Here is a 72089-nt window from a genome sequence, read left to right on the forward strand (position 1 = left end):
ATTGTGAGGGTCTACGGTCCTACCCTGCTGGTGGGACTGGTTCTGGTCTGTGTGGGGTTGGAGCAGAGACGAGGCTCCTGGTGCTGAGGAGGAGGAGGAAGAGGAGGATGAAGAGGAGGAGGAGGGTCGGTCCTGGACACACAAGTCCTCTCCTGCAGAGCGAGGAGCTCAGCCTGCCTCCTCTGCCGATTCTCCTGTCTGTTCCTCTGTAGAGGAGCCGGGTAACGCTCCGAGGCTGGAACGAACCGACGGCTGGGCCTGGAAAAGTACAGGTACAGGTACAGGTACAGGGGGGTCAGACTAAATACTGCTGGAGGAACAGGGTACATGTACAGGTAGTCAGAGTAAATACTGCTGGAGCAACAGGGTACAGGTACAGGAGGTCAGATTAAATACTGACAAGTTTTGTGACTTTGTGCGCTATATAGACCAATATAGACAATATAAAGGTTGTGGGAGCGATTTGAGATTTCATACTTTTTTCATATTTTTAAACTTGAAAGGATTGAATAAGGAACTAAAGTATATCTGCTTCTTTACTTTATAAATCATGAAACACGAGCCCAGATCAAATCATTTATACTTAATTTGATTATTTTTGAATGTTGTATTCAGACATATAAATGTGAGACTTGTGTGTGTTTCTACCTCTGTGTGTTCCACTCCGGCTCCTCATGTCCCTCCTGCTCCTGTCGGTCCTGGCAAACGCTTCATATGGGTCGTCATCTCCTCCTCCTCCTCCTGCTCCTCCTCCTCCTCCTCCTCCTCCTCCTCCTCCTCCTCCTCCTCCTCCTGCTGGCAGACAGATGTTCTCCTTGCCTGTTCTCACCGCTCGGTTCCTGATGTTTGGAGGAGCAGCAGAGAGAAGAGGAGGTGGCTGGTACTGTGCAGAGACGTCAGGAGTCTGACCTCTGAGCGGTAGAACGGGAGCCACACACACGCACGCACACACACGCACACACACACACACACACACACACACACACACACACACACACACACACACACACACACACACACACACACACAGCAGAGGTCATTTGCGCTGCATTGCCGTGGGCGGCCGGTGTTCGTTGTCATGGCGCTTCAGTAGAGGATTCAGATCCGTCTCCAGCTCCCTCTGCTTCTGTAATAAACCCTGAAAACAAACACACATACACACACACACACACACACACACACACACACACACACACACACACACACACACACACTTGTACTTATTTTCCTAAAACTCTCATAAACTGGAGGTGTGGAGTTTGAAAGTTGTGTCTGTTCACATCCACCATACTTCCAATTTCCACAACAATTCTGGGAAATGTAGGATCGATTTTCTTTAGAGCCAATACAGCGGTAATAACAGCTATTATTGACACTTGTTTGACAATCATGTAAAACAGAGAAAAGCTGCAACCAGAAACGGTTTATTTTTTATTTATCCTCTGCTTAATGTGTGTGTGTGTGTGTGTGTGTGTGTGTGTGTGTGTGTGTGTGTGTGTGTGTGTGTGTGTGTGTGTGTGTGTGTTACCTGCCGTAGCTGGGCCAGGCCTCTGAGGATCTCCTGCTGCCGGTGTGTCTTTGTGTTGAGGAGTCGGTGTGAGGGAGGAGACGCTTCTGAGGAGGAGGAGAAGAAAAAGTAGAGTTTACTGTCAGACCTCATGCTGTTTCTTTTTGTTGTAATCCTTTTATTGTTACTGTTACTCTGACTTGTGGCTGCGACTCACTAATATTTTAATCATCAATTATTTTCTCAACTAATCGCTAAATCTATTAAATGTTTTTTTTAAGAAAACAGCAGGAGCGAGCCAGCACTGCTGTCTTTAGTTTGCTTTGTCATGAACATTACAGTCCAGAAGCTGCAGATGTTTTATTCACTGTCTCGTATGACGGAGAAAAGATGCAGATCTTCACATTTGAGGAGCTGATATGAGAGAATATTTTGTTATTTTGCTCAAAAACAAACAATTACTGGATTATCAAACTAGATTGCATGAGTCAAATCTACGAGTAAAGAATTCCAGCAGCATAAATAGTTTGTGTTCACTCTGTAATTGAGCCGCATTTCCTGTTTTCTGTTGATCGATTAATCAACTCATCGATGCAACTATATTAATGTACACGTGTGTGAATGTAGACGTGTTTATCTGTAGTGGTAGAAAACGTGCAGCACAATGGGGAAAAATACTTTGTTACAAGTAAAAATCGAGAGTACATGTGATTGTGTGTGTGTGTGTGTGTGTGTGTGTGTGTGTGTGTGTGTGTGTGTGTGTGTGTGTCTGACCTGTGTGTGTGTGTGGTGGGGGACTGTCAGCAGGCTCTAGTGGATCCATGTTGAAGACTTCATCAGTCCGGACATAAGGAATGAACTCCAGAGGAAGAGGAGGAGGAGGAGGAGGAGGAGGAGGGGCGGAGGAGGAGGAAGGTGCCTGCTGACTCTGAGCTCTCTGTCTGCCAGTGGGGTCCGGAGGAGAGCGCCCCCTGGAGGAGACAACGCCAGACATCAACACAGAGGAGTTATCTAAACGAAGATTCCCTTCACCATCAGTGGAGCTGACAGGCTTTTTTTAATTTTTTTTATTTAAACGTTAAAAAGTGTTTTTAGTTCTTCATAATTTTAAACATTTGAGGTCCGCGGCACACACTTATTTTCAGTGGCTTGTTTTTAAACTGTTGTGAAGGCCGACCTCACGTCACTAAAGCGCGGCTCAAGAAGGACGCTTGATTTTATTGTGAAAAAGTTGTAGTTTATTATGCATTAAACCAGTGGTTCTCGTATTGTATATGTTGTTGTTGCTATATGGACCCATGAATCTGAAATACAAGGAATATATATATATATATATATATATATATATATATATATATATGTATATATGTATATATATATATATATATATATATATATATATATATATATATATATAATGGAAATTATGGAGCTTTTATTGCATAGTTTGGATTTGTTGAAGCGTGATATCTTATTGTGAAGGCCAGATCTACGGTCCCGGGTGTGTTGACAGCATTGATGGTCACTTTAGTGACTCTGCTGAAAGTTAATATCCACAGACAGTGTTTACTACGGGGATAGAAGCTAGTCAAGAGCAGCGCACGGCTAATTTACCGGCGTTAACGTCCTTTTACCGGCTCTAGTAAAAGGCTAAGCTAACTCTAATAATTAAGTCGATATTAGCTTGAAAGGTAAGAAGTTAACGTTTAGTTTAACACCATTTAAATTCGCTGAAAACGGACGCTAACAGGTGCTAACGCCGGAGTTAGCCGGGCTTCTCCGGACGGCTTGGTCACGTGACATGAGAATGACGTGCAGGTTGCGCAATAGTTGCGCAATAGTTGTTTTTCAAAATTGGCAAAGATAAATATAGTTCCACGTTCTATATGATCGGGCTGCACGGTGGCTTAGTGGCTGAACACTAGGCCTGGCATACATTCGGTCTATGGGTTCGACTCCGGCTCCAAGCTGGACTAACTGGACGAGTCCCCTTGAGAGCACCTGAGTCCCGGCGCTCACCACCACGAGGCGCTGCTGGTGAGCAGCGGGACGAGCTCGGTTAGGGAGTTAGACCCGCCCCCCCGAATGTATGTGTGAGTTAGCATTGATCTCCTCGTGCAGTGTGGGTTAAAAGTTTCCTCCCACAAGCCAAATACAATGCAACAGGTATTAGAATAGGAAAAATTCAAAAATGTCACATATATGCAGTACTGCATAGAATACAGCATATATACCCCGTTAAAAAGCTTTTAATTTTTTTTTATAAAGTCTTTTCGCCCAAGCCGGATATCTGGTTACTCGTTTTTTTTTTTAAATGTTATTACAATTTCAACTGTGAATAAAAAACGGCAAAATACATTGAAATACATTGTATTGAATATTTATGAAATAACAATTTTTAAAGGATTTTTTAATGGATGCTCATTTTAAATATATATATATATATTTTAAATATGTATTAAATAAACTTTTTTCTTTTTAAATATACTTTATTAGAGAATGTGCACAATATGACGACAGGGATCACCAAACAAGTATTTTCATGTTTGTGTGTGTGTGTGTGTGTGTGTGTGTGTGTGTGTGTGTGTGTGTGTGTGTGTGTGTTGATTGGATGTATTACTTTTTCAAACCAAAGTGAAAAAAATTGAAAATAAGGAAAAATTATTAATCATAACACACTCACACACACACACACACACACACACACACACACACACACACACACACACACACACACACACACACACATACATTTCTTCACAACGTTTGTAGTACATGGACTACTATAATAACTATTTTTAAAGTTTTTTCTTTTTCTTTTTATAAATAAAGTCTTTTCGCCCAAGCCGGATATCCGGTTACTCTTTTTAATTGTTTTTTTTACAATTTCAACTGAATAAAAAAACGGCAAAATACATTGAAATACATTTTATTGAATATTTATTAAATAACAATTTTTAATGGATGCTCATTTTAAATATATAGATATATGTGTATTTTTTAAAATATTTATTAAATAACTTTTTTTCTTTTTAAATATACTTAATTAGAGAATGTGCACAATATGACGACAGGGATCAGCAAACAAGTATTTTCATGTTTGTGTGTGTGTGTGTTGATCTGTTTGCAATAGTAATGCATAAAGTGAAATACCATCATAACACGCAAACCCACTCACAGACATTACATTTGTTCACAAAGTTTGTAGTACATGGACTACTATAATAACTATTTTTAAATTTTTTTTTTAATGAATGCTTATTTTAAATATATTGAAAAAAATCTCCTACCCCCTGGAGTGCCTTCACGTACCCCTGTTTGAGAACCACTGCATTAAACGATGTATATCAATTGTCAATTTGTCTTTTTTATTGATTGTTAAACAAGGATAGTAATTCTCAGGTTGAAACTCTTTCTGTCAATTTTGGGTGTTTTATTACATTAGGGTTAGGGTTAGGGCTAACCCTAACCCTAACCCTTTTTAAAGTGGATCCGGGGTTGAACAGGAAGAGCTGCTCACCTTTCAGTGTTGATGGCTGCTAAGATGTTGTGTCCTCTGGAAACGTTCTCCACCTGAAACAATAACCGTCATCAACAAAAAGTCCAACAGAGAGAACCACTCAATGTTGGTCAGGAAGTTAGTTTGCCGTTGGGAAGTTACAAAATCTTGTGGATCAAAATGACGGAAGAGTTTGATAAAGTTTTAGATTAAATCAAATTAAGACCAAAGCAGCTGTCAGAATTCATTGTGAGGGTCTACGGTCCTACCCTGCTGGTGGGACTGGTTCTGGTCTGTGTGGGGTTGGAGCAGAGACGAGGCTCCTGGTGCTGAGGAGGAGGAGGAAGAGGAGGATGAAGAGGAGGAGGAGGGTCGGTCCTGGACACACAAGTCCTCTCCTGCAGAGCGAGGAGCTCAGCCTGCCTCCTCTGCCGATTCTCCTGTCTGTTCCTCTGTAGAGGAGCCGGGTAACGCTCCGAGGCTGGAACGAACCGACGGCTGGGCCTGGAAAAGTACAGGTACAGGTACAGGTACAGGTACAGGTACAGGGGGGTCAGACTAAATACTGCTGGAGGAACAGGGTACATGTACAGGTAGTCAGAGTAAATACTGCTGGAGCAACAGGGTACAGGTACAGGAGGTCAGATTAAATACTGACAAGTTTTGTGACTTTGTGCGCTATATAGACCAATATAGACAATATAAAGGTTGTGGGAGCGATTTGAGATTTCATACTTTTTTCATATTTTTAAACTTGAAAGGATTGAATAAGGAACTAAAGTATATCTGCTTCTTTACTTTATATATCATGAAACACGAGCCCAGATCAAATCATTTATACTTAATTTGATTATTTTTGAATGTTGTATTCAGACATATAAATGTGAGACTTGTGTGTGTTTCTACCTCTGTGTGTTCCACTCCGGCCTCCTCATGTCCCTCCTGCTCCTGTCGGTCCTGGCAAACGCTTCATATGGGTCGTCGTCTCCTCCTCCTCCTCCTCCTCCTCCTCCTCCTCCTCCTCCTCCTCCTCCTCCTCCTCCTCCTCGCAGACAGATGTTCTCCTTGCCTGTTCTCACCGCTCGGTTCCTGATGTTTGGAGGAGCAGCAGAGAGAAGAGGAGGTGGCTGGTACTGTGCAGAGACGTCAGGAGTCTGACCTCTGAGCGGTAGAACGGGAGCTACACACACACACACACACACACACACACACACACACACACACACACACACACACACACACACACACGCAGAGGTCATTTGCGCTGCATTGCCGTGGGCGGCCGGTGTTCGTTGTCATGGCGCTTCAGTAGAGGATTCAGATCCGTCTCCAGCTCCCTCTGCTTCTGTAATAAACCCTGAAAACACACACACACACACACACACACACACACACACACACACACACACACACACACACACACACACACACACACACTTGTACTTATTTTCCTAAAACTCTCATAAACTGGAGGTGTGGAGTTTGAAAGTTGTGTCTGTTCACATCCACCATACTTCCAATTTCCACAACAATTCTGGGAAATGTAGGATCGATTTTCTTTAGAGCCAATACAGCGGTAATAACAGCTATTATTGACACTTGTTTGACAATCATATAAAACAGAGAAAAGCTGCAACCAGAAACGGTTTATTTTTTATTTATCCTCTGCTTAATGAGTGTGTGTGTGTGTGTGTGTGTGTGTGTGTGTGTGTGTGTGTGTGTGTGAGTGTGTGTGTGTGTGTGTGTGTGTTACCTGCCGTAGCTGGGCCAGGCCTCTGAGGATCTCCTGCTGCCGGTGTGTCTTTGTGTTGAGGAGTCGGTGTGAGGGAGGAGACGCTTCTGAGGAGGAGGAGAAGAAAAAGTAGAGTTTACTGTCAGACCTCATGCTGTTTCTTTTTGTTGTAATCCTTTTATTGTTACTGTTACTCTGACTTGTGGCTGCGACTCACTAATATTTTAATCATCAATTATTTTCTCAACTAATCGCTAAATCTATTAAATGTTTTTTTTAAGAAAACAGCAGGAGCGAGCCAGCACTGCTGTCTTTAGTTTGCTTTGTCATGAACATTACAGTCCAGAAGCTGCAGATGTTTATTCACTGTCTCGTATGACGGAGAAAAGATGCAGATCTTCACATTTGAGGAGCTGATATGAGAGAATATTTTGTTATTTTGCTCAAAAACAAACAATTACTGGATTATCAAACTAGATTGCATGAGTCAAATCTACGAGTAAAGAATTCCAGCAGCATAAATAGTTTGTGTTCACTCTGTAATTGAGCCGCATTTCCTGTTTCCTGTTGATCGATTAATCAACTCATCGATGCAACTATATTAATGTACACGTGTGTGAATGTAGACGTGTTTATCTGTAGTGGTAGAAAACGTGCAGCACAATGGGGAAAAATACTTTGTTACAAGTAAAAATCGAGAGTACATGTGATTGTGTGTGTGTGTGTGTGTGTGTGTGTGTGTGTGTGTGTCTGTCTGTCTGTCTGTCTGTCTGTCTGTCTGTCTGACCTGTGTGTGTGTAGTGGTAGAAAACGTGCAGCACAATGGGGAAAAATACTTTGTTACAAGTAAAAATCGAGAGTGCATGTGATTGTGTGTGTGTGTGTGTGTGTGTGTGTGTGTGTGTGTGTGTGTGTGTCTGTCTGACCTGTGTGTGTGTGTGGTGGGGGACTGTCAGCAGGCTCTAGTGGATCCATGTTGAAGACTTCATCAGTCCGGACATAAGGAATGAACTCCAGAGGAAGAGGAGGAGCAGGAGGAGGAGGAGGGGCGGAGGAGGAGGAAGGTGCCTGCTGACTCTGAGCTCTCTGTCTGCCAGTGGGGTCCGGAGGAGAGCGCCCCCTGGAGGAGACAACGCCAGACATCAACACAGAGGAGTTATCTAAACGAAGATTCCCTTCACCATCAGTGGAGCTGACAGGCTTTTTTTAATTTTTTTTATTTAAACGTTAAAAAGTGTTTTTAGTTCTTCATAATTTTAAACATTTGAGGTCCGCGGCACACACTTATTTTCAGTGGCTTGTTTTTAAACTGTTGTGAAGGCCGACCTCACGTCACTAAAGCGCGGCTCAAGAAGGACGCTTGATTTTATTGTGAAAAAGTTGTAGTTTATTATGCATTAAACCAGTGGTTCTCGTATTGTATATGTTGTTGTTGCTATATGGACCCATGAGTCTGAAATACAAGGAATATATGTATGTATGTATATATATATACATATATATATATATATATATATATATGTATATATATATATATATACATATATATATATATATATATATATATATATATATATATATATATATATATATATATATATATATATATATATATATATATATATATATATATATATAATGGAAATTATGGAGCTTTTATTGCATAGTTTGGATTTGTTGAAGCGTGATATCTTATTGTGAAGGACAGATCTACGGTCCCGGGTGTGTTGACAGCATTGATGGTCACTTTAGTGACTCTGCTGAAAGTTAATATCCACAGACAGTGTTTACTACGGGGATAGAAGCTAGTCAAGAGCAGCGCACGGCTAATTTACCGGCGTTAACGTCCTTTTACCGGCTCTAGTAAAAGGCTAAGCTAACTCTAATAATTAAGTCGATATTAGCTTGAAAGGTAAGAAGTTAACGTTTAGTTTAACACCATTTAAATTCGCTGAAAACGGACGCTAACAGGTGCTAACGCCGGAGTTAGCCGGGCTTCTCCGGACGGCTTGGTCACGTGACATGAGAATGACGTGCTGGTTGCGCAATAGTTGTTTTTCAAAATTGGCAAAGATAAATATAGTTCCACGTTCTATATGATCGGGCTGCACGGTGGCTTAGTGGCTGAACACTAGGCCTGGCATACATTCGGTCTATGGGTTCGACTCCGGCTCCAAGCTGGACTAACTGGACGAGTCCCCTTGAGAGCACCTGAGTCCCGGTGCTCACCACCACGAGGCGCTGCTGGTGAGCAGCGGGACGAGCTCGGTTAGGGAGTTAGACCCGCCCCCCCCGAATGTATGTGTGAGTTAGCATTGATCTCCTCGTGCAGTGTGGGTTAAAAGTTTCCTCCCACAAGCCAAATACAATGCAACAGGTATTAGAATAGGAAAAATTCAAAAATGTCACATATATGCAGTACTGCATAGAATACAGCATATATACCCCGTTAAAAAGCTTTTAATTTTTTTTTATAAAGTCTTTTCGCCCAAGCCGGATATCCGGTTACTCGTTTTTTTTTTTTAAATGTTATTACAATTTCAACTGTGAATAAAAAACGGCAAAATACATTGAAATACATTGTATTGAATATTTATGAAATAACAATTTTTAAAGGATTTTTTAATGGATGCTCATTTTAAATATGTATTAAATAAACTTTTTTCTTTTTAAATATACTTTATTAGAGAATGTGCACAATATGACGACAGGGATCAGCAAACAAGTATTTTCATGTTTGTGTGTGTGTGTGTGTGTGTGTGTGTGTGTGTGTGTGTGTGTGTGTGGTGTGTGTGTGTGTGTGTGTGTGTGTGTTGATTGGATGTATTACTTTTTCAAACCAAAGTGAAAAAAATTGAAAATAAGGAAAAATTATTAATCATAACACACTCACCCACACACACACACACAGCCTTTACATTTCTTCACAACGTTTGTAGTACATGGACTACTATAATAACTATTTTTAAAGTTTTTTCTTTTTCTTTTTATAAATAAAGTCTTTTCGCCCAAGCCGGATATCCGGTAACTCTTTTTAATTGTTTTTTTTACAATTTCAACTGAATAAAAAAACGGCAAAATACATTGAAATACATTTTATTGAATATTTATTAAATAACAATTTTTAATGGATGCTCATTTTAAATATATAGATATATGTATATTTTTTAAAATATTTATTAAATAACTTTTTTTCTTTTTAAATATACTTAATTAGAGAATGTGCACAATATGACGACAGGGATCAGCAAACAAGTATTTTCATGTTTGTGTGTGTGTGTGTTGATCTGTTTGCAATAGTAATGCATAAAGTGAAATACCATCATAACACGCAAACCCACTCACAGACATTACATTTGTTCACAAAGTTTGTAGTACATGGACTACTATAATAACTATTTTTTAAATTTTTTTTTTAATGAATGCTCATTTTAAATATATTGAAAAAAATCTCCTACCCCCTGGAGTGCCTTCACGTACCCCTGTTTGAGAACCACTGCATTAAACGATGTATATCAATTGTCAATTTGTCTTTTTTATTGATTGTTAAACAAGGATAGTAATTCTCAGGTTGAAACTCTTTCTGTCAATTTTGGGTGTTTTATTACATTAGGGTGGGTTAGGGCTAACCCTAACCCTAACCCTTTTTAAAGTGGATCCGGGGTTGAACAGGAAGAGCTGCTCACCTTTCAGTGTTGATGGCTGCTAAGATGTTGTGTCCTCTGGAAACGTTCTCCACCTGAAACAATAACCGTCATCAACAAAAATTCCAACAGAGAGAACCACTCAATGTTGGTCAGGAAGTTAGTTTGCCGTTGGGAAGTTACAAAATCTTGTGGATCAAAATGACGGAAGAGTTTGATAAAGTTTTAGATTAAATCAAATTAAGACCAAAGCAGCTGTCAGAATTCATTGTGAGGGTCTACGGTCCTACCCTGCTGGTGGGACTGGTTCTGGTCTGTGTGGGGTTGGAGCAGAGACGAGGCTCCTGGTGCTGAGGAGGAGGAGGAAGAGGAGGATGAAGAGGAGGAGGAGGGTCGGTCCTGGACACACAAGTCCTCTCCTGCAGAGCGAGGAGCTCAGCCTGCCTCCTCTGCCGATTCTCCTGTCTGTTCCTCTGTAGAGGAGCCGGGTAACGCTCCGAGGCTGGAACGAACCGACGGCTGGGCCTGGAAAAGTACAGGTACAGGTACAGGTACAGGGGGGGTCAGACTAAATAATGCTGGAGCAACAGGGTACAGGTACAGGAGGTCAGATTAAATACTGACAAGTTTTGTGACTTTGTGCGCTATATAGACCAATATAGACAATATAAAGGTTGTGGGAGCGATTTGAGATTTCATACTTTTTTCATATTTTTAAACTTGAAAGGATTGAATAAGGAACTAAAGTATATCTGCTTCTTTACTTTATATATCATGAAACACGAGCCCAGATCAAATCATTTATACTTAATTTGATTATTTTTGAATGTTGTATTCAGACATATAAATGTGAGACTTGTGTGTGTTTCTACCTCTGTGTGTTCCACTCCGGCCTCCTCATGTCCCTCCTGCTCCTGTCGGTCCTGGCAAACGCTTCATATGGGTCGTCATCTCTTCCTCCTCCTCCTCCTCCTCCTCCTCCTCCTCCTCCTGCTGGCAGACAGATGTTCTCCTTGCCTGTTCTCACCGCTCGGTTCCTGATGTTTGGAGGAGCAGCAGAGAGAAGAGGAGGTGGCTGGTACTGTGCAGAGACGTCAGGAGTCTGACCTCTGAGCGGTAGAACGGGAGCTACACACACACACACACACACACACACACACACACACACACACACACACACAATGGGACATCTTTACAAGAACAACCTGGAGACACTCGAGCGGATGGCTTAGTGTGGATAGTACCGTTTCCCATGGTAGTACTAGTATTGGCAGTACCAGTATTACCAGTAGTAGTAATAATTAAGTTACCTAGTACAGTGGTGTCTTTGTTCCAGGAGGATGAACTGTTGACGTCCTCCTCCAAACACTCGCTCTTCCTGGTAACTGCACACAAACAGAAAGATAATTTTAAGCTTTCTTTCACACCTTGTTGTTTAGTCAGCAATAAGAGGTCCAGTGGTGGAAAGTACATTTATTTGAGTAATGTACTTGAGTTTATGTTCATACTCCACCACATTAATTTGGCAGCAATAGTAACTAATTACCTTATGTCATTATTTTTTGCACACAATTTGATTTATTTATAAAATACAACACTTTGCTAAGGTTTAAACCACAGACTGCACTGTGTATAAGAAGTGGACGCCATCTTTTTTCTTTCTTTTTCGTAGCCAATGAATGGATTTGATCATATTTGGAATGCGGAGGAGTGACGTTGATACGTCTCTGGTGGCAGCACAGACCTGTCAATCACAGTAGCCCCGCCCTAAAGCATCCCCTGCTTTATGGTCTATTTGACTCTAAATGGTCCATCATTTACTAAATGAACGATGCCATATAATAATATATCAGTCACACACGACTTAATAAGTACTTTTAATTTAAATACTGTCAAGACATTCTGATAATACTGTACTACACTGAAGAATTGTGTAAATTTACTTGTGGAATATTTTTACATTGTTGTATTTTCACTTTTAATTCCACCACTGCATAGTTTGATTGACAGCTTTCCCACCCTGAGAACATGTTTTTCGGGTCAGATTTTTGTCGCACACGTACTGCAGAAGCTCCGCTCACCGCTGGTCTCCTGCGTCTCCTGCCATCTCCCGCCGTGGTCGTCGTGGTCGTCGTGGTCGTCGTGGTCGTCGTGGTCGTCGTGGACCGTCTTCGGCGGCTCCGCCTGGTTGCTCGACTGCAAACACACACAGAGGTCAAACACGGAGCAGCAAAATGATCAGTAATCATTTCGCTGTGGGTAAAAGACTTGTGTACTGTTTGTGTCCTGACCTTCTGCCTCTCCCTCAGCCTGTCCAGCTTGTACTGTCTCTCCAGCATCTCTCTCTCCAGCGCCACCTTCCTCTCTTCCTCCTCCAACTCCTCTCTCCTCCTCTCCTCCTCTCTCTTCCTCTGCAGCCGGCGCTCCTCCACCTGGGCCTCGACCGCTTGCTGGGGGCGATACGGTGAAATATTCAGGAAGTGATAAAACCTCACTGTAAAACCTCTCCTCCTCCTCCTCCTCCTCCTCCTCCTCCTCCTCCTCCTCCTCCTTCATACCTGATGCTCCAGCTGCTTGAGCCTCCTCCTGTCTCTCTCTTCTATCTGGGCGGGGTCCAGCAGGGCGGTCATGGTCCTCAGATGGCTGGAAGAAAACACAGGAGAACAAAGACCACTAAACATTTACTCGTATACATTCGGAGCGAGCCCAGTTCCAGACCTCCGACTCACTTACCGCATCTTCGATTTGAAATACATTGTATTGAATATTTATGAAATAACAATTTTTAAAGGATTTTTTAATGGATGCTCATTTTAAATATATATATATATATATTTTAAATATGTATTAAATAAACTTTTTTCTTTTTAAATATACTTTATTAGAGAATGTGCACAATATGACGACAGGGATCAGCAAACAAGTATTTTCATGTTTGTGTGTGTGTGTGTGTGTGTGTGTTGATTGGATGTATTACTTTTTTAAACCAAAGTGAAAAAAATTGAAAATAAGGAAAAATTATTAATCATAACACACTCACCCACACACACACACACAGCCTTTACATTTCTTCACAACGTTTGTAGTACATGGACTACTATAATAACTATTTTTAAAGTTTTTTCTTTTTCTTTTTATAAATAAAGTCTTTTCGCCCAAGCCGGATATCCGGTTACTCTTTTTAATTGTTTTTTTTACAATTTCAACTGAATAAAAAAACGGCAAAATACATTGAAATACATTTTATTGAATATTTATTAAATAACAATTTTTAATGGATGCTCATTTTAAATATATAGATATATGTATATTTTTTAAAATATTTATTAAATAACTTTTTTTTTTTTTAAATATACTTAATTAGAGAATGTGCACAATATGACGACAGGGATCAGCAAACAAGTATTTTCATGTTTGTGTGTGTGTGTGTTGATCTGTTTGCAATAGTAATGCATAAAGTGAAATACCATCATAACACGCAAACCCACTCACAGACATTACATTTGTTCACAAAGTTTGTAGTACATGGACTACTATAATAACTATTTTTAATTTTTTTTTTTAATGAATGCTTATTTTAAATATATTGAAAAAAAATCTCCTACCCCCTGGAGTGCCTTCACGTACCCCTGTTTGAGAACCACTGCATTAAACGATGTATATCAATTGTCAATTTGTCTTTTTTATTGATTGTTAAACAAGGATAGTAATTCTCAGGTTGAAACTCTTTCTGTCAATTTTGGGTGTTTTATTACATTAGGGTGGGTTAGGGCTAACCCTAACCCTAACCCTTTTTAAAGTGGATCCGGGGTTGAACAGGAAGAGCTGCTCACCTTTCAGTGTTGATGGCTGCTAAGATGTTGTGTCCTCTGGAAACGTTCTCCACCTGAAACAATAACCGTCATCAACAAAAAGTCCAACAGAGAGAACCACTCAATGTTGGTCAGGAAGTTAGTTTGCCGTTGGGAAGTTACAAAATCTTGTGGATCAAAATGACGGAAGAGTTTGATAAAGTTTTAGATTAAATCAAATTAAGACCAAAGCAGCTGTCAGAATTCATTGTGAGGGTCTACGGTCCTACCCTGCTGGTGGGACTGGTTCTGGTCTGTGTGGGGTTGGAGCAGAGACGAGGCTCCTGGTGCTGAGGAGGAGGAGGAAGAGGAGGATGAAGAGGAGGAGGAGGGTCGGTCCTGGACACACAAGTCCTCTCCTGCAGAGCGAGGAGCTCAGCCTGCCTCCTCTGCCGATTCTCCTGTCTGTTCCTCTGTAGAGGAGCCGGGTAACGCTCCGAGGCTGGAACGAACCGACGGCTGGGCCTGGAAAAGTACAGGTACAGGTACAGGTACAGGTACAGGTACAGGGGGGTCAGACTAAATACTGCTGGAGGAACAGGGTACATGTACAGGTAGTCAGAGTAAATAATGCTGGAGCAACAGGGTACAGGTACAGGAGGTCAGATTAAATACTGACAAGTTTTGTGACTTTGTGCGCTCTTAATTCTCAAAGACAATATAAAGGTTGTGGGAGCGATTTGAGATTTCATACTTTTTTCATATTTTTAAACTTGAAAGGATTGAATAAGGAACTAAAGTATATCTGCTTCTTTACTTTATAAATCATGAAACACGAGCCCAGATCAAATCATTTATACTTAATTTGATTATTTTTGAATGTTGTATTCAGACATATAAATGTGAGACTTGTGTGTGTTTCTACCTCTGTGTGTTCCACTCCGGCCTCCTCATGTCCCTCCTGCTCCTGTCGGTCCTGGCAAACGCTTCATATGGGTCGTCATCTCCTCCTCCTCCTCCTCCTCCTCCTCCTGGCAGACAGATGTTCTCCTTGCCTGTTCTCACCGCTCGGTTCCTGATGTTTGGAGGAGCAGCAGAGAGAAGAGGAGGTGGCTGGTACTGTGCAGAGACGTCAGGAGTCTGACCTCTGAGCGGTAGAACGGGAGCCACACACACACACACACACACACACACACACACACACACACACACACACACACACAGCCTTTACATTTCTTCACAACGTTTGTAGTACATGGACTACTATAATAACTATTTTTAAAGTTTTTTCTTTTTCTTTTTATAAATAAAGTCTTTTCGCCCAAGCCGGATATCCGGTTACTCTTTTTAATTGTTTTTTTTACAATTTCAACTGAATAAAAAAACGGCAAAATACATTGAAATACATTTTATTGAATATTTATTAAATAACAATTTTTAATGGATGCTCATTTTAAATATATAGATATATGTATATTTTTTAAAATATTTATTAAATAACTTTTTTTCTTTTTAAATATACTTAATTAGAGAATGTGCACAATATGACGACAGGGATCAGCAAACAAGTATTTTCATGTTTGTGTGTGTGTGTGTTGATCTGTTTGCAATAGTAATGCATAAAGTGAAATACCATCATAACACGCAAACCCACTCACAGACATTACATTTGTTCACAAAGTTTGTAGTACATGGACTACTATAATAACTATTTTTAATTTTTTTTTTTAATGAATGCTTATTTTAAATATATTGAAAAAAAATCTCCTACCCCCTGGAGTGCCTTCACGTACCCCTGTTTGAGAACCACTGCATTAAACGATGTATATCAATTGTCAATTTGTCTTTTTTATTGATTGTTAAACAAGGATAGTAATTCTCAGGTTGAAACTCTTTCTGTCAATTTTGGGTGTTTTATTACATTAGGGTGGGTTAGGGCTAACCCTAACCCTAACCCTTTTTAAAGTGGATCCGGGGTTGAACAGGAAGAGCTGCTCACCTTTCAGTGTTGATGGCTGCTAAGATGTTGTGTCCTCTGGAAACGTTCTCCACCTGAAACAATAACCGTCATCAACAAAAAGTCCAACAGAGAGAACCACTCAATGTTGGTCAGGAAGTTAGTTTGCCGTTGGGAAGTTACAAAATCTTGTGGATCAAAATGACGGAAGAGTTTGATAAAGTTTTAGATTAAATCAAATTAAGACCAAAGCAGCTGTCAGAATTCATTGTGAGGGTCTACGGTCCTACCCTGCTGGTGGGACTGGTTCTGGTCTGTGTGGGGTTGGAGCAGAGACGAGGCTCCTGGTGCTGAGGAGGAGGAGGAAGAGGAGGATGAAGAGGAGGAGGAGGGTCGGTCCTGGACACACAAGTCCTCTCCTGCAGAGCGAGGAGCTCAGCCTGCCTCCTCTGCCGATTCTCCTGTCTGTTCCTCTGTAGAGGAGCCGGGTAACGCTCCGAGGCTGGAACGAACCGACGGCTGGGCCTGGAAAAGTACAGGTACAGGTACAGGTACAGGTACAGGGGGGGTCAGACTAAATAATGCTGGAGCAACAGGGTACAGGTACAGGAGGTCAGATTAAATACTGACAAGTTTTGTGACTTTGTGCACTCTTAATTCTCAAAGACAATATAAAGGTTGTGGGAGCGATTTGAGATTTCATACTTTTTTCATATTTTTAAACTTGAAAGGATTGAATAAGGAACTAAAGTATATCTGCTTCTTTACTTTATAAATCATGAAACACGAGCCCAGATCAAATCATTTATACTTAATTTGATTATTTTTGAATGTTGTATTCAGACATATAAATGTGAGACTTGTGTGTGTTTCTACCTCTGTGTGTTCCACTCCGGCCTCCTCATGTCCCTCCTGCTCCTGTCGGTCCTGGCAAACGCTTCATATGGGTCGTCATCTCCTCCTCCTCCTCCTCCTCCTCCTCCTCCTCCTCCTCCTGCTGGCAGACAGATGTTCTCCTTGCCTGTTCTCACCGCTCGGTTCCTGATGTTTGGAGGAGCAGCAGAGAGAAGAGGAGGTGGCTGGTACTGTGCAGAGACGTCAGGAGTCTGACCTCTGAGCGGTAGAACGGGAGCCACACACACGCACGCACACACACGCACACACACACACACACACACACACACACACACACACACACACACACACACACACACACACACACACAGCAGAGGTCATTTGCGCTGCATTGCCGTGGGCGGCCGGTGTTCGTTGTCATGGCGCTTCAGTAGAGGATTCAGATCCGTCTCCAGCTCCCTCTGCTTCTGTAATAAACCCTGAAAACAAACACACATACACACACACACACACACACACACACACACACACACACACACACTTGTACTTATTTTCCTAAAACTCTCATAAACTGGAGGTGTGGAGTTTGAAAGTTGTGTCTGTTCACATCCACCATACTTCCAATTTCCACAACAATTCTGGGAAATGTAGGATCGATTTTCTTTAGAGCCAATACAGCGGTAATAACAGCTATTATTGACACTTGTTTGACAATCATATAAAACAGAGAAAAGCTGCAACCAGAAACGGTTTATTTTTTATTTATCCTCTGCTTAATGTGTGTGTGTGTGTGTGTGTGTGTGTGTGTGTGTGTGTGTGTGTGTGTTACCTGCCGTAGCTGGGCCAGGCCTCTGAGGATCTCCTGCTGCCGGTGTGTCTTTGTGTTGAGGAGTCGGTGTGAGGGAGGAGACGCTTCTGAGGAGGAGGAGAAGAAAAAGTAGAGTTTACTGTCAGACCTCATGCTGTTTCTTTTTGTTGTAATCCTTTTATTGTTACTGTTACTCTGACTTGTGGCTGCGACTCACTAATATTTTAATCATCAATTATTTTCTCAACTAATCGCTAAATCTATTAAATGTTTTTTTTAAGAAAACAGCAGGAGCGAGCCAGCAGTGTTGTCTTTAGTTTGCTTTGTCATGAACATTACAGTCCAGAAGCTGCAGATGTTTATTCACTGTCTCGTATGACGGAGAAAAGATGCAGATCTTCACATTTGAGGAGCTGATATGAGAGAATATTTTGTTATTTTGCTCAAAAACAAACAATTACTGGATTATCAAATTAGATTGCATGAGTCAAATCTACGAGTAAATAATTCCAGCAGCATAAATAGTTTGTGTTCACTCTGTAATTGAGCCGCATTTCCTGTTTCCTGTTGATCGATTAATCAACTCATCGATGCAACTATATTAATGTACACGTGTGTGAATGTAGACGTGTTTATCTGTAGTGGTAGAAAACGTGCAGCACAATGGGGAAAAATACTTTGTTACAAGTAAAAATCGAGAGTGCATGTGATTGTGTGTGTGTGTGTGTGTGTGTGTGTGTGTGTGTGTGTGTGTGTGTGTCTGTCTGACCTGTGTGTGTGTGTCTGACCTGTGTGTGTGTGTGGTGGGGGACTGTCAGCAGGCTCTAGTGGATCCATGTTGAAGACTTCATCAGTCCGGACATAAGGAATGAACTCCAGAGGAAGAGGAGGAGGAGGAGGAGGAGGAGGAGGAGGAGGGGCGAAGGAGGAGGAAGGTGCCTGCTGACTCTGAGCTCTCTGTCTGCCAGTGGGGTCCGGAGGAGAGCGCCCCCTGGAGGAGACAACGCCAGACATCAACACAGAGGAGTTATCTAAACGAAGATTCCCTTCACCATCAGTGGAGCTGACAGGCTTTTTTTCATTTTTTTTTATTTAAACGTTAAAAAGTGTTTTTAGTTCTTCATAATTTCAAACATTTGAGGTCCGCGGCACACACTTATTTTCAGTGGCTTGTTTTTAAACTGTTGTGAAGGCCGACCTCACGTCACTAAAGCGCGGCTCAAGAAGGACGCTTGATTTTATTGTGAAAAAGTTGTAGTTTATTATGCATTGCTGTGGTTCTCGTATTGTATATGTTGTTGTTGCTATATGGACCCATGAGTCTGAAATACAAGGAATATATATATATATATATATATATATATACGTATATATATATACACACGTGTGTATATATATATATATATATATATATATATATATATATATATAAATAATGGAAATTACGGAGCTTTTATTGCATAGTTTGGATTTGTTGAAGCGTGATATCTTATTGTGAAGGACAGATCTACGGTCCCGGGTGTGTTGACAGCATTGATGGTCACTTTAGTGACTCTGCTGAAAGTTAATATCCACAGACAGTGTTTACTACGGGGATAGAAGCTAGTCAAGAGCAGCGCACGGCTAATTTACCGGCGTTAACGTCCTTTTACCGGCTCTAGTAAAAGGCTAAGCTAACTCTAATAATTAAGTCGATATTAGCTTGAAAGGTAAGAAGTTAACGTTTAGTTTAACACCATTTAAATTCGCTGAAAACGGACGCTAACAGGTGCTAACGCCGGAGTTAGCCGGGCTTCTCCGGACGGCTTGGTCACGTGACATGAGAATGACGTGCAGGTTGCGCAATAGTTGCGCAATAGTTGTTTTTCAAAATTGGCAAAGATAAATATAGTTCCACGTTCTATATGATCGGGCTGCACGGTGGCTTAGTGGCTGAACACTAGGCCTGGCATACATTCGGTCTATGGGTTCGACTCCGGCTCCAAGCTGGACTAACTGGACGAGTCCCCTTGAGAGCACCTGAGTCCCGGTGCTCACCACCACGAGGCGCTGCTGGTGAGCAGCGGGACGAGCTCGGTTAGGGAGTTAGACCCGCCCCCCCGAATGTATGTGTGAGTTAGCATTGATCTCCTCGTGCAGTGTGGGTTAAAAGTTTCCTCCCACAAGCCAAATACAATGCAACAGGTATTAGAATAGGAAAAATTCAAAAATGTCACATATATGCAGTACTGCATAGAATACAGCATATATACCCCGTTAAAAAGCTTTTAATTTTTTTTTATAAAGTCTTTTCGCCCAAGCCGGATATCCGGTTACTTAAATTTTTTTTATTACTTTTAAATGTTATTACAATTTCAACTGTGAATAAAAAACGGCAAAATACATTGAAATACATTGTATTGAATATTTATGAAATAACAATTTTTAAAGGATTTTTTAATGGATGCTCATTTTAAATATGTATTAAATAAACTTTTTTCTTTTTAAATATACTTTATTAGAGAATGTGCACAATATGACGACAGGGATCAGCAAACAAGTATTTTCATGTTTTTGTGTGTGTGTGTGTGTGTGTGTGTGTGTGTGTGTGTGTGTGTGTGTGTGTTGTTTGGATGTATTACTTTTTCAAACCAAAGTGAAAAAAATTAAAAATAAGGAAAAATTATTAATCATAACACACTCACCCACACACACACACACACACAAACACACACACAGCCTTTACATTTCTTCACAACGTTTGTAGTACATGGACTACTATAATAACTATTTTTAAAGTTTTTTCTTTTTCTTTTTATAAATAAAGTCTTTTCGCCCAAGCCGGATATCCGGTTACTCTTTTTAATTGTTTTTTTTACAATTTCAACTGAATAAAAAAAACGGCAAAATACATTTTAATGAATATTTATTAAATAACAATTTTTAATGGATGCTCATTTTAAATATATAGATATATGTATATTTTTTAAAATATTTTTTAAATAACTTTTTTTCTTTTTAAATATACTTAATTAGAGAATGTGCACAATATGACGACAGGGATCAGCAAACAAGTATTTTCATGTTTGTGTGTGTGTGTTGATCTGTTTGCAATAGTAATGCATAAAGTGAAATACCATCATAACACGCAAACCCACTCACAGACATTACATTTGTTCACAAAGTTTGTAGTACATGGACTACTATAATAACTATTTTTAAATTTTTTTTTTAATGAATGCTTATTTTAAATATATTGAAAAAAAATCTCCTACCCACTGGAGTGCCTTCACGTACCCCTGTTTGAGAACCACTGCATTAAACGATGTATATGAATTGTCAATTTGTCTTTTTTATTGATTGTTAAACAAGGATAGTAATTCTCAGGTTGAAACTCTTTCTGTCAATTTTGGGTGTTTTATTACATTAGGGTGGGTTAGGGCTAACCCTAACCCTAACCCTTTTTAAAGTGGATCCGGGGTTGAACAGGAAGAGCTGCTCACCTTTCAGTGTTGATGGCTGCTAAGATGTTGTGTCCTCTGGAAACGTTCTCCACCTGAAACAATAACCGTCATCAACAAAAAGTCCAACAGAGAGAACCATTCAATGTTGGTCAGGAAGTTAGTTTGCCGTTGGGAAGTTACAAAATCTTGTGGCTCAAAATGACGGAAGAGTTTGATAAAGTTTTAGATTAAATCAAATTAAGACCAAAGCAGCTGTCAGAATTCATTGTGAGGGTCTACGGTCCTACCCTGCTGGTGGGACTGGTTCTGGTCTGTGTGGGGTTGGAGCAGAGACGAGGCTCCTGGTGCTGAGGAGGAGGAGGAAGAGGAGGATGAAGAGGAGGAGGAGGGTCGGTCCTGGACACACAAGTCCTCTCCTGCAGAGCGAGGAGCTCAGCCTGCCTCCTCTGCCGATTCTCCTGTCTGTTCCTCTGTAGAGGAGCCGGGTAACGCTCCGAGGCTGGAACGAACCGACGGCTGGGCCTGGAAAAGTACAGGTACAGGTACAGGTACAGGGGGGTCAGACTAAATACTGCTGGAGGAACAGGGTACATGTACAGGTAGTCAGAGTAAATACTGCTGGAGCAACAGGGTACAGGTACAGGAGGTCAGATTAAATACTGACAAGTTTTGTGACTTTGTGCGCTATATAGACCAATATAGACAATATAAAGGTTGTGGGAGCGATTTGAGATTTCATACTTTTTTCATATTTTTAAACTTGAAAGGATTGAATAAGGAACTAAAGTATATCTGCTTCTTTACTTTATAAATCATGAAACACGAGCCCAGATCAAATCATTTATACTTAATTTGATTATTTTTGAATGTTGTATTCAGACATATAAATGTGAGACTTGTGTGTGTTTCTACCTCTGTGTGTTCCACTCCGGCCTCCTCATGTCCCTCCTGCTCCTGTCGGTCCTGGCAAACGCTTCATATGGGTCGTCATCTCCTCCTCCTCCTCCTGCTCCTCCTCCTCCTCCTCCTCCTCCTCCTCCTCCTCCTCCTCCTCCTCCTGCTGGCAGACAGATGTTCTCCTTGCCTGTTCTCACCGCTCGGTTCCTGATGTTTGGAGGAGCAGCAGAGAGAAGAGGAGGTGGCTGGTACTGTGCAGAGACGTCAGGAGTCTGACCTCTGAGCGGTAGAACGGGAGCCACACACACGCACGCACACACACGCACACACACACACACACACACACACACACACACACACACACACACACACACACACACAGCAGAGGTCATTTGCGCTGCATTGCCGTGGGCGGCCGGTGTTCGTTGTCATGGCGCTTCAGTAGAGGATTCAGATCCGTCTCCAGCTCCCTCTGCTTCTGTAATAAACCCTGAAAACAAACACACATACACACACACACACACACACACACACACACACACACACACACACACACACACACACACACACTTGTACTTATTTTCCTAAAACTCTCATAAACTGGAGGTGTGGAGTTTGAAAGTTGTGTCTGTTCACATCCACCATACTTCCAATTTCCACAACAATTCTGGGAAATGTAGGATCGATTTTCTTTAGAGCCAATACAGCGGTAATAACAGCTATTATTGACACTTGTTTGACAATCATGTAAAACAGAGAAAAGCTGCAACCAGAAACGGTTTATTTTTTATTTATCCTCTGCTTAATGTGTGTGTGTGTGTGTGTGTGTGTGTGTGTGTGTGTGTGTGTGTGTGTGTGTGTGTGTGTGTGTGTGTGTGTGTTACCTGCCGTAGCTGGGCCAGGCCTCTGAGGATCTCCTGCTGCCGGTGTGTCTTTGTGTTGAGGAGTCGGTGTGAGGGAGGAGACGCTTCTGAGGAGGAGGAGAAGAAAAAGTAGAGTTTACTGTCAGACCTCATGCTGTTTCTTTTTGTTGTAATCCTTTTATTGTTACTGTTACTCTGACTTGTGGCTGCGACTCACTAATATTTTAATCATCAATTATTTTCTCAACTAATCGCTAAATCTATTAAATGTTTTTTTTAAGAAAACAGCAGGAGCGAGCCAGCACTGCTGTCTTTAGTTTGCTTTGTCATGAACATTACAGTCCAGAAGCTGCAGATGTTTTATTCACTGTCTCGTATGACGGAGAAAAGATGCAGATCTTCACATTTGAGGAGCTGATATGAGAGAATATTTTGTTATTTTGCTCAAAAACAAACAATTACTGGATTATCAAACTAGATTGCATGAGTCAAATCTACGAGTAAAGAATTCCAGCAGCATAAATAGTTTGTGTTCACTCTGTAATTGAGCCGCATTTCCTGTTTTCTGTTGATCGATTAATCAACTCATCGATGCAACTATATTAATGTACACGTGTGTGAATGTAGACGTGTTTATCTGTAGTGGTAGAAAACGTGCAGCACAATGGGGAAAAATACTTTGTTACAAGTAAAAATCGAGAGTACATGTGATTGTGTGTGTGTGTGTGTGTGTGTGTGTGTGTGTGTGTGTGTGTGTGTGTGTGTCTGTCTGACCTGTGTGTGTGTGTGGTGGGGGACTGTCAGCAGGCTCTAGTGGATCCATGTTGAAGACTTCATCAGTCCGGACATAAGGAATGAACTCCAGAGGAAGAGGAGGAGGAGGAGGAGGAGGAGGAGGGGCGGAGGAGGAGGAAGGTGCCTGCTGACTCTGAGCTCTCTGTCTGCCAGTGGGGTCCGGAGGAGAGCGCCCCCTGGAGGAGACAACGCCAGACATCAACACAGAGGAGTTATCTAAACGAAGATTCCCTTCACCATCAGTGGAGCTGACAGGCTTTTTTTAATTTTTTTTATTTAAACGTTAAAAAGTGTTTTTAGTTCTTCATAATTTTAAACATTTGAGGTCCGCGGCACACACTTATTTTCAGTGGCTTGTTTTTAAACTGTTGTGAAGGCCGACCTCACGTCACTAAAGCGCGGCTCAAGAAGGACGCTTGATTTTATTGTGAAAAAGTTGTAGTTTATTATGCATTAAACCAGTGGTTCTCGTATTGTATATGTTGTTGTTGCTATATGGACCCATGAATCTGAAATACAAGGAATATATATATATATATATATATATATATATATATATATATATATATATATATATATATATATGTATATATGTATATATATATATATATATATATATATATATATATATATATATATATATAATGGAAATTATGGAGCTTTTATTGCATAGTTTGGATTTGTTGAAGCGTGATATCTTATTGTGAAGGCCAGATCTACGGTCCCGGGTGTGTTGACAGCATTGATGGTCACTTTAGTGACTCTGCTGAAAGTTAATATCCACAGACAGTGTTTACTACGGGGATAGAAGCTAGTCAAGAGCAGCGCACGGCTAATTTACCGGCGTTAACGTCCTTTTACCGGCTCTAGTAAAAGGCTAAGCTAACTCTAATAATTAAGTCGATATTAGCTTGAAAGGTAAGAAGTTAACGTTTAGTTTAACACCATTTAAATTCGCTGAAAACGGACGCTAACAGGTGCTAACGCCGGAGTTAGCCGGGCTTCTCCGGACGGCTTGGTCACGTGACATGAGAATGACGTGCAGGTTGCGCAATAGTTGCGCAATAGTTGTTTTTCAAAATTGGCAAAGATAAATATAGTTCCACGTTCTATATGATCGGGCTGCACGGTGGCTTAGTGGCTGAACACTAGGCCTGGCATACATTCGGTCTATGGGTTCGACTCCGGCTCCAAGCTGGACTAACTGGACGAGTCCCCTTGAGAGCACCTGAGTCCCGGCGCTCACCACCACGAGGCGCTGCTGGTGAGCAGCGGGACGAGCTCGGTTAGGGAGTTAGACCCGCCCCCCCGAATGTATGTGTGAGTTAGCATTGATCTCCTCGTGCAGTGTGGGTTAAAAGTTTCCTCCCACAAGCCAAATACAATGCAACAGGTATTAGAATAGGAAAAATTCAAAAATGTCACATATATGCAGTACTGCATAGAATACAGCATATATACCCCGTTAAAAAGCTTTTAATTTTTTTTTATAAAGTCTTTTCGCCCAAGCCGGATATCTGGTTACTCGTTTTTTTTTTTAAATGTTATTACAATTTCAACTGTGAATAAAAAACGGCAAAATACATTGAAATACATTGTATTGAATATTTATGAAATAACAATTTTTAAAGGATTTTTTAATGGATGCTCATTTTAAATATATATATATATATTTTAAATATGTATTAAATAAACTTTTTTCTTTTTAAATATACTTTATTAGAGAATGTGCACAATATGACGACAGGGATCACCAAACAAGTATTTTCATGTTTGTGTGTGTGTGTGTGTGTGTGTGTGTGTGTGTGTGTGTGTGTGTGTGTGTGTGTGTGTTGATTGGATGTATTACTTTTTCAAACCAAAGTGAAAAAAATTGAAAATAAGGAAAAATTATTAATCATAACACACACACACACACACACACACACACACACACACACACACACACACACACACACACACACACACACACACACACACATACATTTCTTCACAACGTTTGTAGTACATGGACTACTATAATAACTATTTTTAAAGTTTTTTCTTTTTCTTTTTATAAATAAAGTCTTTTCGCCCAAGCCGGATATCCGGTTACTCTTTTTAATTGTTTTTTTTACAATTTCAACTGAATAAAAAAACGGCAAAATACATTGAAATACATTTTATTGAATATTTATTAAATAACAATTTTTAATGGATGCTCATTTTAAATATATAGATATATGTGTATTTTTTAAAATATTTATTAAATAACTTTTTTTCTTTTTAAATATACTTAATTAGAGAATGTGCACAATATGACGACAGGGATCAGCAAACAAGTATTTTCATGTTTGTGTGTGTGTGTGTTGATCTGTTTGCAATAGTAATGCATAAAGTGAAATACCATCATAACACGCAAACCCACTCACAGACATTACATTTGTTCACAAAGTTTGTAGTACATGGACTACTATAATAACTATTTTTAAATTTTTTTTTTAATGAATGCTTATTTTAAATATATTGAAAAAAATCTCCTACCCCCTGGAGTGCCTTCACGTACCCCTGTTTGAGAACCACTGCATTAAACGATGTATATCAATTGTCAATTTGTCTTTTTTATTGATTGTTAAACAAGGATAGTAATTCTCAGGTTGAAACTCTTTCTGTCAATTTTGGGTGTTTTATTACATTAGGGTTAGGGTTAGGGCTAACCCTAACCCTAACCCTTTTTAAAGTGGATCCGGGGTTGAACAGGAAGAGCTGCTCACCTTTCAGTGTTGATGGCTGCTAAGATGTTGTGTCCTCTGGAAACGTTCTCCACCTGAAACAATAACCGTCATCAACAAAAAGTCCAACAGAGAGAACCACTCAATGTTGGTCAGGAAGTTAGTTTGCCGTTGGGAAGTTACAAAATCTTGTGGATCAAAATGACGGAAGAGTTTGATAAAGTTTTAGATTAAATCAAATTAAGACCAAAGCAGCTGTCAGAATTCATTGTGAGGGTCTACGGTCCTACCCTGCTGGTGGGACTGGTTCTGGTCTGTGTGGGGTTGGAGCAGAGACGAGGCTCCTGGTGCTGAGGAGGAGGAGGAAGAGGAGGATGAAGAGGAGGAGGAGGGTCGGTCCTGGACACACAAGTCCTCTCCTGCAGAGCGAGGAGCTCAGCCTGCCTCCTCTGCCGATTCTCCTGTCTGTTCCTCTGTAGAGGAGCCGGGTAACGCTCCGAGGCTGGAACGAACCGACGGCTGGGCCTGGAAAAGTACAGGTACAGGTACAGGTACAGGTACAGGTACAGGGGGGTCAGACTAAATACTGCTGGAGGAACAGGGTACATGTACAGGTAGTCAGAGTAAATACTGCTGGAGCAACAGGGTACAGGTACAGGAGGTCAGATTAAATACTGACAAGTTTTGTGACTTTGTGCGCTATATAGACCAATATAGACAATATAAAGGTTGTGGGAGCGATTTGAGATTTCATACTTTTTTCATATTTTTAAACTTGAAAGGATTGAATAAGGAACTAAAGTATATCTGCTTCTTTACTTTATATATCATGAAACACGAGCCCAGATCAAATCATTTATACTTAATTTGATTATTTTTGAATGTTGTATTCAGACATATAAATGTGAGACTTGTGTGTGTTTCTACCTCTGTGTGTTCCACTCCGGCCTCCTCATGTCCCTCCTGCTCCTGTCGGTCCTGGCAAACGCTTCATATGGGTCGTCGTCTCCTCCTCCTCCTCCTCCTCCTCCTCCTCCTCCTCCTCCTCCTCCTCCTCCTCCTCCTCCTCCTCCTCCTCCTCCTCCTCCTGGCAGACAGATGTTCTCCTTGCCTGTTCTCACCGCTCGGTTCCTGATGTTTGGAGGAGCAGCAGAGAGAAGAGGAGGTGGCTGGTACTGTGCAGAGACGTCAGGAGTCTGACCTCTGAGCGGTAGAACGGGAGCTACACACACACACACACACACACACACACACACACACACACACACACACACACACACACACACACACACACGCAGAGGTCATTTGCGCTGCATTGCCGTGGGCGGCCGGTGTTCGTTGTCATGGCGCTTCAGTAGAGGATTCAGATCCGTCTCCAGCTCCCTCTGCTTCTGTAATAAACCCTGAAAACACACACACACACACACACACACACACACACACACACACACACACACACACACACACACACACACACACACACTTGTACTTATTTTCCTAAAACTCTCATAAACTGGAGGTGTGGAGTTTGAAAGTTGTGTCTGTTCACATCCACCATACTTCCAATTTCCACAACAATTCTGGGAAATGTAGGATCGATTTTCTTTAGAGCCAATACAGCGGTAATAACAGCTATTATTGACACTTGTTTGACAATCATATAAAACAGAGAAAAGCTGCAACCAGAAACGGTTTATTTTTTATTTATCCTCTGCTTAATGAGTGTGTGTGTGTGTGTGTGTGTGTGTGTGTGTGTGTGTGTGTGTGTGTGTGTGTGTGTGTGTGTGTGTGTGTGTGTGTGTTACCTGCCGTAGCTGGGCCAGGCCTCTGAGGATCTCCTGCTGCCGGTGTGTCTTTGTGTTGAGGAGTCGGTGTGAGGGAGGAGACGCTTCTGAGGAGGAGGAGAAGAAAAAGTAGAGTTTACTGTCAGACCTCATGCTGTTTCTTTTTGTTGTAATCCTTTTATTGTTACTGTTACTCTGACTTGTGGCTGCGACTCACTAATATTTTAATCATCAATTATTTTCTCAACTAATCGCTAAATCTATTAAATGTTTTTTTTAAGAAAACAGCAGGAGCGAGCCAGCACTGCTGTCTTTAGTTTGCTTTGTCATGAACATTACAGTCCAGAAGCTGCAGATGTTTATTCACTGTCTCGTATGACGGAGAAAAGATGCAGATCTTCACATTTGAGGAGCTGATATGAGAGAATATTTTGTTATTTTGCTCAAAAACAAACAATTACTGGATTATCAAACTAGATTGCATGAGTCAAATCTACGAGTAAAGAATTCCAGCAGCATAAATAGTTTGTGTTCACTCTGTAATTGAGCCGCATTTCCTGTTTCCTGTTGATCGATTAATCAACTCATCGATGCAACTATATTAATGTACACGTGTGTGAATGTAGACGTGTTTATCTGTAGTGGTAGAAAACGTGCAGCACAATGGGGAAAAATACTTTGTTACAAGTAAAAATCGAGAGTACATGTGATTGTGTGTGTGTGTGTGTGTGTGTGTGTGTGTGTGTGTGTGTGTCTGTCTGTCTGTCTGTCTGTCTGTCTGTCTGTCTGACCTGTGTGTGTGTAGTGGTAGAAAACGTGCAGCACAATGGGGAAAAATACTTTGTTACAAGTAAAAATCGAGAGTGCATGTGATTGTGTGTGTGTGTGTGTGTGTGTGTGTGTGTGTGTGTGTGTGTGTCTGTCTGACCTGTGTGTGTGTGTGGTGGGGGACTGTCAGCAGGCTCTAGTGGATCCATGTTGAAGACTTCATCAGTCCGGACATAAGGAATGAACTCCAGAGGAAGAGGAGGAGCAGGAGGAGGAGGAGGGGCGGAGGAGGAGGAAGGTGCCTGCTGACTCTGAGCTCTCTGTCTGCCAGTGGGGTCCGGAGGAGAGCGCCCCCTGGAGGAGACAACGCCAGACATCAACACAGAGGAGTTATCTAAACGAAGATTCCCTTCACCATCAGTGGAGCTGACAGGCTTTTTTTAATTTTTTTTATTTAAACGTTAAAAAGTGTTTTTAGTTCTTCATAATTTTAAACATTTGAGGTCCGCGGCACACACTTATTTTCAGTGGCTTGTTTTTAAACTGTTGTGAAGGCCGACCTCACGTCACTAAAGCGCGGCTCAAGAAGGACGCTTGATTTTATTGTGAAAAAGTTGTAGTTTATTATGCATTAAACCAGTGGTTCTCGTATTGTATATGTTGTTGTTGCTATATGGACCCATGAGTCTGAAATACAAGGAATATATGTATGTATGTATATATATATACATATATATATATATATATATATATATATATATATATATATATATATATATATATATATATATATAATGGAAATTATGGAGCTTTTATTGCATAGTTTGGATTTGTTGAAGCGTGATATCTTATTGTGAAGGACAGATCTACGGTCCCGGGTGTGTTGACAGCATTGATGGTCACTTTAGTGACTCTGCTGAAAGTTAATATCCACAGACAGTGTTTACTACGGGGATAGAAGCTAGTCAAGAGCAGCGCACGGCTAATTTACCGGCGTTAACGTCCTTTTACCGGCTCTAGTAAAAGGCTAAGCTAACTCTAATAATTAAGTCGATATTAGCTTGAAAGGTAAGAAGTTAACGTTTAGTTTAACACCATTTAAATTCGCTGAAAACGGACGCTAACAGGTGCTAACGCCGGAGTTAGCCGGGCTTCTCCGGACGGCTTGGTCACGTGACATGAGAATGACGTGCTGGTTGCGCAATAGTTGTTTTTCAAAATTGGCAAAGATAAATATAGTTCCACGTTCTATATGATCGGGCTGCACGGTGGCTTAGTGGCTGAACACTAGGCCTGGCATACATTCGGTCTATGGGTTCGACTCCGGCTCCAAGCTGGACTAACTGGACGAGTCCCCTTGAGAGCACCTGAGTCCCGGCGCTCACCACCACGAGGCGCTGCTGGTGAGCAGCGGGACGAGCTCGGTTAGGGAGTTAGACCCGCCCCCCCGAATGTATGTGTGAGTTAGCATTGATCTCCTCGTGCAGTGTGGGTTAAAAGTTTCCTCCCACAAGCCAAATACAATGCAACAGGTATTAGAATAGGAAAAATTCAAAAATGTCACATATATGCAGTACTGCATAGAATACAGCATATATACCCCGTTAAAAAGCTTTTAATTTTTTTTTATAAAGTCTTTTCGCCCAAGCCGGATATCCGGTTACTCGTTTTTTTTTTTTAAATGTTATTACAATTTCAACTGTGAATAAAAAACGGCAAAATACATTGAAATACATTGTATTGAATATTTATGAAATAACAATTTTTAAAGGATTTTTTAATGGATGCTCATTTTAAATATGTATTAAATAAACTTTTTTCTTTTTAAATATACTTTATTAGAGAATGTGCACAATATGACGACAGGGATCAGCAAACAAGTATTTTCATGTTTGTGTGTGTGTGTGTGTGTGTGTGTGTGTGTGTGTGTGTGTGTGTGTGGTGTGTGTGTGTGTGTGTGTGTGTGTGTTGATTGGATGTATTACTTTTTCAAACCAAAGTGAAAAAAATTGAAAATAAGGAAAAATTATTAATCATAACACACTCACCCACACACACACACACAGCCTTTACATTTCTTCACAACGTTTGTAGTACATGGACTACTATAATAACTATTTTTAAAGTTTTTTCTTTTTCTTTTTATAAATAAAGTCTTTTCGCCCAAGCCGGATATCCGGTAACTCTTTTTAATTGTTTTTTTTACAATTTCAACTGAATAAAAAAACGGCAAAATACATTGAAATACATTTTATTGAATATTTATTAAATAACAATTTTTAATGGATGCTCATTTTAAATATATAGATATATGTATATTTTTTAAAATATTTATTAAATAACTTTTTTTCTTTTTAAATATACTTAATTAGAGAATGTGCACAATATGACGACAGGGATCAGCAAACAAGTATTTTCATGTTTGTGTGTGTGTGTGTGTGTGTGTGTTGATCTGTTTGCAATAGTAATGCATAAAGTGAAATACCATCATAACACGCAAACCCACTCACAGACATTACATTTGTTCACAAAGTTTGTAGTACATGGACTACTATAATAACTATTTTTTAAATTTTTTTTTTAATGAATGCTCATTTTAAATATATTGAAAAAAATCTCCTACCCCCTGGAGTGCCTTCACGTACCCCTGTTTGAGAACCACTGCATTAAACGATGTATATCAATTGTCAATTTGTCTTTTTTATTGATTGTTAAACAAGGATAGTAATTCTCAGGTTGAAACTCTTTCTGTCAATTTTGGGTGTTTTATTACATTAGGGTGGGTTAGGGCTAACCCTAACCCTAACCCTTTTTAAAGTGGATCCGGGGTTGAACAGGAAGAGCTGCTCACCTTTCAGTGTTGATGGCTGCTAAGATGTTGTGTCCTCTGGAAACGTTCTCCACCTGAAACAATAACCGTCATCAACAAAAATTCCAACAGAGAGAACCACTCAATGTTGGTCAGGAAGTTAGTTTGCCGTTGGGAAGTTACAAAATCTTGTGGATCAAAATGACGGAAGAGTTTGATAAAGTTTTAGATTAAATCAAATTAAGACCAAAGCAGCTGTCAGAATTCATTGTGAGGGTCTACGGTCCTACCCTGCTGGTGGGACTGGTTCTGGTCTGTGTGGGGTTGGAGCAGAGACGAGGCTCCTGGTGCTGAGGAGGAGGAGGAAGAGGAGGATGAAGAGGAGGAGGAGGGTCGGTCCTGGACACACAAGTCCTCTCCTGCAGAGCGAGGAGCTCAGCCTGCCTCCTCTGCCGATTCTCCTGTCTGTTCCTCTGTAGAGGAGCCGGGTAACGCTCCGAGGCTGGAACGAACCGACGGCTGGGCCTGGAAAAGTACAGGTACAGGTACAGGTACAGGTACAGGGGGGGTCAGACTAAATAATGCTGGAGCAACAGGGTACAGGTACAGGAGGTCAGATTAAATACTGACAAGTTTTGTGACTTTGTGCGCTATATAGACCAATATAGACAATATAAAGGTTGTGGGAGCGATTTGAGATTTCATACTTTTTTCATATTTTTAAACTTGAAAGGATTGAATAAGGAACTAAAGTATATCTGCTTCTTTACTTTATATATCATGAAACACGAGCCCAGATCAAATCATTTATACTTAATTTGATTATTTTTGAATGTTGTATTCAGACATATAAATGTGAGACTTGTGTGTGTTTCTACCTCTGTGTGTTCCACTCCGGCCTCCTCATGTCCCTCCTGCTCCTGTCGGTCCTGGCAAACGCTTCATATGGGTCGTCATCTCTTCCTCCTCCTCCTCCTCCTCCTCCTCCTCCTCCTCCTGCTGGCAGACAGATGTTCTCCTTGCCTGTTCTCACCGCTCGGTTCCTGATGTTTGGAGGAGCAGCAGAGAGAAGAGGAGGTGGCTGGTACTGTGCAGAGACGTCAGGAGTCTGACCTCTGAGCGGTAGAACGGGAGCTACACACACACACACACACACACACACACACACACACACACACACACACACAATGGGACATCTTTACAAGAACAACCTGGAGACACTCGAGCGGATGGCTTAGTGTGGATAGTACCGTTTCCCATGGTAGTACTAGTATTGGCAGTACCAGTATTACCAGTAGTAGTAATAATTAAGTTACCTAGTACAGTGGTGTCTTTGTTCCAGGAGGATGAACTGTTGACGTCCTCCTCCAAACACTCGCTCTTCCTGGTAACTGCACACAAACAGAAAGATAATTTTAAGCTTTCTTTCACACCTTGTTGTTTAGTCAGCAATAAGAGGTCCAGTGGTGGAAAGTACATTTATTTGAGTAATGTACTTGAGTTTATGTTCATACTCCACCACATTAATTTGGCAGCAATAGTAACTAATTACCTTATGTCATTATTTTTTGCACACAATTTGATTTATTTATAAAATACAACACTTTGCTAAGGTTTAAACCACAGACTGCACTGTGTATAAGAAGTGGACGCCATCTTTTTTCTTTCTTTTTCGTAGCCAATGAATGGATTTGATCATATTTGGAATGCGGAGGAGTGACGTTGATACGTCTCTGGTGGCAGCACAGACCTGTCAATCACAGTAGCCCCGCCCTAAAGCATCCCCTGCTTTATGGTCTATTTGACTCTAAATGGTCCATCATTTACTAAATGAACGATGCCATATAATAATATATCAGTCACACACGACTTAATAAGTACTTTTAATTTAAATACTGTCAAGACATTCTGATAATACTGTACTACACTGAAGAATTGTGTAAATTTACTTGTGGAATATTTTTACATTGTTGTATTTTCACTTTTAATTCCACCACTGCATAGTTTGATTGACAGCTTTCCCACCCTGAGAACATGTTTTTCGGGTCAGATTTTTGTCGCACACGTACTGCAGAAGCTCCGCTCACCGCTGGTCTCCTGCGTCTCCTGCCATCTCCCGCCGTGGTCGTCGTGGTCGTCGTGGTCGTCGTGGTCGTCGTGGTCGTCGTGGACCGTCTTCGGCGGCTCCGCCTGGTTGCTCGACTGCAAACACACACAGAGGTCAAACACGGAGCAGCAAAATGATCAGTAATCATTTCGCTGTGGGTAAAAGACTTGTGTACTGTTTGTGTCCTGACCTTCTGCCTCTCCCTCAGCCTGTCCAGCTTGTACTGTCTCTCCAGCATCTCTCTCTCCAGCGCCACCTTCCTCTCTTCCTCCTCCAACTCCTCTCTCCTCCTCTCCTCCTCTCTCTTCCTCTGCAGCCGGCGCTCCTCCACCTGGGCCTCGACCGCTTGCTGGGGGCGATACGGTGAAATATTCAGGAAGTGATAAAACCTCACTGTAAAACCTCTCCTCCTCCTCCTCCTCCTCCTCCTCCTCCTCCTCCTCCTCCTCCTTCATACCTGATGCTCCAGCTGCTTGAGCCTCCTCCTGTCTCTCTCTTCTATCTGGGCGGGGTCCAGCAGGGCGGTCATGGTCCTCAGATGGCTGGAAGAAAACACAGGAGAACAAAGACCACTAAACATTTACTCGTATACATTCGGAGCGAGCCCAGTTCCAGACCTCCGACTCACTTACCGCATCTTCGATTTGAAATACATTGTATTGAATATTTATGAAATAACAATTTTTAAAGGATTTTTTAATGGATGCTCATTTTAAATATATATATATATATATTTTAAATATGTATTAAATAAACTTTTTTCTTTTTAAATATACTTTATTAGAGAATGTGCACAATATGACGACAGGGATCAGCAAACAAGTATTTTCATGTTTGTGTGTGTGTGTGTGTGTGTGTGTTGATTGGATGTATTACTTTTTTAAACCAAAGTGAAAAAAATTGAAAATAAGGAAAAATTATTAATCATAACACACTCACCCACACACACACACACAGCCTTTACATTTCTTCACAACGTTTGTAGTACATGGACTACTATAATAACTATTTTTAAAGTTTTTTCTTTTTCTTTTTATAAATAAAGTCTTTTCGCCCAAGCCGGATATCCGGTTACTCTTTTTAATTGTTTTTTTTACAATTTCAACTGAATAAAAAAACGGCAAAATACATTGAAATACATTTTATTGAATATTTATTAAATAACAATTTTTAATGGATGCTCATTTTAAATATATAGATATATGTATATTTTTTAAAATATTTATTAAATAACTTTTTTTTTTTTTAAATATACTTAATTAGAGAATGTGCACAATATGACGACAGGGATCAGCAAACAAGTATTTTCATGTTTGTGTGTGTGTGTGTTGATCTGTTTGCAATAGTAATGCATAAAGTGAAATACCATCATAACACGCAAACCCACTCACAGACATTACATTTGTTCACAAAGTTTGTAGTACATGGACTACTATAATAACTATTTTTAATTTTTTTTTTTAATGAATGCTTATTTTAAATATATTGAAAAAAAATCTCCTACCCCCTGGAGTGCCTTCACGTACCCCTGTTTGAGAACCACTGCATTAAACGATGTATATCAATTGTCAATTTGTCTTTTTTATTGATTGTTAAACAAGGATAGTAATTCTCAGGTTGAAACTCTTTCTGTCAATTTTGGGTGTTTTATTACATTAGGGTGGGTTAGGGCTAACCCTAACCCTAACCCTTTTTAAAGTGGATCCGGGGTTGAACAGGAAGAGCTGCTCACCTTTCAGTGTTGATGGCTGCTAAGATGTTGTGTCCTCTGGAAACGTTCTCCACCTGAAACAATAACCGTCATCAACAAAAAGTCCAACAGAGAGAACCACTCAATGTTGGTCAGGAAGTTAGTTTGCCGTTGGGAAGTTACAAAATCTTGTGGATCAAAATGACGGAAGAGTTTGATAAAGTTTTAGATTAAATCAAATTAAGACCAAAGCAGCTGTCAGAATTCATTGTGAGGGTCTACGGTCCTACCCTGCTGGTGGGACTGGTTCTGGTCTGTGTGGGGTTGGAGCAGAGACGAGGCTCCTGGTGCTGAGGAGGAGGAGGAAGAGGAGGATGAAGAGGAGGAGGAGGGTCGGTCCTGGACACACAAGTCCTCTCCTGCAGAGCGAGGAGCTCAGCCTGCCTCCTCTGCCGATTCTCCTGTCTGTTCCTCTGTAGAGGAGCCGGGTAACGCTCCGAGGCTGGAACGAACCGACGGCTGGGCCTGGAAAAGTACAGGTACAGGTACAGGTACAGGTACAGGTACAGGGGGGTCAGACTAAATACTGCTGGAGGAACAGGGTACATGTACAGGTAGTCAGAGTAAATAATGCTGGAGCAACAGGGTACAGGTACAGGAGGTCAGATTAAATACTGACAAGTTTTGTGACTTTGTGCGCTCTTAATTCTCAAAGACAATATAAAGGTTGTGGGAGCGATTTGAGATTTCATACTTTTTTCATATTTTTAAACTTGAAAGGATTGAATAAGGAACTAAAGTATATCTGCTTCTTTACTTTATAAATCATGAAACACGAGCCCAGATCAAATCATTTATACTTAATTTGATTATTTTTGAATGTTGTATTCAGACATATAAATGTGAGACTTGTGTGTGTTTCTACCTCTGTGTGTTCCACTCCGGCCTCCTCATGTCCCTCCTGCTCCTGTCGGTCCTGGCAAACGCTTCATATGGGTCGTCATCTCCTCCTCCTCCTCCTCCTCCTCCTCCTGGCAGACAGATGTTCTCCTTGCCTGTTCTCACCGCTCGGTTCCTGATGTTTGGAGGAGCAGCAGAGAGAAGAGGAGGTGGCTGGTACTGTGCAGAGACGTCAGGAGTCTGACCTCTGAGCGGTAGAACGGGAGCCACACACACACACACACACACACACACACACACACACACACACACACACACACACACACACACACAGCAGAGGTCATTTGCGCTGCATTGCCGTGGGCGGCCGGTGTTCGTTGTCATGGCGCTTCAGTAGAGGATTCAGATCCGTCTCCAGCTCCCTCTGCTTCTGTAATAAACCCTGAAAACAAACACACATACACACACACACACACACACACACACACACACTTGTACTTATTTTCCTAAAACTCTCATAAACTGGAGGTGTGGAGTTTGAAAGTTGTGTCTGTTCACATCCACCATACTTCCAATTTCCACAACAATTCTGGGAAATGTAGGATCGATTTTCTTTAGAGCCAATACAGCGGTAATAACAGCTATTATTGACACTTGTTTGACAATCATATAAAACAGAGAAAAGCTGCAACCAGAAACGGTTTATTTTTTATTTATCCTCTGCTTAATGAGTGTGTGTGTGTGTGTGTGTGTGTGTGTGTGTGTGTGTGTGTGTGTGTGTGTGTGTGTGTGTGTGTGTGTGTGTGTGTATGTGTGTGTGTGTGTGTGTTACCTGCCGTAGCTGGGCCAGGCCTCTGAGGATCTCCTGCTGCCGGTGTGTCTTTGTGTTGAGGAGTCGGTGTGAGGGAGGAGACGCTTCTGAGGAGGAGGAGAAGAAAAAGTAGAGTTTACTGTCAGACCTCATGCTGTTTCTTTTTGTTGTAATCCTTTTATTGTTACTGTTACTCTGACTTGTGGCTGCGACTCACTAATATTTTAATCATCAATTATTTTCTCAACTAATCGCTAAATCTATTAAATGTTTTTTTTAAGAAAACAGCAGGAGCGAGCCAGCACTGCTGTCTTTAGTTTGCTTTGTCATGAACATTACAGTCCAGAAGCTGCAGATGTTTATTCACTGTCTCGTATGACGGAGAAAAGATGCAGATCTTCACATTTGAGGAGCTGATATGAGAGAATATTTTGTTATTTTGCTCAAAAACAAACAATTACTGGATTATCAAATTAGATTGCATGAGTCAAATCTACGAGTAAATAATTCCAGCAGCATAAATAGTTTGTGTTCACTCTGTAATTGAGCCGCATTTCCTGTTTCCTGTTGATCGATTAATCAACTCATCGATGCAACTATATTAATGTACACGTGTGTGAATGTAGACGTGTTTATCTGTAGTGGTAGAAAACGTGCAGCACAATGGGGAAAAATACTTTGTTACGAGTAAAAATCGAGAGTGCATGTGATTGTGTGTGTGTGTGTGTGTGTGTGTGTGTGTGTGTGTGTGTGTGTGTGTGTTTGACCTGTGTGTGTGTGTCTGACCTGTGTGTGTGTGTGTGTGTGTGTGTGTGTGTGTGTGTGTGTGTGTGTGTGTGTGTGTGTGTGTGTGTGTGTCTGTCTGACCTGTGTGTGTGTGTGGTGGGGGACTGTCAGCAGGCTCTAGTGGATCCATGTTGAAGACTTCATCAGTCCGGACATAAGGAATGAACTCCAGAGGAAGAGGAGGAGCAGGAGGAGGAGGAGGAGGGGCGGAGGAGGAGGAAGGTGCCTGCTGACTCTGAGCTCTCTGTCTGCCAGTGGGGTCCGGAGGAGAGCGCCCCCTGGAGGAGACAACGCCAGACATCAACACAGAGGAGTTATCTAAACGAAGATTCCCTTCACCATCAGTGGAGCTGACAGGCTTTTTAAAAAAAAATTATTTAAACGTTAAAAAGTGTTTTTAGTTCTTCATAATTTCAAACATTTGAGGTCCGCGGCACACACTTATTTTCAGTGGCTTGTTTTTAAACTGTTGTGAAGGCCGACCTCACGTCACTAAAGCGCGGCTCAAGACCGTTCAATGAATGCAGAAGGACGCTTGATTTTATTGTGAAAAAGTTGTAGTTTATTATGCATTGCAGTGGTTCTCGTATTGTATATGTTGTTGTTGCTATATGGACCCATGAGTCTGAAATACAAGGAATATATATACACGTGTATATATATATATATATATATATATATATATATATATATATATATATATATATATATATATATATATATATATATATATACACGTATATATGTATATATATATATATATATATATATCTATAGATATATAGATATATATATATATATATATATATATATATATATATATATATATATATCTATAGATATATAGATATATATATATATATATATATACACACGTATATATGTATATATATATATATATATATATATATATATATATATATATATATATATATATATATATATATATAAATAATGGAAATTACGGAGCTTTTATTGCATAGTTTGGATTTGTTGAAGCGTGATATCTTATTGTGAAGGACAGATCTACGGTCCCGGGTGTGTTGACAGCATTGATGGTCACTTTAGTGACTCTGCTGAAAGTTAATATCCACAGACAGTGTTTACTACGGGGATAGAAGCTAGTCAAGAGCAGCGCACGGCTAATTTACCGGCGTTAACGTCCTTTTACCGGCTCTAGTAAAAGGCTAAGCTAACTCTAATAATTAAGTCGATATTAGCTTGAAAGGTAAGAAGTTAACGTTTAGTTTAACACCATTTAAATTCGCTGAAAACGGACGCTAACAGGTGCTAACGCCGGAGTTAGCCGGGCTTCTCCGGACGGCTTGGTCACGTGACATGAGAATGACGTGCAGGTTGCGCAATAGTTGCGCAATAGTTGTTTTTCAAAATTGGCAAAGATAAATATAGTTCCACGTTCTATATGATCGGGCTGCACGGTGGCTTAGTGGCTGAACACTAGGCCTGGCATACATTCGGTCTATGGGTTCGACTCCGGCTCCAAGCTGGACTAACTGGACGAGTCCCCTTGAGAGCACCTGAGTCCCGGTGCTCACCACCACGAGGCGCTGCTGGTGAGCAGCGGGACGAGCTCGGTTAGGGAGTTAGACCCGCCCCCCCGAATGTATGTGTGAGTTAGCATTGATCTCCTCGTGCAGTGTGGGTTAAAAGTTTCCTCCCACAAGCCAAATACAATGCAACAGGTATTAGAATAGGAAAAATTCAAAAATGTCACATATATGCAGTACTGCATAGAATACAGCATATATACCCCGTTAAAAAGCTTTTAATTTTTTTTTATAAAGTCTTTTCGCCCAAGCCGGATATCCGGTTACTCGTTTTTTTTTTTAAATGTTATTACAATTTCAACTGTGAATAAAAAACGGCAAAATACATTGAAATACATTGTATTGAATATTTATGAAATAACAATTTTTAAAGGATTTTTTAATGGATGCTCATTTTAAATATGTATTAAATAAACTTTTTTCTTTTTAAATATACTTTATTAGAGAATGTGCACAATATGACGACAGGGATCAGCAAACAAGTATTTTCATGTGTGTGTGTGTGTGTGTGTGTGTGTTGATTGGATGTATTACTTTTTCAAACCAAAGTGAAAAAAATTGAAAATAAGGAAAAATTATTAATCATAACACACTCACCCACACACACACACACACACACACACACACAGCCTTTACATTTCTTCACAACGTTTGTAGTACATGGACTACTATAATAACTATTTTTAAAGTTTTTTCTTTTTCTTTTTATAAATAAAGTCTTTTCGCCCAAGCCGGATATCCGGTTACTCTTTTTAATTGTTTTTTTTACAATTTCAACTGAATAAAAAAACGGCAAAATACATTGAAATACATTTTATTGAATATTTATTAAATAACAATTTTTAATGGATGCTCATTTTAAATATATAGATATATGTATATTTTTTAAAATATTTATTAAATAACTTTTTTTCTTTTTAAATATACTTAATTAGAGAATGTGCACAATATGACGACAGGGATCAGCAAACAAGTATTTTCATGTTTGTGTGTGTGTGTGTGTGTGTGTGTGTGTTGATCTGTTTGCAATAGTAATGCATAAAGTGAAATACCATCATAACACGCAAACCCACTCACAGACATTACATTTGTTCACAAAGTTTGTAGTACATGGACTACTATAATAACTATTTAAAAAATTTTTTTTTAATGAATGCTCATTTTAAATATATTGAAAAAAAATCTCCTACCCCCTGGAGTGCCTTCACGTACCCCTGTTTGAGAACCACTGCATTAAACGATGTATATCAATTGTCAATTTGTCTTTTTTATTGATTGTTAAACAAGGATAGTAATTCTCAGGTTGAAACTCTTTCTGTCAATTTTGGGTGTTTTATTACATTAGGGTGGGTTAGGGCTAACTCTAACCCTAACCCTTTTTAAAGTGGATCCGGGGTTGAACAGGAAGAGCTGCTCACCTTTCAGTGTTGATGGCTGCTAAGATGTTGTGTCCTCTGGAAACGTTCTCCACCTGAAACAATAACCGTCATCAACAAAAAGTCCAACAGAGAGAACCACTCAATGTTGGTCAGGAAGTTAGTTTGCCGTTGGGAAGTTACAAAATATTGTGGATCAAAATGACGGAAGAGTTTGATAAAGTTTTAGATTAAATCAAATTAAGACCAAAGCAGCTGTCAGAATTCATTGTGAGGGTCTACGGTCCTACCCTGCTGGTGGGACTGGTTCTGGTCTGTGTGGGGTTGGAGCAGAGACGAGGCTCCTGGTGCTGAGGAGGAGGAGGAAGAGGAGGATGAAGAGGAGGAGGAGGGTCGGTCCTGGACACACAAGTCCTCTCCTGCAGAGCGAGGAGCTCAGCCTGCCTCCTCTGCCGATTCTCCTGTCTGTTCCTCTGTAGAGGAGCCGGGTAACGCTCCGAGGCTGGAACGAACCGACGGCTGGGCCTGGAAAAGTACAGGTACAGGTACAGGTACAGGTACAGGGGGGTCAGACTAAATAATGCTGGAGCAACAGGGTACAGGTACAGGAGGTCAGATTAAATACTGACAAGTTTTGTGACTTTGTGCGCTATATAGACCAATATAGACAATATAAAGGTTGTGGGAGCGATTTGAGATTTCATACTTTTTTCATATTTTTAAACTTGAAAGGATTGAATAAGGAACTAAAGTATATCTGCTTCTTTACTTTATATATCATGAAACACGAGCCCAGATCAAATCATTTATACTTAATTTGATTATTTTTGAATGTTGTATTCAGACATATAAATGTGAGACTTGTGTGTGTTTCTACCTCTGTGTGTTCCACTCCGGCCTCCTCATGTCCCTCCTGCTCCTGTCGGTCCTGGCAAACGCTTCATATGGGTCGTCATCTCCTCCTCCTGCTCCTACTCCTCCTCCTCCTCCTCCTGCTGGCAGACAGATGTTCTCCTTGCCTGTTCTCACCGCTCGGTTCCTGATGTTTGGAGGAGCAGCAGAGAGAAGAGGAGGTGGCTGGTACTGTGCAGAGACGTCAGGAGTCTGACCTCTGAGCGGTAGAACGGGAGCTACACACACACACACACACACACACACACACACACACACACACACACACACACACACACACACACACACAATGGGACATCTTTACAAGAACAGCCTGGAGACACTCGAGCGGACGGCTTAGTGTGGATAGTACCGTTTCCCATGGTAGTACTAGTATTGGCAGTACCAGTATTACCAGTAGTAGTAATAATTAAGTTACCTGGTACAGTGGTGTCTTTGTTCCAGGAGGATGAACTGTTGACGTCCTCCTCCAAACACTCGCTCTTCCTGGTAACTGCACACAAACAGAAAGATAATTTTAAGCTTTCTTTCACACCTTGTTGTTTAGTCAGCAATAAGAGGTCCAGTGGTGGAAAGTACATTTATTTGAGTAATGTACTTGAGTTTATGTTCATACTCCACCACATTAATTTGGCAGCAATAGTAACTAATTACCTTATGTCATTATTTTTTGCACACAATTTGATTTATTTATAAAATACAACACTTTGCTAAGGTTTAAACCACAGACTGCACTGTGTATAACAAGTGGACGCCATCTTTTTTCTTTCTTTTTCGTAGCCAATGAATGGATTTGACCATATTTGGAATGCGGAGGAGTGACGTTGATACGTCTCTGGTGGCAGCACAGACCTGTCAATCACAGTAGCCCCGCCCTAAAGCATCCCCTGCTTTATGGTCTATTTGACTCTAAATGGTCCATCATTTACTAAATGAACGATGCCATATAATAATATATCAGTCACACACGACTTAATAAGTACTTTTAATTTAAATACTGTCAAGACATTCTGATAATACTGTACTACACTGAAGAATTGTGTAAATTTACTTGTGGAATATTTTTACATTGTTGTATTTTCACTTTTACTTCCACCACTGCATAGTTTGATTGACAGCTTTCCCACCCTGAGAACATGTTTTTCGGGTCAGATTTTTGTCGCACACGTACTGCAGAAGCTCCGCTCACCGCTGGTCTCCTGCGTCTCCTGCCATCTCCCGCCGTGGTCGTCGTGGTCGCCGTGGTCGTCGTGGACCGTCTTCGGCGGCTCCGCCTGGTTGCTCGACTGCAAACACACACAGAGGTCAAACACGGAGCAGCAAAATGATCAGTAATCATTTCGCTGTGGGTAAAAGACTTGTGTACTGTTTGTGTCCTGACCTTCTGCCTCTCCCTCAGCCTGTCCAGCTTGTACTGTCTCTCCAGCATCTCTCTCTCCAGCGCCACCTTCCTCTCTTCCTCCTCCAACTCCTCTCTCCTCCTCTCCTCCTCTCTCTTCCTCTGCAGCCGGCGCTCCTCCACCTGGGCCTCGACCGCTTGCTGGGGGCGATACGGTGAAATATTCAGGAAGTGATAAAACCTCACTGTAAAACCTCTCCTCCTCCTCCTCCTCCTCCTCCTCCTCCTCCTCCTCCTCCTCCTCCTCTTCCTCCTCCTCTTCCTCCTCCTCCTCCTTCATACCTGATGCTCCAGCTGCTTGAGCCTCCTCCTGTCTCTCTCTTCTATCTGGGCGGGGTCCAGCAGGGCGGTCATGGTCCTCAGATGGCTGGAAGAAAACACAGGAGAACAAAGACCACTAAACATTTACTCGTATACATTCGGAGCGAGCCCGGTTCCAGACCTCCGACTCACTTACCGCATCTTCGATTTGTTCGAGAACTTTTTGAAGGTTGGATTAATTCCTGTGGGACAAATTAACTGTTTTGCTCTTGGCTATGAAATCCAGATTCAGGTCCCAGGTTAAGTCCTAAACAAGTCATTATGTGCCATTGACAAAAGTAAATATACGGCTCCGATAGCGACCTGTCAATCACCTTGTAGCCCCGCCCTAAAGCGTCCCCTGCTTTATGGTCCGTTTGACTCTAAATGACCATAATTTACTAAATGAACATCATGCTGTATTGAAGAAGACTTGAAACTAGAGATTGAGACATAAACTCATGTTTACAACGTTTACTGAGGGAATACATCAAGAGAAGTAGAGTCATTTATATAGACTTCTATACAACCAGAGGAGTCGCCACCTGGTGGTCATTAGACATAATGCAAGTTTAAGGCACTTAAACGCTGGCTTCACTTTTACAAATCGGAGGTTGGCGCCTAGTTTCAGCTGGTTGTTTGTCTGACTCACACCTCTACTGTTGGTCCGCTCTCGCCGCTCTGTGACGCATTCATTCGCCCACGCTGCCTCCTGCCCTCTCATCCCTCTTACCCCTCCTTCCTACCTGGCTCTGGTCGGGTATCCGCTGGTCGTGTCCACGCTGGCTCCCCCCACGCTCTCTGCTCCGCAGCTGCTAGCCGCCTCCCAGCCCAGCGGCAGGATGGACGAGGGCTCCCACTCCCCCCGCTCAGAGACGACGGACGCCGCTGACGGAGCTGCAGGCCGGACCGGAGGTCGTCTCTGCATCGAGTCAAAGTGAGTCGCCCAGAGCTCGTGGTCCTCCGTCTGCAGAGACACGGCAGCTGAAGCACGTTAACACGTCTCTACTGTGCCTGAAGCACGTTAACACGTCTCTACTGTAGCTGAAGCACGTTAACACGTCTCTACTGTAGCTGAAGCACGTTAACACGTCTCGACTGTGCCTGAAGCACGTTACCACGTCTCTACTGTGCCTGAAGCACGTTAACATGTCTCTACTGTGCCTGAAGCACGTTAACACACCTCTACTGTGCCTGAAGCACGTTAACACACGTCTACTGTGCCTGAAGCACGTTAACACGTCTCTACTGTAGCTGAAGCACGTTAACACGTCTCTACTGTGCCTGAAGCACGTTAACACACCTCTACTGTGCCTGAAGCACGTTAACACGTCTCTACTGTAGCTGAAGCACGTTAACACGTCTCTACTGTAGCTGAAGCACGTTAACACGTCTCTACTGTAGCTGAAGCACGTTAACACGTCTCTACTGTAGCTGAAGCACGTTAACACGTCTCTACTGTAGCTGAAGCACGTTAACAGCTCTGGTCTCTACTGGTCTCTACTGGTCTCTACTGTACCTGGCTCTGGTCTCTACTGGTCTCTACTGTACCTGTCTCTGGTCTCTACTGGTCTCTACTGTACCTGTCTCTGGTCTCTACTGGTCTCGACTGTACCTTTCTCTGGTCTCTACTGGTCTCTACTGTACATGGCTCTGGTCTCTACTGGTCTCTACTGTACATGGCTCTGGTCTCTACTGGTCTCTACTGGTCTCTACTGTACCTGTCTCTGGTCTGTACTGGTCTCTACTGGTCTCTACTGTACCTGTCTCTGGTCTCTACTGGTCTCTACTGTACCTGTCTCTGGTCTCTACTGGTCTCTACTGGTCTCTACTGTACCTGGCTCTGCAGCAGTTTCTCTCGTCTCCTGCGCTCACTCGTCTCCTCTCTCTGCAGGTCCAGCTCCTCCAGCCAGCGTCTCCTCTGGGCTTCCCTCCTCTCGGCGCTCAGCCCCTCCTCCATCGGCGTGACCTCCTGCAGACGACACGCGTTTCAATAGTTTACAGATGACACAAAGGAAGTACCTCTGTCAGCAGTGAATCTAGCAAAAAGATCAAATATGGTTCCATTCTGGGTTTCCTCATATTTTGAGTAATTAAGATATTTTACAGTTATACATTATCTCCATGAAAATGTGTGTGTTCATGTCAGGTGTGTGTTTAAATGCTTTGCAGTCTAATTTTCTGTGCAGCTCAAACAGGTCGGGATACTTTTCCCAAGACTTCACAACTGATTGTGCAATACTGTTATCATATTTTTGTGCCTTATTTTAAATATATTCTTATACTATTAGCATTCATAGCAATGTTTTTTTGTTGTTCTTAATTCTAATTAGTTTTACCTTAATTAAGTTTATTGTAATTCTGTGTGTAAGGAGGACCCAGCAAAATAAGCTTTCATTGTCCGGAGTAACTGTCTGTTATCCATGCATATGACAATACAAATATCTTGAATCTTTCCTTTTTGTTTTCAGGTTCATCTGGTTCTCTGTCGGTTGTATCACATTGTTTTCCTCGCCATTGTTGTCCCATAAAGAGGAGGAGGCTCAAGAATTTTTTTTTTTTCAATTTGAGAAAGACAAGACAAGCAGACATGCTGCTCTGCGGGACAAAGACTTTAACTCCACAGGTGAGATTTACCCCGAGTCTGAGGCTGGATCTGATGGCTGCATGCTGATCTCTGTGGCTGACGGAGCTCTGAACGGAGAACACACTCTCTGTGTCCTCCTCCGCCTGAAACACACACACACACACACACACACACACACACACACACACACAGAACCACAAAAGGTTTCATAAACCAACCTTCAGTTTAGATGACAACCTGATATATATTTTGTTGTTGATGTGTTCAAATTCAACACATCCTCCAGAAATGTTGCACTATTGCTTCCACCCACATAAAAAGTGCCTCTACAGCGGCTCGAGGAGGAAAACAGACCTTTTGTTTTGCTTCAGATGAATGAAATAAAATCTCTTCTACAAATCTTCTTTTTCACACAATAATGAAAACAACCAACAAAATGAAATGAAAGAGATAGAAGGTGAAATATCTGCCGTACCTGAAGTCGTCCAGGAGCCGAGTACTGCTGCTTCAACGCCACTTGTTCATCTAACACACACGCACACACGCACACACGCACACACACACACACACACACACACACACACACACACACACACACACACACACACACACACACACACACACACACACACACACACATTTTTTTTATCATCAATTGATGGTTGTAATAGGAATTATCTTAATGAATTTTTACTTGAGGCTGGGCAATTAATGGATATTATATGGATAATGGAATACTATATACAGATTTTGGATGTGGTAACAGCAGGGTTCATACACATTTTGAGCAGAGTGATTTAATTTTGTACATGTACAAAAAGAAAAATGAAATCTCTATTGTGAAATAACCAAAAGAGTGAGTCTTTGTGCAGTTAAACCAAAACTAGGAGCTAAAAGAGACTAAAACACAGAAAAAGTATGTAGTTCTCTGTGTGTTTTCCTTTATAATGTATATAAATACTGGCGTTTCTAAAGTGCTTTGTGCGTTTACCTAGTTCTCTCCTCCACAGAGCCTTCTTGGCGTCGATGGCCGCTCTGCTGTCTGACTGTCGCTCCTCCAGCCAGCTGAACGGACATCCAGACGTCCTAAATGACAGCATTCTGCTTTTAACCACCACTTTTTAGAAATACACATTTCTAAACACACATCAGCACCCGAGGGGGAAACATTGCACCTGAGCCGCACTAATACTGCTTAAATCTCTTGAGCAGTAAAACCAAATTAGTAAATTGTGAGAATAAACATCTCCTTCACAGCAAACAATCAGAATATTTATTGTCATTTTTTGGTTTGCTGAAGAGAAAACATTATTTATTTGGTCGCCACATCGCTCCTAGAGGTCAGAACCAGAATGCAGCAGTAAACAAGGATGCTCATACTATTTATCTATTTATTAAACAGTGAAGACATGAAGAAGCAGAGTACAGGTCTGGTCCTTTTTCTAGGATCAACCAATTGTAAAGTATTGCCTCTGACCTTTGACCCTGACCACAGTTTGACCGTATTTCTGGTATAAGAGAAGCTTGACCTTGCTGACTGGAAATGAAAGTTTCCCTGTACATTTACTGGTATCAGCTAAATATATATTTAAATGTCTTCTTCACGGGTTGCTCCTCACCTGTTGTCTTTATCCTGTGATCTTCCATTTGTATCAGTTCCTCCTCCTCTATCTTCCTCCTTCATCTCTCCTCCTCCTCCATCTCCATTTGTTGAGGAGCCAGCTTCTTTTGAGTCTGTTTGATTTACTAGAAAAGAAAAAGACTTGAAGTTGTACATTACATTGACAAGGAGGGAAAAGTCCAATGTCTGATACTGTTATGTCTGTGCCCTCTGTGCTGTAGCCCCCGCTACTAATACAATACCACAACCATCACTAATAATACAACCATCACTTCCACTACCCTGAGTCCGGTGGTCCTCTGCTGGGTGTTGACCAATAAGGCTGGAGGTCTGGACCGTGTGGAGGATCTTCTGTAGCTGCTGATTGGTCAGACACACAGCGCTCTCCTTCGGTCCTGCGGCCCCACCGGCCCGCGGCCCCGTCAGTCCCTCCCTTCCAGCGGCTTGTGTCCCGCTGTTCTGAGGCCGTCCTGTTTTCCCGTCGGCCCTCTGGGAGTCGACAGCAGTGCCGTGTTTGTGTCTGTCGGACTTCACCTGCAGCAGAAACACACAGAGATGCATCAGAGCTGGTAAACGAGCTGTCAAGAGCAAAGCAAAGAAAACGGGCACGCGGCACGACACTCACCGTGACCACAACTTTGACGCTCGGTCCTTTGGGATGCTCGTGTGTCTTGGATGATGTCAGAGTGGTGCTCCTCCCCCCGCTGCTGCCGGTGGTGGTGTTGTTGGCGGTGAAGGAGGCGGCTGCTCCTCCGGCCTTGCTCTTGGTTTCTCTGTTCCTCCCCGCCTGCTGCTGCCGGGCGGGACGCTCCTCTCCCTGCGCCTCCTCCGCACAGGACGGCTGCCTGGAGCTCAGGACGTTAGCCGCTCTTGGCCTGAAGGACAGCTGCTGAGATCGAGGCATCAAATCAGATGAGAAAACCACAAACAAAAAAATATATATATATAATTAAGTTGTCAAACGTATGTAGACACCCAGGTGTGTTCATGTGTAAGACTGTCAGGATGATTCCTACCTTTGCCGGCTTCTTCTCAACGCCTGCAGCGGCAGAAAGACGTGACAGTGAGGAGACATTAATATTACATCACACACAAACATTCATGTTCACGAATACCTCTGTGGGTCTAACAGAAGCCATTTAAACATGTTTAGTCTTTCACAATTGTAATTTTTAAGATAAGTTTCAATGACCTGCATGGATATACTATATATATAATAATGCTACTTGAATAAAAATGAACAATTAGCTAAACAAAACACATTAAATTTGAGGATGAAGCATCATTGTGTGCAACTGAAACACAGTTTAACATAAAACAGCACACTAAAGTCAAAACCGTTGTTAAATTGTCACTTATTCATTATTGATATTTAACGAACTCATCAACTTCATGTTCTGCAAAGATTAGTTTAATATCTTTTTTGCTTTGTTTTAAACTAAGTGAACATAAGGACCCAACAAGAAAAGCAAATAATTCTCAAGATTATAAGAGCAGAAAGTTCTCACCACGACTGAGTAAAATCAGCTTGGGTTTTCCATTTTCAAGTTCAAACAGCAGACCGTCTCTGTTCAGAAAGAGGGGAAATACAATAAGATGAAAGTAGTAAGCAGACTGACAATTTCCACATGAGTTTACAATAAATGTGTCTATTCTATTAACGCTATGTCTGTTTGTATTTTTATTTCAACACACTGGCGAAGCATTTCACCCTCCAGACCATTCAATATTTATTAAATATCAAAACGTTTTATTTACTAGTGCTTAGTGTTAGACTGATTTTCACTTCATCTCTCGTCGGCAGCCTCTTTATGTTGTCTGCACTGCGCACGTTTGATCAGCAATGTTACACGTTTTACGGAAAAACGTGCGTTTTGGTCGCAAAAACAATAACATTTCGTGCGTTTCACTGCCTGCGACACATTCTGTCAGTATGTTAGCTTAGCATAGTTAGCTAAATAACGTCATTTAAAATAATAGACTCACCCAAGATTCATGCCGACAAAAAGGTGGTTTACCGGGAAGGTGGCGCGTTTACCGACGCGCCTTATAAAGACGGAAAGAAGACGGTTCGTAGCTAATTTGATTTGATAAAAGTGCCTCTGAACCGCTCGGCGCGGACGGCTCTGCCACTTCCTGGTTGTTAAACTGTGTACGTTGGTTGCTGACAACGACCAAGAACGACTTCACCGATTGGGTCATTCGCTTCCATCGTAAAATGAACAGCCAATCAAATCGTTTAGGTTGGACGATGTTGCGTTCAAGGTGCCTGGGAATTAATTTGAAAACAAAAATGTAACGATTACTTCCGTTATGACTTAACGCAACAACTACTTGTTACTTAGCGACCACGAGCGCTAAACTACGTGTATACTCGTATTACTGTATTATAATATATAGGGACTATTAATTGACATGAATGTGAACACAGTCCCCCACGACAGGGTATCTGCCTTTTTCACAGATGCCAGTGAAGGCAATCATGCATATGAGAAAATACACAGGTACAGTCAGAAAAATACATTGTGGATGGGCATATGGATTAGCAATTTAATCGATTATTTATACTTTGAATACACTAAGACAATAACAATGAATGCATGCAAACAATTTCATTTGAGTTGAAACAATGTCATTGCCATTTTTAACAGTCATTGCCATTTCCTCAGATCATGGATTTGTATATATTAAGTCAAGAGAATAATTTGCAACTGAAGTTATTTTAAGGAAATGTGTCTAATAATGACAACTCGGACTTTCAACAATTCCTTGTGGTAATTGCAATGTGCGTTTTGGGGTTATTTACATTTTATGGTAATTGTTTAGAATTTACTTGGTAATTATTGACAAACTAAGTTATTACTTGTTGGTTGCATCACATTTCATAACAGTTGCAGAGATGGTCTAGTGTAGTGTTTACTAATCACGTAGGTTTTTGGTAATAATAACCTGTTGTTATTACCTTTTTTTATAATATCGAAAGACCGATTATTTACCAATTAGTAATGGCTACAAAGTACAGTATGTTGCAGATACTCTCATTAGCAATGCATTGATACACTCACAGTAATACAACACTGGAAGGAATCAATAAGGATTCAATAAGAATTTCTGACATTATTTGTCAAGTTATGGAAGGAGGAAAGAGGGTAGAACCAGCAGCTGCCTGTAGAACCAGCAGCTGCCTGTAGAACCAGCAGCTGCCTGTAGAACCAGCATCCGCCTTTAGGGGGCGCCAAAGCGCTGCAGTCACGCTGCCCCGTAATGACGTTCGCCTTCTGGATGTTTTTTTTCCGCCGTTACTGAGTTTGGATACCGGGGGGACCGACATCTACCAAATGTCGCGCCGTGACACCTCCTCTACGTGAAGTCCAGCTCCGTGTCCAACGGGCGATCCCGACGGTACGTGTGTTGTTATTGACAACAGAACCAACCGGAGCGACTGCGTAACGTCAAAACCGTGTTGCTAGCTCTGTTAGCTCGCGCTAGCATGCTAAGGCTAAAGCCCCCCAAAACGGGCAGATAGCGTCGAACTAACGTCGGTTTTTATTCTAGCAGCCGGTAAAGAAGAACATTGTTTTTTTTAAAGCGAAATGACACGAAGAGGTGTGACGTTTTAAATGCAGTATAAGATGATTTAAAGGCGAGTGAGGCGGACTTAGCTAACTAGCTAGTCAGGCTAAGGTCAAGAAGCTGGCTGGTCGGACTCACACGGGACCAGGTGTGTGTTTGTAAAGGTGTGTTTCTCTCTGCTGCCGGACCAGGTAACGGGGACACCGGACCGACGTGACCACCGGGTCCGCACCGAGGAGCTGGGCTGGTTAAAGGTTATATACACATCAAGATTAAACAGGTTTTTTTGGGAGGGGGTCTTACACGTTTAATTAGCTTCAAGTTAGCTCGGTGTAAATAAATAGTTAGTGTTTTACATACCTGTCCGTGTAGAGGTTTAGATAGATAGATAGATTTATACTTTATTAATCCCGCAAGGGGACATCTTTCTGCTTCAGCAGCATTTATAGAGACCGGTAAAGCAATACAATATTTAAAAAATCACAATATCTAGAAAATAATAGGATTAACTAACAAAACTATAGTGCAAAGATGTAGCCAAACAAACAAACAAAGAGTGTAACGTTTAGTCACTGTTGTTGTTGTCCAACATGGTGACTGTGGAGGTTTGATTGCTTTTATTAAAGTAGGCACGTGCGCGTGCTGGTGACCACGCGGCTGTGCACTGGGTTATCGTGCAGCGCCACACATTACCATAATGTTAGTAAATAGTGTCTCACTGGGGGCTGAATGGAGAATGCGACATGGTCTTTCCTCTGTCCTCCGCACCAGATTAATTATGGCTGTATGAAAGTATTGTCAACATCTGACAGGAGATGGCGGGGAAAGCAGACTTCCTCTCTGTCTGCCTGGTTTCTCTCAACATCAGCTGATGTCAAGGGCATTTACATGACAACTTGGGTTTAGTTTGTGTCTTTCTCTACTCTTTTGTCCACCCAGAGTTGTGTTAATTTAACACAACATCCTTTTAATGTTTGCATGTTTTTTTTGTGGTCACAAAAAAGGCAGAGTTTCTGTATCAATTGGATATTGTTGGGGATAATTTTTAAAGAAGTATTTTAGGTGTTTTGGTGACATCTCGCTGATACCTGATCAATGTTGGTGCCGATATTGATATTCAATCGGTGCGATGGACCAGAGATCCAAACTGTTAGAAGACATTCTGATGTGTATTACATTTTCCTTATACCTCTATTTACTTGTCAAGGGGCATGCCATGACCGCTCCTCATCCCGTTATCTTCTCAACAAAGTGGAGGGAAAAAGACATCAAAAATAGTCTTTTGCAGAACGTAAACAAACCTCAGCCTGGCTTCGCTCGTTTGCACCCTTAAGATCAGCGTGTCGTGTACCGTCCCCGGACTATAAATAAATAAAAAGATGTGTGACAAAGTTCTGTCAGCTTGCTGAAGTGTAATTTAGACTTTGGGCTATAATTTGGTAATTTTGCCGATTCCAGGCAAACAAATAACATCTGGAGCGTTTCAGCTCAAAACACAGAGTACCGGTACTTCATTCAGTCTAAAGAAAGCACATTTGATTTGAATGGAGAACGTAGGTTAGCTGGCTAACTTTGGGCGTAAGGCTGGATTTTGGACCCACAAAATGAGGTAAATCCTCCAGGATCCTAACATGGAAACAAAGACGACGTAGTAAAGGATTGTTATTACAGCAGAAATCCATGCTGGTTATAAAACAGAGCTTATATATAACTTAATGTTATAGATAAATAAGCTGAAAGGATTTGATAATTCCCAGTTTAGACTGTTTTACTGCATCAGTGCAGCTCTGAGGAATATGAGACCTGATGAATAGAAACTCTTTTTAGCAGAAATCCAATGACCCGCCGTGAAATAGTGGCAGCATAATCAGCTTTTTCATTGAAAAATAAAAAGACCAGTATCTGCATTTTGAAAATGTTCTTCTAATTTTTATATTATGGTGGAATATTGTTTTCTGTAGAACGTGAGTCCGCTGTTGGAAGCTCGATTCTGACAGTCGAACAACAACCAGACATCTTGATGCTGTGAGATTTAATTCTAACTCGTCTGGATGTCCGGGGCGAATTCACACTTCTGTATTTAACATGTGGATGTGTGTGTTTGTGGTGACGTCGGCTGTAAAAAACGTCTATATACCTTCTTATTATTATTTATACTTCTCTTTATCTGCACTTTGTGGTGCTGTATCACGTTTTAACTTCCCCTCTGGGCCAATAAAGGCTTATCTTATCTTTTAAAGTCACACCTTTGCAGAGACAACACGGTTCAGTTTTGATTCACGCCGTCAGAGAAGTATTCATCTAACTACGTATTTAACAGAGCGTTTAGTGTTGTTGAACTTTACTTTATTTTATCGTCAATATTTTTGCACAAAATCCCAAAATAACGACCATAAGTGGAAAACACGCTTATACCAAAAGTTTCGACCAAACAATGTGAATTGAGTCCATGTGTCTTGTTTGGTCGTGAAAGTCCCGTCAGCTGACCGGTTGTGTCGTGAGTTTAGGTTGCCACGGTAACGCCACGGTCTCGGGGGTTAGCGGTGAGAACGCGCGGTCCTGACGGTTGTTTTGACGGTCGGTGCGGAGGCCTTGTCTCACTGCGATTGTTGATAGGACGGATTGTTCCTCTGGTTTGCTCGTGTTGTCCCTCGGCAGCTGTGGATGTGTGTCAGGGGACGTCGGGCAGCAGCTGCATGTGTGTTTTTGTGTTTTTTCCCAGTCGTGGTTTGTGATTTTTGGGACCGACAGATGTGTTTGGGGTTTCTCTCCCACGGGGCTGCATGATACACAGACGGAGAGAGATGGATCTCTCTTCCTTCACTACTTCTCTCCATTCCTCCCCTTGTGCATCCTTTGAGTAATTGCTTCCTCTGTCTTCATCAGCTCCGCCTTTCTTCATTACTTCTTTCTTTACTTCCCTTGCTTTTATTTCCTCCATCACCTCTTCACATCATGATTTTTCTTTTCTTTCTTTCCTTCACTTCCTTTCATCCCCTACTCCATGTTCCTTAATTGTCTCCTTCTTTCATTCATTAGGTCTTCCTTCCCTTCATCTTCATCCTGTCCCTCCGTCCTTCATTGCTTCCTCTTTTTCCGTCTACGCCTCATTTTTTCCCCCATTCCTCCACCGCATAATTGATTATCTGTCACACTTGAACCAAGGTCTCTATCTTCGTCTCATCTTCTTTTCTTGGTGTGTTTCCCAGGATCGTTGTGTGTGAGTCTGTGTGCGCGTCAGCAGTAGCTACCTCCAGCCCTTATTTAGCATCATTTATCCTGGTTATGCTACACTTCACTAATGCAACCACTCAGCAAAGACACACACACACACACACACACACACACACACACACACACACACACACACAAGCTGCTAAATTAAGACATCATGATGGAGATGATGACGATGATATTTTGGCTCTGGCTCCTGACTGGGATTCAACGCAAACATTTAATTTGTCAGATTAGAAGAGCACAATGTTGGTTTTTAGATTTAGATCGAAGATTGGAACAAAACAACGACCAGAAATTAACTTTAAATGAATTTGCACTATCATATCCAGAAAGTGTTTTATAATTGTATTCTCAGGTCAAATGTTTTTTTTTGCAGTGGGTGTATCTTTCATATCGGGCTGCAAAATAACGCTTATTTCCTCAGTCAGTCGACCAATTGTTTGGTATAAAAAGTGTTTGAAAGAATCACCGTCACAATGTCTCGTTTAGTCCAACAAACAGTCCAAAAACCAAAGATATTACATTAATTGAAATGTTTAAGGAGACAAAAATCTACTTCACTCGAGAAGCTGAAACACTTTCTGACAGTTTTTACTTAAAAACATATTTAGAGAATTAGCAGATGATTTCATAATAGTTGTTTGGAAAATAACGTTCTCACAATCGACTTATTTTTGGAACCCTATGTCAGAATATGTCTAGTTTCAACAATACAGTAATGCAGTTTCAGTGCTCGTCACTTGATTGTTGCACACGTGACTTCTTCATGTGATATGCAGAAAGCCGCGGCCCCTTAAACAGACAGGAAGCATTTCATGTTGGTTTATTTCTAGTCCCTCGGTATCCTCACAGTCCACGTGTGTCGAATCGTACGCTTGTCTTTCCTCTTTGGATCCAAGCGGTTTATCTGGGTCTTTGATGATTTATTCATGAAAGAAAGTAGCCCAGACCTCCTTCTCCTCCTCAGCTTCGTCCTATGTGTTCTCAGGCCAGATGGGATGTATTCGTCCCCGAGGGTCAGACCCCCTTGTACCTTTTTGATTTGAGATTTTCCTGAGTAAAGCTCCTGCAGGATCATGGACACGCTGCAGCTGAAATGGGTTCCTAGTTTCCCCGTCTTTCTTTAAGCCTGCTAACTTAATTGATGAGGCAGCAGTTTCTGGCCCCTCTGATGCAAATCCAGTAAACATATGTAGTGTTGATCAACATGTTGACATGCAGCGATGTGGGAATACATGTGTATTTATTAAGAGATGACGACAGAGGAGAAGACATGTCCTGGAATTGTTATTTTATGTGTTCATATTAGCTGTTTTTATGTTTGTAGACTAATTTTTTTTGGATGGAGTGGTAGAGGTTTGTAAGAGCGCATTGATTCAAAAAGTTGTTTTATCTGTAAGTTGCCTTCACAACAACCACCGTTCTTAAGGATATTTTGCATGCAAAAACAGCAACACAGATCGAAGTTGAAAACCTAAATACCAACCCAACGAATGAATATTCAGGTCCTAAATGGTCACCACCCAGAGTTCCCAGCGTGGGTTAGCGATGTGATCCGGTGTTGTTGTTGCTTCCTGAGTAAATGTGTACCTGTATTTCAATGTGTTTGACCTTCTGAGAGATTATAATCTGATTACCTCAGAGGATTTAAATGCAGGTGGAAAATGTTGTCTTTGTTGGTTGTAAGCACATTTAGTCAACTGTGTACGATAAGTGTTTGACAGGTGAGAAACACCTTTTGCAACCCACGGTGTTCTGCATTTGGTGGAGCAGAGTGGTGATGATTTACGTGACTAATTGGTTAATTTATCAAGTAAACAAACCAGCATTAGCTGGTTACGGCTTCTCACATGTGAGCATTCTTGGGACTGTTGCTCCGACTAAATGAGAAGTTTGATCATATCGGGGTTTGGGAAATCGTGCTCACCGTTTCTCATGAGGTTAACTGTTTTATCGACTAAACAATACAGTGATTGAGAAATGATACGTAGATTAATCAAATGAAAAATCTGGAGCTTTTTCGCTGCAGTACAGGCTTTTTTTTAACTACTTTTTTTGCATTTTGTCTCTACTGAACAGTTTTAGCAGAGCGACTGGAAGCTTAAAAGCAAAGAGTTTAGTGGGATAATATGTAAGAGATGTTTTAGTTATGTAGTTTGCATCTCAATACAGTTCAGGCAAGTCTGCTTTTTTCCTGTTTGCCACCAGCAAAAGATTTGGTTCAGGGAAAATGATTCCTCACTTTGATTCTGTTTGATGTTCATTCAAGCCTCACAATATAAAAGGGACATAAATAGAGATACGACGGTCAGGAGCCAGAGTAACAGTAGTAGTTACAGTAGCTCTATGTAGTGTGGCTGCATTAGTAATACTTTCTTTACTGTATTCTACTACGTTCTATTCTGTCCACCTCAGTCTGCTGTTGCGTCAAGACCTATTTATTTATATTAGTGTGAATAGAAAAAGTTATTTCTGCGCAAATAAAGTAATTTCTGAGCGACTCTAAAGGACTCGGGATCAGGGCCGAAAATACGAGATGAAACTTTTAATTTGAGGTTTTACGTTAAAAATGCAATTCAGATATCAGAAGAAATTCCCACTCAAGTCCTCAGTTTATGATACCTTTGTAAAATATTGTTATTATTAGGGTGTGATTTGGCTTACATTGGGAAAGAGACGTCTTTAACTCTGCAGATCTCTTTATACATCCTTGGCTCAAACAGCGTTTACACCCGAGAAGAATTGCAAAAAGGATTAATTTTTTTTTATATATATATATATATATATATATATATATATATATATATATATATATATAAAAAGTGGACTCCTGCAGAATGTCCTCAAAGTCTTATGACAAACCAGACAGTGATGAGCCATAAGGGAAGGACCTCTCCTTCCCTTTTAAAACTGCTCCACCAGGCTGACGACGTCTCCTGCAAATGATAAACAGACTGCAAATCCTCAGTAACCCTTTAGATTCAACACTCATGCAACTCAATGTCAAACTACGCACTTCTACTCTTAGATGTCCCTGGAAATCCTTAATTGGCTCTATCTGTGACTTACTGAAGGACAGAAGGATTCCCTCTTACACACACACACAAGGCCAGTCAGTCAGAAATAGCAGCATAATCGGTCTGTTGGTGTTGTCGAGCCGTAGTGAGCCTCGCAGCTTTGTCACAGTGATGGCTGATGATGTAAGATATGCTCGCACAGATCCTCTAAGCTGATTGGCTGGCTGCTCAGGTTGTTCACCACACCTGACAGGACTCAGCGGGGACGATTTAGAGATTGTGGTTTGTTTGTTTGTTTGTCAGTTTGGACCGCGACCACCTGCGCTGCCTCCTCCGGTTTCAAGCGGACAGAAGACACGTCTGATGAGGCGGGCGGCGGCAAACTCTGCTTTGATGCACAGCAGAAATGATGAAAGGCAGACGGCTGAGTTCAAGTTATTCCGATAGTGTATCTCTGAATTTTTTTATTTTTTTTTGCAGCCCGCTAGCCAAACGTTGCAAGGACATGACGCTCAGAACTACTGATCTGCACAACATCAAATCCACACACAATAGTGAGATATTTACAGAGCTCACAAAACCACACGGCACGGAAACGGCCCACAGCCATAATACAAACTGCATTTGCATTTGTAATATTTTGTTCCATATTTATCAGAATTAGAAATGCAGTAATGCAACGGTTGATTATTTGAGTCTCTCCCTCCCCGACTCAAACCTTTTGTTATCTTCAAGGGAGCTCACGTCTCTACCACACAAGGCCCAACACTGAAAATAAAGTACATGGCGATCGTGGTGTGAGATAATTTCATAATGTTTGATGAATTTTAAGCACTAGTAATAGAAATCTTCCAGGATATTGTTGCCCACAATAATCTCCAGCTCTACGGCGTTTCTTTTGTGTGGATATCTTAATGAAATCATCAATAGCCTGTCATAAATTAACATAAGTGTATTAATATAAATCGGTACTGAGGTCAAAATATCGTTTGGATCATTTTAAGAGGAAGAAAAATTGAAGGAGGGGAGGAGATTAAAAGAAAAGACGGGACGGGAGGTGTGGAGGGGATTTGGGGAGAGGGATGAAGGACGCAGGAGGAGGAGGATAGTTTGCATAGGAGACAACAGGAGGCAAGTCGCCCTTGACTTCGCCCTCCACCAGCCTATTCCCAGCCCGCGGCATCGCACTGCATACAGGACGCCGCCCGCTGGAAACACACACCTGTTGTCTGTGTGCCAGGAATTCACTGGAGACACATATAGACCCACTAACAGAGACAACCACGGTATAGACGGGTTACCAAACACCAGCTGTTCACTTAATACCCCAGTACCTACCTCTGTGTGACCAGATACCTTTTGATCTCGGCTAGCGGCCGCGTGAGGCGGCACAGCGCTCGGGAATCAGCGTGCTAATCATGATAGCATGTCGGATGTTCAGCAAGTATTTCTATTGATTTATTAGTGGCTATCGTACAACAACAAGGACTAAAGTGTATCGTTGTGTTTTATCCGCCTTGCTCTCAAACTGCAAAAGTTGACCAAAGTGCTGTACAGCTTCTAAAACAATACAAAATATAAGATGGTCCACCCCTTAGCTACTTCCATCATCATTTCAGGTTAAATTATGTGATTCATTCTTTGTTGGTTTTGTGAGTTTACTAGCTCACAAGCAGTTTACTAGCTCACAAGGAGGAGGAGAGCTAGTTTATGTTAGCAGCCGGCGGGCAGCACAGTCCTGCTAGGCCAAATAACTGATCTAACAGCTAACGTAGCATTATAATGCGTTCATGCTCTATTCATAAAAAAAAAAATTATAACGTTATCAAGTGTTCAAATGCACTCTTAAATAAATAAATACAGTTGTCTAAAGGAGATGTTTTCCCAGCGATATGAAATAGATATGAGAGGGAATTATGATTTGTTTAACGTGGTATCAGATGTGCCTCTTGGCAATATATGATATGCGAGTATTCAGCTAGACCACACACCTCTGTGAGGTGTGTGTGTGTGTGAGTGTTTGATAGACACGTGTGTGTGTGTGTGTGTGTGTGTGTGGGGGTGTTGGATAGACGTGTTTGTATGTGTGTTGTGAAATGTTAGAAGTCGTGGATCATCAGCGTGATTTCACGGATCCCAGAACAGATGTGACCTAATGTTTCCTGTTTACTCCAACTTTAGAATTCATAGCTCGTGGGAAACACACTGAACTATGTGTGTGTGTGTGTGTGTGCGTGCGCGTGTGTGTGTGTGCACTCCACCCTACATCTGGGGCTCATGCTTGGATCGTGACACCGAGATCAAACGGCTAGATTGTGGACTTTCCATCGTGGCTTCTATGCGTGCGCCGTGCTGTGAGAAGTCGTGCTCTTGCCGGTGATGTGTTTGTGATGAGTGTTTCTGTGCCGTGTGGTTGGAGGCATTTCTTACCTTGATGACATGTTTGAGGTTTTTTTAAGGTTTGCAATCAGCGTCCGGTGCCTGCAGCTCCTCGTCTGAGCGAAGAAAACATGTCGTCCAATCAGTGAGAGAACTGAAGGTTCTATTGGGAAAAGCAGTCGGTTGCTAATCTCAGTGATCACAATAAAGGCCTTCAGTTGGTTCGCAGGTGCAGTGGCTTGACACTTGGAACTGATACTGGACGCTGAATGGTAGTTATACTTGTGACTCTTTATGGCCAACATTTTCATCATGGTGGTCTTTGTTTTTGTCCTTTCACGAAGCAGCATGCGGCGGTTTGTGGGGCAATTCATCTCCTTTTCTTGTGGCTTGTAGTCATTTAATATCCAGTATTTACATGATGTAATTACCTCTCTGCTGTAAATAGAAGTATGCAGTCGAGATCGTGTATATATATATATATATATATATATATATATAGATATAGTAACCCTCGTGAAATACATTGCATGTCCACATAAGGGCAGCAACCAATGATTACTTTAATTAGCAAAGGATCTGTAGTTTTGTTTTGTTTTTTTAAAAATTTTATAGTGAAAGAGATGCATTAAAAATGTCCCACCCAAAGACGTTTATTTCCATCATTATTGATGAAGAAAAACGGCACATTTGAGAAGCTGGAACCAGCAACTGTTTGGTATTTCTCTTTGCTCAACTGATTTATCAAAGTTTAGTTGCAAATGTATTTTTCCTTCAATCATTTTTTCTGGCCTAAAGAAACTGCGCCTGAGCTAACGCGAGAAGAAATGCAATATAAGGCTCTTTAACCTTTTTAAAACGAGCGAAGGCCACATATTTCGTGAGCGAGGAGAGATTGTTTAAAGGTCACGTAGTAAATACATTGATAACGAGACGAGACGCATCAGAATCTGTCTGATTCAGCGACGCAGGCGGCTGATTGATCAATTACACCGTATGTTAATCAGAGCAGCCAGCTGGAAAAATATACAACCTTTTGTGTTTGTGGAAAGCTGAAAAAAACACATTGCTGAAGTTAATATAATGTTTGTATTGATCAGATCAGCGGGACTTCTGTCTGTATTTCTCAGCTGAGCGTAGTTCAATTGTTGCATTGCATCGATTTCTGGACCGTATGGAGGTTGTGTTTGGCGTTACTCCATTATTTTATAGCCCACGTCATGATAGCATCAGGGAGCGCCGTGCCTCGTTACAGCCTTGACATTGACCAGACGATGTCCACACACACACACACACACACACACACACTCTTTCTCTCTCAGATACACATGAGCAGGCTGTGACGTCATTAATGGGTCTTCCAATCCTCGTCTTCTTCTTTTTGTTCCTCCCACTTTTCGTCTCATGTCTTCAGGCAGGCGACGATGAGTCATTTTGGGGCTTCGAGGTGCATGATGGGAGAAGAGGATTAAATAGGAGGTGGTACAGGGGGGATTTGAGAAAAGGCAGGGGAGAAGAGAGGAGGGGGAAGAAAAAAATTTGGAAAACTATCGCCAAAAGTATGTGGATACCTGAGCACTTCATCTATATGTGAAGCTGAACATTATTCCAACACCATGGACAGTAATCTGACTGGTGTCCACATACTTTATCCAGATACAGTAGTGTATGCGGTCACCAGCTCACCCATCAGTGTCATTACATTTATATATTTCTGCTTCTTGTTTGAAGAAGTCTCTTTGTTAAACCAGATTGTGTGATTTCAATTTTTTTCTGGAACCCTTTTGTCGTCTTGTTGTGATAAATTTCAAAGACGTACATTTGCATTATGAACCTCAAATATATATACATATATATAAATATATATATATATTTTTTTTTACATGTTTTCTAGAAACAAGCTCCGTTACATTTGTGTGGCGTCTTCCAGCTGTTTGATGTGGCGATCGGCAAATTAACAATACAAATCTGATGTCGTACTCTCATTGTTATCGTCTCCGGTGTCATCGTTTCAAATGCTAATCATTCATAATTGTGGTTTCTATTTGAGATGTTACTCGGCAACAGATGGGCTTTGATTTAATTCTGGTTGTATTGTAGATTATATTCTGGATCACAAAAATAAATCCTCATTTACTGACAATGTTTTGAGTTTTTACGTCGGCAGAGAGCTGGCAGGACATCTGTGGACGTTGGAACAAAACCGTGGAATACATTGTCGTTGTTTTGGGATGTAAAGTGTATTCCAGGAAGTTTAAGGTCCCAGTTGATACTGTAGGTTTTTATATTTTACTTCTCCATACTTTGATTGATTAATACTTTCCTTCTGTTTATGAGACAAAGTGTCTTCTCTGACCCTGACAATGCTGCGGCTGCATTGTCCCACTCGTTGAGCCACGTAGAGAATGAAAGTGTGTGTGTGTGTGTGTGTGTGTGTGTGTGTGTGTGTGTGTGTGTGTGTGTGTGTGTGTGTGTGTGTGTGTGTGTGTGTGTGTGTGTGTGTGTGTGTGTAAAATGGTCTGGTCGAAGCCGACATACTGAAACATTTGACGTCAACTGTTTGTGGCAATATGCCCAGAAAACTGTGTGTGTGTGTGTTTTACAAGCTGGTTCAGACTCCGTTCCATCAGTTGTGAATGAGACGCACAATATAACATCATGTGTCAGGGATTTTTTCTTCACCCAAAATGTGTCTTTCAGCTCATAGTTTTGGGGTTTTAAAGCCCACTGGTGCTCCTAAGTTTGTCAGTTCCAATACACATTAACACATTATGGAATAAAGGCACACATCAGTGACAGCTATTTTATATTTATCGGGGAAATAGTCTTTATATAGTCATTTTTGTCTGTATAGTACTGTATCAAATGCCTTTTTTCGGTCAATCTAGTCCAGCCAAAACAATAGTTTAGCCTTTTTTATTCAATTATCTGATGTGAAAACACACGCTGAATGATTTAAGAATGCAACTTTAGGGAAGGGCATTTCAAGCAAAAATACTATTGGATAATCACTGGGAACTATTGGATCATTCTTCGAAGATCCTCCGTCCCAACCCGTGTGTGTGGTTGAGCAACAGAGAGAAACAAACAAACAAAGACAGTGTCTCTCTCTCAAACACAAACACACACACGTTTTGCCCCCATCCCCACTTCTAATAATGTATCTGGCGCCTCTGTTTTTGATTTGGCATCTTATTGGACAGGGAGACAGGTGGTGGAGTGGTTACCTCCTCCGATGGGCCGAGCCTTTCAGGGCCGGAGACGGGTGTAACGAGCACGGCAGCATTTTTGTTGATGGCAAAGACAATCGACAGTTCTCTTCTTCATTCTGAACTACATGTGTGTTCAAAGGCTGTGAGGAGGAGAACGGGGTGTGGTTCAACTCGTGCACAGAGGCAGACTTGCTGAATGTCAGGCGCACCGTTGTGACCAATGAAAGTGTTTAGTCGCACTTGACAGATTTGACCCAAACAAAATAATAAATGTCTCTCAATCTGCAGCTGTGAAGTGGCAGAAAAAAATCAATTAAGGCAGCTTCAAGGATGCTTTAGGGAACTTTCATTTTGCGATTGATTTGGGCGTTCCCTGTGAACGAAAGTGGTGGTGTTTCTGATTACCCAGAGTCCCTTGAGAACCTCATTTTACTGCAGCAGGGTCTGATGGGATAGATATCTGCACACTTAAATATATGTAGAAAACACTTTATTTTTAGCTTTCAGTCTGAAGAACCTTCATCTGAGAGTACGTGGTTCTTCTGCCGGGTCTGACAGTCTTTTCCACTCCAGTCCGTGTTCTGGTTCTCCCAGAATCCAACCCGGTGGCACAGATGACGAGCGTAAAGAAAAGTTAAAAATTCCTCACAGTACCGTTAAATACATATTAATATGATTTCCTCTCTCCACAGGAAGAGGTGACCCTGCTCCTCCTGCATTCCCCCCACCACCCACCCACCGTCCTGGTCGGGTCTCGGTGCTGCCGGCGGTGGATTGGAGCACTCTGATTGGAGGCTTTGCGAGGTGGTTTTTCGGTCTGGCGCCGCCTCCCCCCGGGGCCGGCGTGCGCTCCCAGCAGCCCGTGGTGCCCTGCGCCCCCCCGTCCCCGTCACTGCACACCAGAGCCCATGCCCAAGGTAAGACCCGGGACCGGGACCGCCTTGAAGTGGAGATCCCAGTCCGTCAGTTGGAGGTCGTATCATATATTTTTGTTTTTTAAAAATGGGAAAAATCGTAGTTTGGTGTCTTTCAAGCAAACCAAGACGTACATATTTCTCCAAGTAAGGTGTGTGGACACTTTGATTGCACTCGTCTGGTGCAATAAAAAACATTTAAGTACTTTTATATACTTTTATTCCGTCTGTATATTTAATTTAAAATTGTTACTGTATTCTTCTCTTTACTGTTTTTTTTTACTACAGTTTATTGTTATTTTTATTTATATTACTTGATTGTTTTTACTATGTGTCTCTAATCCTGCAATTTCCCCACTGCGGGACTAATAAAGGATTATTTTATCTTATAGCATCTTTGTATTGATTGATTTCAAAAACGGTGTTATCCCAAAGTGAAATCGATTCATTAACGCATTTTAAATTATATCTAGCCCTAGTAATTAAAATGTGCACCTTGGGGCCAGTCGCACCACAAAATAAGTTGTGTGAACGAAATGTTGAAAATGAAGGTGTTGACAGAGGAGATATCCTCCGTTCTGACAAAGCATAGCGGCGGCTTTTCTGTGAAACCAGAGTCCAGATTAGTTTCCCCCCCGACACCTCTTTCATAAATCCTTCTCTCCTCGGCAGGAGGAGGCGCGGTGCGTCCGCCAGGAGCCATGTGCCTCCCTCACACCAACATCATGGACAACAAGTTACAGGGGGTGGGGCAAGGGGGAGGGGCTTCACTTCGACCACGAGCAGGAGGCGTCCCACTGGAGCCCTTCGTACACCAGGTGGGTGGCGATGAAAAGAGACAACGATGGAGCGCCATGTTGGTGATGTAATGGATGATTACGTGTTCATGCTGATTGTTTTTTACTCATATTTGTGTGTGTGTGTGTGTGTGTGTGTGTGTGTGTGCAGGTGGGGGGTCACTCCAGTATGATGCGCTACGACGACCACACGGTGTGCAAGCCTCTGATCAGCAGAGAGCAGCGCTTCTACGAGTCTCTGCCTCCAGAGATGAAAGAGTTCACTCCAGAGTATAAAGGTCAGTCTCGACTCCTTGATGTTTATTGTTAGTGAAGCCATGGCTGAACTCCATATATGAACCCGTTATGTCTGACCTACGTCCACCGCCATGTTGTCAGATGGGCCCAGGTATTCTGACTCCTTACCAGACTTATTGATCCTGGAATTGTGTGTTTTGAGGCTTGTTGTTTTTTTCAGTTGGTTTGACAACTGACGATGGGGAACTCTGTCTGTCGTGGGTTTAATGTTTCGTGTTTTTTGTAATAATTAATATACTAAACTTGTAGCCACTCCACATTGTGAACACGGGTTCTCAGCTGCAGGTTCTTTGACTGTCAAATACTGTTCTCGACTGTTGCTGTGCCAATGTGAGCGCAGCCACAACACAAGATTACAGATGAGTTTACTTTGAATAAATCCATCTAATCTGACTTCAGAGCCTCACTCCATTAGGGACGTTTAAACGGAAGTCAACTACTCTTAAACTTAAGAAAACAGTCCAAATTTAGCACAATTTAATGTAGAAGTTTAAATATTTATTATAACAGCTATTTGAAATTGCTAATCACATTTTTAAATAACCAAATCTTATTTTAAATACGGCTGAAACCAATAATCCACTGGGATCTGCTCTGATGGCCTGTCATGGTTTTATCGCTTATATTAGTATCTTAGCAAGTTTCATTGCCCGTCACATGCTCTTCCCTGACAATGATTAAAAAAAGAAAGGTTGATTTAATCATTTCCCAAATTCACAACATGGTTTTATCTTCGATCCATATCTGTTGTATTTAACCTTTTAAAAAACAAAAGGTTCACCCCGGTCAAAAACGGTTTGCTCTCCTTCACGCACCTGTATTAACAAGACAGCCCCAAAAATTACATTTATATAACCACAGTAAGGCAGCTTCATAATTTTTCTCTTCTTTTTTGTGTGACAACGTCATGAAAAATGACGACAAACTTTCAAAGCTATATTCGAGAACCTCAATCGAAGCTTTGAATGTAAAAATACAAAAAGCCATTTGATACGGCCTTCTAGCTAATGGCTAATGGCTACTGCGAGGAATTGGTGGCAGGCGGAGAGAACAAGACGGGGTGGAATTTAAAATGTGTACATTCATAATTATACGTTTTATCGACGACTACTTCTGGTCGACTAATTGCCCACATCCCCCACACACACACACACAAACGCACACACACGTTGGCGCACACAAATCATGTCATATCTACCGCGTGTCTCGTCTCGCTTACTGCTGGAACGAATCGTTTTGACTGGAGCGTTGTATGACGTGTGAAAAACAGCCATCGAGGACGACGGAGGTACGGATGTTTACGAGCGGTGAAGTGGTTTAGCTGCTCTGCTCTCCATCACCGGGCACATGCTGGAGCTGTTTCCACTTGCTTTTGCTGTAGTAACGGACCCAAACACACTCTGACAACACACACACACACACACCTCATCCTCTCCAATGCGTATGTGACCTTTACAAAAAATCATTTCAGCAAACTATGTAAGAGAGAAGAGGAGGACAAATCAGACTAGGTTGGGAGATGAAGAGAGATTTCGATGGTGCATGGAGCAGGTGGGACGACATTGATGGCTCTGTTCCATTCAGGTGTGCTTTTGAGTCACGGCAAAGAGCCAACACACAAAAACACGTCAGACATTATTATAATGTGTTAGTTGCTTGAGAGCCGCTCATCGCTCGTTGACTCCAGGGAAGTGAAGAAGAGTTCGGCTGTAACGTTCGTCTATCTGCCAGCAAAAAGGAACTGAAGTCAATGAGCTGCAGCCGGTTAAGACTCTCAGAGCTGAAGCGCTGCACACATCCCCGTCCTCTTGTTTATTCTAAGAACGTGTTGCGTGTCCGAATTGCACTGAATTCGTCCTTGGATCCCGAGCAATACTGTGTGAAGTAAATCAGATAGAGATGTGTGAAGGACACGCACATGCAAAGCTTTCTTGATTTATAGTTAGGAGATGCTGCTGCAGCGCCACCTATTGACCAAACGGCACCAGCTGTGTCAGTCACTCGGACATCAGATGTACACATGTCCACAAGATGTGGTTACAATGGCACAAAGCGTTTAGGAGTCCCAACCCGGTCCACAGATGGTCTGCACCAAAGTTGGTGACGATTGCTCTAATTTATCGGAATGAAAATGAATCTAGAAACAAACAGATGGACCCGGGACAAAGAGGATTTTTGTTTCTGAGACTTGCAGTTCAGAAGTTACAGAACAAAAAGTGAAGTTTGTTGTTATGGTGTCAACATCTGGCCAATTGCAGATCGTTTTTTTTAAGATATGCGAAGGACAGACGGACACATTCCTCATAATATAGTTCCAAGATGTCTGCCACGAGGAAGATTTAGCCGGGAAGGCACTACAAGACATGAGCTGTGTCCCAGAGCAACACCACAAGAAAACAAAAACGACAGAAGAATCACTCAAAACACGTCATTTTTGCATGTTCTGTTGGACAAACAATGCATTGCACCATCGAAATCAATGCGTTACTCATAAAAAAAAATGATGAGAAAGCTCTGAAAAGACAAAGTATCAAACCCCCTGCACACACACACACACACACACACACACACACACACACACACACACACACACACACACACACACACACAGATGAGACCTCTTAAAAGAGCTTCAGAACTTTTGTGTTTGATTAAATGTGTTTCCATGCACCAGTTTTGTGCAATTTGTGTGTAAAAAGAAATAAGGTGGAAAAACCAAACAACGACATCCCGTTGTCTGTGTTCCCAGTTCCCACCAGTTCACCTTGCTGGTGTTGTGGGTCCCAGTGCCATGACAACAGTGGTCCAAAAGGAGGCTATATTTAGCCCTGGATCTCTGCCCACTACCATTGTCCTGCTGATTAAACGGCAGACAGACAGCTGCCCAGGGGCGACTTTCTCAATCTGTCAAGGTTGTTTTATCCAGAAAGTGTTTGACATTGTCAGATCAAATTTCCAGCTTCCTGTGGACGGAGCGCACACTTCAGTCTGGACGGGATCTTCGGGGGTGGATCTTCCGCCATTCAGCAAACTGACAGTAAAATTAGATTTGGACCAACAGGGAGGCTGTCCATGTCTCGCTTAGCGGGGACTAGACGCTCTCCTCTGTCTGGAAAGCTAAAGATAATAACCTCATGCTTGAATAACACAATTTATACCTGGGTATTTATTCTGTAAACAGTTTCTCAATTGAATTTTCAGAACAATTACCAAATCTTGATGCACAGACAGGATGATAAATGACAGTAAAACCCAACACTGAGTGTGTTAGGCCCCTTTCCCACTGGACAACAAAACAAAACACCAACTAACATCTGTTTTCTGTCTCCGGCGTGAAAGGTTACAAACAGAATTCACTACCAGCACACATTTATTTTTTGTATTTGTCGGCTACAGCTCCGATCGGCAGCGATGGAGACGCGACAACCAGCTGGATGCGCTAATTTTGAAGTGAATGAACAGTATAATAAATGAAATAAACAGGGATTTGGACAATTCTTATCATTTTATTAACGTACAACTCGTCCAGCAGTAAATTTACCTCGCCGATTGTCGTAAAACACGTCGTTTGAACTCAACCTAAACAAAATAAAACTCTTCAAAAGCGTCTTTGTTTGTCTTTCCACTGTTCCAACAATCACCAACTCTTGTTTGGTCAAAAATAAACCCGTTCTAGACGCCATTGACAGAAACAATACTTTTTGTCAATAAACACAAGTCATTCAAACTCGAATGTTTGTGTTTCATCTGTTTTTAAACGACTCTGTTTGAGTTTAAACTTGTCTACTGTTTAAAAACCAGCAAGTGCAGATTTAGTTAGAAAAGAGTATTAGTAAGATGTTCTTCAATCATTAGCCTCAACAACAGCTTAAATATCTTTCTTTATAAGAACTATAACAAGAGAAAAAATACATGAGAAATACAATTAAAACCGCAATAAAACATTGATATTAGATCTCTCCTCTCGCTCAAACAAATCTCAAAACAAAAGCGCTCCGGGTTGCTGAAATGAATTGCGACACCACTTAATGTGACATGTTTTTACTTTCTCTGAACCAAACAAGGTGCAACACATCTAAATAACGCGCCTACAGTTGTTCCAAATGTTTTACGGTTGTTCCTTCTGGGCTTAATATAGATCTGCAGATGATACAAATTGTCTTCTTCAATCATGCAGAAGAATTTTCCACCCGATGTGTGCAGGACGAGTGTGTGTGTGTGTGTGTGTGTGCAGGTTTAAAACCGTCATGTGTGTGAATTTTACCAGTAAGGCCAATCAACCTTTTAAAATGACCACGTTGTCCATACTTATTAGCATAAATGCTAAAAACCCCCTCAGTGGTTTTAGACCCGTCTGATCTGCTCCATTTCTAAACTTGCAGTGCGGCGGATATTTTACCGTGGAACCGCTGAGAGGTGTAAAAATAATTAGAGGTGATCCACTCGGGTATTGTTAGACATGTTGACACACAGGCCCGACAGCACCCGATTAGCCCGGATATCATTAAGACCCGGCACCACCTCGACTACTAAGAACTGAGGATGAGTTTTGCTTCTTCCTCTGCTGGAGAGCCGTTGTCGCTTTTTCTAAACAATGTGAGACGTTTGCAGTGATTCAGAAGATGGGTTGTATTTATAAGTCTGTTTTTCTTCTTCCCGTCAGGTGTGGTGCTGGTTTGTTTCGAAGGCGACTCGGACGGCTACATCAACCTGGTGGCCTACCCCTACGTGGACAGCAACATGGACGGGGGGACGCCGGAGCACGAGGAGCGCGACCTCCCCGAGAGGGAGCAGCCGAGGAGGAAGCACTCGCGGCGCAGCCTCCATCGCTCCTCCTCCTCGTCCGAGCACAAGGAGGAGCGGCCCGACAGGAGGGAGGCGCACGACGCCGACACTTCTGATAAGTAAGAAAGAGGAGATTCAGAAAAGTAAACGACTGTTTTCATAGTAGTCATTTCTAATTAAAACCGTTGACACATTTTGAGTGATTGTTCTTTGCTAACGGTCCTCTCTGCTCCGTCCCTGCAGCCTCGCAGAGCTGAAGAGTCCGAGGCTCGACCCCAAGATCCACTCGGACGTTCCCTTCCAGATGTTGGACTGGAACAGCGGTTTGAGTTCGGAGAAGATCAGCCACAACCCCTGGAGCCTGCGCTGCCACAAGCAGCAGCTCAGCCGCATGAGGTCTGAATCCAAGGACCGCAAACTCTTCAGTATCCTTCCTCAACCAATCAAATCCACTGTTTTTTCATTTGACAAATGAAAATCAGAGCTTTTTTTCCCCCACAGCTTCCAAGCTTTAAAAAAAAAGCTCTGAAAAAAAACTAGGAAGGGAAGTCAAGAATAGACATGACCAATATTATCCATGTGACTATATCTTCAAGCACTGATGTTTAACACGGTGGTTTTAGTCTGCGACTGTTTGCCGGTTCAATAACAGACGCTGAATGTAAATGTCAGAGAGGGTGGGAGCTCTCTGAGGTTGTCAGGTCAAAGGTCGTGTTTTGATCTTCAGCTTCAAAGAGAGCAGCTGCCTGGAAAACACAGCGGCGTACTCTCTGTCCTCAACGAGCTCCATCTGTGTGCAGTCAAGACTCAACATGGCTGCTGTCAGAGGAGGTTCTCTCTGCAGATACGTTTGTGCATCCTCTATTCCTTTCCTCGCCTCCTCTCCTTGTGTATTTGCATCGTCAATTATATATGACGTGCGGCACAGCTGCATCATCTGTCCATGATCACGCTTCATGTATACGTCTGCGTACTGAAAGACTTCTGCAAAGGAAGGTTTCCTCGCTTGCAGCTTCTCCGGCAGGCGTCCTCGCTCCCTGAGATTCGTTTTCTTTGAATCGAGGCCTCGTTCAAGATCGATTTGACGGGTCACGAGGCCCGGGGGAGCTTCCTCGATTCCCTTTTCCCGGAAATTGATCTCAGTGCTCCATTTTGAAGGACATCCCAATTCCTGAAATGAGTCTTTTCAACACCAAACAAGTCTTTTCAAAGGAATCGAGCAGACATTTTGAGTTATCACAGAAGGAAACGCACAGGTGTTACTAATAAAGGCCTGTGACTGAAATTGGCAGCGTCCAGTGAACAACTGGAGGCGGAGAGTTTAGAGCTCTATGGGAAATCTTTCAGTGAGTGAAATCATATTTTTGTCCCTTTTTTAGTGTGTAAATTGCAGATATACGTCGATAGTATTACCCACACATAGGTTGTCCAGATTTACATTAATAGACAAAAACATAAATTATCAAATTGTAGGTGAAGCTTTTATGTTTTTATTTGAACCAAAAAAAAAACTTTTTTGATTTCCGTATTTCTGATTTGCCCCTTTTTTTTTAATTTGCTGTCAATGATAGTGTTCCTTACATTCTCTCTTTATACATTCAGTTTAATATACATTTCCAAAACAACATCAAATGTGTTTTACTATTAAGATAGTTAGATAAAATGCTAAACTTGCTGCTGATGTTAATGTTAAACATTTTATTTTATTTTTTGTCACTTGTCATTTAGATATATTAACATTAAACATAAATACAAAAATGAGGTTTGTCAGACAATAACAAAGTTTAAAAAAAAAAAAAGCAGAAGAACAAAACCAAAAACATTTTATTTAAAGATAAATGTTGCAGCTCTGCAACTTGGCATTCGCTCATTTGCAATATTCAGGATGTGTTTTTTTTTGCCCAAAAAAGTACAGAATAGATCATTGGCTGTGATTCAAGCTCACGCTGTGTGTCCCT

General features: G+C 41.6%; 5 protein-coding genes and 1 long non-coding RNA gene across 7 annotated transcripts in view; 1 reads left to right on the forward strand and 5 right to left on the reverse strand.

The window, feature by feature from the left end:
- Positions 1-985: 985 nt before the first annotated feature.
- LOC306736585 (coiled-coil domain-containing protein 66-like) lies at positions 986-6265 on the reverse strand (the record flags this gene model as incomplete). The annotated part of the gene is made up of 7 exons (XM_079218236.1): positions 986-1138; positions 1529-1614; positions 2282-2478; positions 5028-5080; positions 5276-5510; positions 5913-6095; positions 6255-6265. The coding sequence occupies 7 exons, from the start codon at positions 6263-6265 to the stop codon at positions 1037-1039; spliced, it is 867 nt and encodes a 288-aa protein (XP_079074362.1). The 3' UTR covers positions 986-1036.
- On the reverse strand, positions 6262-13120 carry LOC306736586 (coiled-coil domain-containing protein 66-like; the record flags this gene model as incomplete). Its single annotated transcript, XM_079218237.1, has 11 exons — positions 6262-6363; positions 6760-6845; positions 7665-7858; positions 10425-10477; positions 10673-10907; positions 11255-11510; positions 11693-11767; positions 12464-12578; positions 12674-12832; positions 12941-13025; positions 13116-13120. 11 exons carry the CDS (start codon positions 13118-13120, stop codon positions 6262-6264), a joined length of 1365 nt encoding a protein of 454 aa, XP_079074363.1.
- Positions 13121-17359: 4239 nt separating this feature from the next.
- Positions 17360-18679, reverse strand: LOC306737299. The gene is made up of 3 exons (XR_013770996.1): positions 18582-18679; positions 17815-17900; positions 17360-17464 (listed from the first exon to the last, which is right to left on the reverse strand). It is a non-coding gene; the product is annotated as an uncharacterized lncRNA (long non-coding RNA).
- Positions 18680-22521: 3842 nt separating this feature from the next.
- Positions 22522-27807, reverse strand: LOC306736587 (coiled-coil domain-containing protein 66-like; the record flags this gene model as incomplete). The annotated part of the gene is made up of 7 exons (XM_079218238.1): positions 22522-22623; positions 23018-23103; positions 23771-23967; positions 26545-26597; positions 26793-27027; positions 27430-27633; positions 27797-27807. 7 exons carry the CDS (start codon positions 27805-27807, stop codon positions 22522-22524), a joined length of 888 nt encoding a protein of 295 aa, XP_079074364.1.
- A 9093-nt stretch (positions 27808-36900) lies between these two features.
- ccdc66 (coiled-coil domain containing 66) lies at positions 36901-49989 on the reverse strand (the record flags this gene model as incomplete). The annotated part of the gene is made up of 21 exons (XM_079218239.1): positions 49907-49989; positions 49429-49487; positions 48937-48959; positions 48546-48806; positions 48202-48448; positions 47291-47416; positions 46775-46824; positions 46350-46442; positions 45550-45684; positions 44459-44679; positions 43695-43779; positions 43395-43553; positions 43185-43299; positions 42432-42506; positions 41979-42231; positions 41392-41626; positions 41144-41196; positions 38366-38435; positions 38239-38335; positions 37393-37478; positions 36901-37002 (listed from the first exon to the last, which is right to left on the reverse strand). Exons 1-21 carry the CDS (start codon positions 49915-49917, stop codon positions 36901-36903), a joined length of 2556 nt encoding a protein of 851 aa, XP_079074365.1. The 5' UTR covers positions 49918-49989.
- Positions 49990-64953: 14964 nt separating this feature from the next.
- Positions 64954-72089, forward strand: part of ip6k1 (inositol hexakisphosphate kinase 1) — a gene marked incomplete at its 5' end in the record, with an annotated part of 10574 nt that continues 3438 nt past the window's right edge. For both annotated transcript variants that reach the window (XM_079217874.1, XM_079217875.1), the window contains 4 exons: positions 64954-65070; positions 65201-65327; positions 70010-70250; positions 70375-70556. In XM_079217874.1, coding sequence (XP_079074000.1) covers positions 64954-65070; positions 65201-65327; positions 70010-70250; positions 70375-70556 — 667 coding nt within the window. The remainder of the gene's footprint in view (positions 65071-65200; positions 65328-70009; positions 70251-70374; positions 70557-72089) is intronic.

Source organism: Taurulus bubalis (genome assembly GCF_910589615.1).
Source record: "Taurulus bubalis genome assembly, chromosome: 5".
Taxonomy (NCBI): Eukaryota; Metazoa; Chordata; class Actinopteri; order Perciformes; family Cottidae; genus Taurulus; species Taurulus bubalis.